The 69,930-nt window shown below is 40.2% G+C and overlaps 6 protein-coding genes across 7 annotated transcripts in view; 3 read left to right on the top strand and 3 right to left on the bottom strand.

Annotated features, from left to right (window-relative positions):
- The first annotated feature begins 9,258 nt into the window (after positions 1–9,258).
- insb (preproinsulin b) lies at positions 9,259–10,283 on the top strand. The gene is made up of 2 exons (XM_074674521.1): positions 9,259–9,448; positions 10,147–10,283. The coding sequence occupies exons 1-2, from the start codon at positions 9,259–9,261 to the stop codon at positions 10,281–10,283; spliced, it is 327 nt and encodes a 108-aa protein (XP_074530622.1).
- Positions 10,284–10,635: 352 nt separating this feature from the next.
- hmmr (hyaluronan-mediated motility receptor (RHAMM)) lies at positions 10,636–18,945 on the bottom strand. The gene is made up of 20 exons (XM_074674927.1): positions 18,787–18,945; positions 18,465–18,563; positions 18,291–18,364; positions 18,096–18,173; positions 17,778–17,966; positions 17,564–17,650; positions 17,361–17,472; positions 17,194–17,259; positions 16,558–16,631; positions 16,385–16,449; positions 15,929–16,296; positions 15,705–15,853; positions 15,407–15,621; positions 13,104–13,220; positions 12,811–13,011; positions 12,036–12,725; positions 11,880–11,952; positions 11,430–11,606; positions 11,155–11,317; positions 10,636–11,019 (listed from the first exon to the last, which is right to left on the bottom strand). Exons 1-20 carry the CDS (start codon positions 18,830–18,832, stop codon positions 11,009–11,011), a joined length of 3,054 nt encoding a protein of 1,017 aa, XP_074531028.1. The 5' UTR covers positions 18,833–18,945; the 3' UTR covers positions 10,636–11,008.
- A 515-nt stretch (positions 18,946–19,460) lies between these two features.
- On the bottom strand, positions 19,461–42,755 carry cyfip2 (cytoplasmic FMR1 interacting protein 2). 2 transcript variants are annotated; one of them, XM_074673825.1, is made up of 30 exons: positions 42,569–42,755; positions 36,522–36,670; positions 36,330–36,419; positions 35,443–35,520; positions 34,454–34,555; positions 34,123–34,304; positions 33,930–34,026; positions 32,275–32,403; positions 32,064–32,168; positions 31,883–31,971; positions 31,525–31,762; positions 31,216–31,368; positions 30,568–30,707; positions 30,320–30,467; positions 28,744–28,897; positions 28,487–28,643; positions 28,303–28,399; positions 28,137–28,213; positions 27,936–28,044; positions 27,696–27,815; positions 27,399–27,598; positions 27,228–27,315; positions 26,030–26,173; positions 25,784–25,874; positions 24,068–24,198; positions 22,625–22,697; positions 22,399–22,493; positions 22,032–22,270; positions 21,395–21,542; positions 19,461–21,298 (listed from the first exon to the last, which is right to left on the bottom strand). In XM_074673825.1, the coding sequence occupies exons 2-30, from the start codon at positions 36,636–36,638 to the stop codon at positions 21,131–21,133; spliced, it is 3,759 nt and encodes a 1,252-aa protein (XP_074529926.1). In that variant the 5' UTR covers positions 36,639–36,670; positions 42,569–42,755; the 3' UTR covers positions 19,461–21,130. The 2 variants fall into 2 exon arrangements, with proteins under 2 accessions (XP_074529926.1, XP_074529927.1); XM_074673826.1 differs by lacking the exons at positions 19,461–21,298; positions 21,395–21,542; positions 22,032–22,270; positions 22,399–22,493; positions 22,625–22,697 and adding an exon at positions 22,713–23,733.
- Positions 42,756–44,997: 2,242 nt separating this feature from the next.
- On the bottom strand, positions 44,998–51,782 carry itk (IL2 inducible T cell kinase). Its single transcript, XM_074674335.1, has 17 exons — positions 51,610–51,782; positions 51,345–51,449; positions 51,113–51,194; positions 50,884–51,009; positions 50,684–50,721; positions 50,102–50,250; positions 49,946–50,011; positions 49,794–49,848; positions 49,254–49,333; positions 48,896–49,038; positions 48,684–48,758; positions 48,309–48,477; positions 46,755–46,971; positions 46,614–46,678; positions 46,411–46,529; positions 45,181–45,338; positions 44,998–45,087 (listed from the first exon to the last, which is right to left on the bottom strand). The coding sequence occupies exons 1-17, from the start codon at positions 51,745–51,747 to the stop codon at positions 45,022–45,024; spliced, it is 1,851 nt and encodes a 616-aa protein (XP_074530436.1). The 5' UTR covers positions 51,748–51,782; the 3' UTR covers positions 44,998–45,021.
- Positions 51,783–52,894: 1,112 nt separating this feature from the next.
- Positions 52,895–54,902, top strand: med7 (mediator complex subunit 7). The gene is made up of 2 exons (XM_074674287.1): positions 52,895–53,042; positions 53,881–54,902. Exon 2 carries the CDS (start codon positions 53,890–53,892, stop codon positions 54,646–54,648), a length of 759 nt encoding a protein of 252 aa, XP_074530388.1. The 5' UTR covers positions 52,895–53,042; positions 53,881–53,889; the 3' UTR covers positions 54,649–54,902.
- A 1,186-nt stretch (positions 54,903–56,088) lies between these two features.
- Positions 56,089–69,930, top strand: part of lonrf4 (LON peptidase N-terminal domain and ring finger 4) — a 14,283-nt gene continuing 441 nt past the window's right edge. Inside the window, exons 1-12 of the mRNA XM_074674431.1 lie at positions 56,089–56,907; positions 58,640–58,758; positions 59,322–59,444; positions 60,132–60,320; positions 60,410–60,536; positions 61,182–61,254; positions 61,484–61,598; positions 62,346–62,467; positions 62,575–62,733; positions 63,190–63,352; positions 63,484–63,633; positions 66,949–69,930. The exon at positions 66,949–69,930 is cut by the window's right edge and continues 441 nt beyond it. Coding sequence (XP_074530532.1) covers positions 56,610–56,907; positions 58,640–58,758; positions 59,322–59,444; positions 60,132–60,320; positions 60,410–60,536; positions 61,182–61,254; positions 61,484–61,598; positions 62,346–62,467; positions 62,575–62,733; positions 63,190–63,352; positions 63,484–63,633; positions 66,949–67,098 — 1,788 coding nt within the window. The 5' untranslated portion in view covers positions 56,089–56,609 and the 3' untranslated portion in view covers positions 67,099–69,930. The remainder of the gene's footprint in view (positions 56,908–58,639; positions 58,759–59,321; positions 59,445–60,131; positions 60,321–60,409; positions 60,537–61,181; positions 61,255–61,483; positions 61,599–62,345; positions 62,468–62,574; positions 62,734–63,189; positions 63,353–63,483; positions 63,634–66,948) is intronic.

Raw genomic sequence — 69,930 nt, forward strand, 5'->3', positions numbered from 1 at the left:
ACCTAGAGCAGTTTTTAAAAACATGTCCCGGAACGAAGACATTTCCATTATTCATTACTAATGTGCTGTGTGTTCTGTACAGGTCTGAGCAGAGGTGGCACAGCAGAGTAGGTCGTGGCAGAGGTTAGTACAGCATCAGCGACTGTCACTGGTTGGATGAAGGAGGATGCAGACGACCACAGCAGCTATCCAACTTTCACTCAAACTCACACATTCTCATAAACACACACATAGCAAAGACTCCTGAAACTCTGCGGCGTTCTGTCATGGAGCTGAGCCAGCAGGCCATGACACTCACGGAGGTCAGAGTCAGGAACAGGAGGATGTGTCCGGTCTGTCTTCCGCACACACGCAGGAGACGATGTTTTTGTGTGACAGGGTTGCTTGACCTGCCAGAATCCGAACAGTTTGTCCTTGCAGCAAAATTCAAATCATAGGAAGTTCTCAACTTTTCTGACTCCCTTTGATGTGTTTACCGGCAGCTGTCCAGTGCACAAATATTGTCTGAGTCTCTTCAGTGAGCCTTTGTTTCTACACCCTCTTCTGCAAATTGACTACTGGAAATCTCTCTCATTACTTCTGTCTTCACATTGATCAAACGCTCTTATAAAAGCATAATGATCCAAGTTGTTTCTGTTGTTTCTGCTGCACAAGTCAATGATTTTCTTCTCCTTCTTTTTCTGATGTTCTAAGTCTCTTCGGTTTCCATCCTCAGATAGTCTGGGATAATTATGGGAGTAAAAAGGCTCACTATCAGAGCAGATTAACAACATCTCGCTGGGCTGAACTCCTCACTCCCTTTTATCTCCTCAAACGCTGAAGTAGAGAAGACGAGTTATGCAACCCCCACCTCAGGGACCCAGCTGACTTTCCACCCAACTTCTGTCTGTCTCTGCATGTCTAGGGCGTCTGCGAGTCCTCTGTGCTATTTGATGTGCTTGTTTGAAGCAGCCGAGCGACAGGGGAGAGGAGGATGTGCCTGTTGTTCGCAGCTCTTTGCTGCTTTGCTCCATTCCCTCGAGGAACCACTTTCAAAGCATGGCAAAGTTGGACCTTTCCTGGTACTACATTTAACACCTTTCCCAATCGCAGTGCCAAGGTGCTCCATAGCTTTTTAGTCTCCTCTTTCTCTTTTATCATCCCTCCACAGACCCTCCTCTTATTAGCAAAGGCCTGCTCTCCCTCTGCTGTCATTTAGTAAAAACGTGTCATTTCAAAGAAATGAACATCTGCTTCAGTGCCCAGAAGCCACTTTAACACACATATACCCTTATGTAATGTTAATTTTCTTACTTGAGAAAGAATGTTTGATCATGATCAAATGTATTATACAACAAGAAAAAGCTTTTAAGAGTTACAAGTGCTTTACTGTCAGCTGATCAGAAACACTTCTTATTCTCTTTGAGGAGAATAAATGAAAACAAAGTTGAATTTGTGATTTAGAGAGCCCACTAAGAAGAAGAAACCAGCAGTGGAAGATAACCTCCTCTGATCCAGGTCCTAGTCTATGAAGGAGATGATGTATAGTGATTTTACAGAAAAGAATCTTGACAGGATGAGACATGACCCAGACACTAAGTGAGTAGTCCTGACCACCCGACAGAGATTTTATTGTGCATAACTGTTCATTACCCTGCTCTTAACCTACCTGCAAACTACAGATACAAAATAGTCAACAGAGAGTATTGATTTGAAGATTTATGCGGCAAATAAAATGATCCCAAATTTTCATGGCTGGATAAACTTCCATTGCAGCTTTTTTCATATCAGCCATCTTGCAAGTCAAATTAATGTCAAACTGAACATTTTCATTCATGTGAAAGTCTTGATTGAATGGAGGACATTGATTCAATCCAGTTATGACAGTCAAAATATTAAAAAAAAGGGGGAAAAGAAAAACAAACTTCTGAGTTGCAATGCTGTGCTTTTCTACAAATTAAATTGGGGCTGGGTGATCTATCAAAATCATAAAACTGTTGTGTCCATTATTTCTTACCCCACCCCCCCCCCCCCCCCCCCCCCCCCCCCCCCCCCCCCCCCCCCACCCCCCCCCCCCCCCTTGTGATTTTCTTGCTGTTTTCCAAAAAATATGATGCGTTTTCTCTATTGTCCTTTTTTTTTTCCACACAAAACATTGTCATTCTAGTTGATTTGGTTTACCTTTTCCATTGTTTCAAGAATAGAATAGAATAGAATAGAATAGAATAGAATAGAATAGAATAGAATAGAATAGTATAGAACTTTATTGTCATTGTAACAAGTACAACGGAATTGAAGTCACAGCAGCAATCAAGAAAACAAAAGTAAGAAAGTGTATAGAAAGTGCAAAAAGGTCCATAAGAAAATAGATGATGACAGCTTGTCCATCATTGTCCAGTTCAGCCAGCCTCCACCTCCACACCTCTGGCTCCTGGATCCTGTCTGCTCACAGCAGGCGAAGTTCTTCCAATGTGGCATTGGTGTCTGGTGTTGGCTCAATACACCATGTCTATCTATGATCAAAAAATGAGCCATACAAAGTGATGATCCACTCCACATACAAAGATTACGAAAAAGAGATGAAAAAATTACAAGAAACGGACAAGGAAGAGAGAGCTGCTGCAAAATGCAGCCACAGCCAACAGGGCGGCACCTAGCAACAACGCCCAATGTCAATTACCCTTAATTCTTCCCCTGTGCATTTTTATTTCAGTTACTTGTTTAAAAATTAAACAAATATTTACAGAATAAAATAAGTTAAGATTGGGATAATCATACAATAACTGAAACCAAGTGAGAAGGTTTAATTAATACTGATTTTGATTTTTGCCATAATGACCCAGCCTGGGTCTAAATAGCTAACATTGTACAGGGATGTGTTTCCTAACAACACAATATCTGAGAGGATAATATATAAAACATAATATATATTAATATAATATTAAGATTACAGGTTTTGCATGACTGAAGGCACAGCTGACTCGATTTGACTTACAGGCAGGTATACTGCAGCTGTTAGTGGGGAGGCTCAAAGCCCAACCCAACTCTGCCTCTTTATCTCACACTACCTCAACCAAAGTTAGGTTGAGTTCAGTATTTAGGCTAAAAAAAAAAAAAGAAAAGTTTTGAAACCTGGCTCCAAAAACAGATGTGTGACACCACAGAGACTACATCTATAACAGCAGTTTCTTCTTAAGGTTTTGTCACTGTAACTTTATTTTTCTTCTCACTCTCCAGTTCTGTGACACTGAGCCTGTGCTTCTGTTTTTGGTTTTCACAGATTTGGTATATGCCTCTTTGTCAAAGACCCCTTGTATTCTCCAACACCATCGTAATAGAGCAGGTTTTCACCTGTCATCCTTAACCTGCTGCTGACTGGTCAGCCCTTAACCATGAATTTAAAGTTTTGTGCTCTCTGTTATTAGAAACCAATGTTTCTACTACACATGGTGAACTCATGGAGTTAATAAATGTGCTGCACTTCCTTCTGTGGATTGACTTGAAGTAATGTGTTTTGGTTTTCCCTGGTGTTTCTATTGTTATTCAGGATTAATTTGACCAATCAGAATAAAGTATTTGATATGAAACCTGTGTAATAAATCAAGTTAAATCCCTACAAAATGCACATGTATTACATTTTTTGCATGATATCATCACAGAATTTAACTTCTGTAACTTGGTGTCATTAAAAACCTCTTACGTCGAACAAGAAACAAGCGTGTATGCTATAATGGTTGTTGTAGTTTCCATAAAATAATGAGGCTCAGTTCATCCCACCCTCCACCAGGGAACAGAAGTTTAGAGCTGCTTCGGACTTAAATCAGCAATAGCAAACACTGTTTGATGTTTGATCAGAGGGTACAGAATCTATTGCAGCAAAAACTTTATAACAACAAGGCATCTGTGTAAACAAGTGACATTATCCGCAAGAATTAATACTGATCAGAGCTGTCTCTACTAGAATGTAACTTTTCAACTGCTCTGGCAGAGTCTTCTTTGGTATTTCTTATCGCTACTAGTTCAGATAACATCTTAGAGATCAGGATCCAATTTGCATGATCCCTTTCCAAAGGGTTTGTCCACACTCTGCAGGAAAATACAAATCAGTAGTTTTAATTAAAAAGTATACATATCTCTTTGAAAGCAACGTAAACCCCTTGCTGGTAGATTTGCAAGAAAAGTTGCTCTGCCTTTGTGATTCCTTCAGTAAAGACACAGGGAAAATACATGACAGCATGCAAACACAGACCAGCAGATTCACACAGAGGATATCTCAAAAGACTGTGTGAAGATTCTGTTACTTAGGGACTTGTTATCATGTCTCTTTCAAATGTGAGATTGATTTACTTTTGAGTTACTGACCACTGCATCTTTCGCAGAGTGAAATGCAACATTAGAATATGTTTAAATTCAGTGTAACAAACCACATCACTTCTGCCTGGATGGCTGTGCTGAAACTAGAGACCATGCACCTCGATTTCCTTGAAGCTAAAATCTGCAGAGCTGACCCTTGAGAGTCACTAGAAGATGAAAGCTTCACACTCAAACTCAGCCAGCACAGTTTGTGCACTGTGCAGATTATTGGGTTTCAGTCCTCCAAGCAGCACAAACTCTGTTTGAATATGTTCTTGCTATTATGAAATATGGTTTAGAGTGTCACATCAAATGTGGCACTAAAAGAGGATGGTTCCTATAAGATCAGACATGCGTATCCATGGTGAAGATGCAAGCATTTATTGATGCTATATTTCATTCATCAAACAATTCAGAAACTGTTCAAAATACATCAAGCAAATCTGCAATCACTCAGCTATTTACAAAAAAATACATCAATTCAGCATATCTCCATCAGCAACTGTCTCCCGCCGGAATATCTACAGTCATTGCAATTATAAATATTGAAGTGAAATTATACCGCAGAGACAAAGAGGTGATAGTGCCGAGCTGTGCTGCTTCCTCAGGGTCTGACAGTTGAGTCATCACTTGATATAAAATTATACAGCGTGTCACCTCTCATCTAAATTTGGCCCACCCCCTGATAATGTAGGCACACTAAAGTGAAAAGAACAGCTGCTGCATGTGACATGCTCTGCAATAAAACACGGCAATAACGGAGGAGCAAAAAGAACGGAAAACGATGTCCTTCATGGAATAAAGTCAGATAAAAATACATTTTGCTCATTGCAGCATATTGGAAGTGTAAGTAAGTAAACTTTATTAACCCTTCATTGTCCAGAAAGGCCAATTCTATCTCCTCAGAGCAAAGCAGATGTGAATGTTAGTTCAACAACTGGAGAAATCAACCGGTTAGAATAAAACTCGTTTTAGTTCAGGAACCACATACAGCGCAACTTTATCACAAGTGCGCTAGACCAGTAAATCAGAGCATAATACTGTATCAGTAACAGCAACTGCTAATGTTTCTCTTTGTTTCAGGGCAAAAAAGTACATTCTGAATTTCAATAAAATTGTGTGGGTCATCATTTACACATGTGTCTTACAACACATGGATCACAATGCATCTGCAGAGACACAAAACATTCAGTCATACTTGGAACTTAACAATAAAGTTTTTCACTCTATGATTAAAACAGCTCTTCAAGGCCTAGAAATTGTTTCAAATTTGCTTTTATTTCCCCATCTGTGTAGTGATTCTTACCCCCTGACCTGGCACAACACACAATACAAACTGAAGTGGGAACTATTAGAGAAGAAGGTCACGTTTCCTCCTGCCCTTAAAATGTATAAAAGAATATAAAATGTTCACAAAACTTGTGTAAGTGCATGAACATTAGAGTTACACCAAACAAAACTTCTTGTAATCAAACTGCTCTTTCCTGTGTTTGTTATACTTTACAAAGTCTTCATGAGGCCAGAAATTTAACACCTTTGGCTCAGTTGAAGACAGATGTTCATGGATTTGCTTTTTCACCTAGCCCTCCCTCTAATTATTGCAGATGTGTTATAAAACACATTTTCATCATAGACTGCCTAGTTGTTACACAATTTATTGTTTTTTTTAAAGCTTTTTAAAGTTTATATTTGTTGTTGGGTCTCTTTTGCTTTTGACAATAACTGCTTGTACTTAATGTGTTTTAGGCTACCTTTGCCTTGGGCTCACAGCTGGGGTGAAAAAGAGTAAGCCAGGTGAAACCTACATTTAAATATGCAACACCCCCTGCCACCTTATGTTGTCAGAATCCTGCACAGTGTGCCGTAAAGGGGGGAAATATGACCAAAGAAGAAACACACGTTGCTTATTTTCATTCTGAAATGTGACGTGCAGTTGCAAGCAACAAGCTCTTCCTACTGGCTAAAGCAGGAAGTGCAGACCAATGAAATACAGACAAAACCAATTGATTACTTTTGTGAATTGGTATTCTAAACATAGCAGAAAGAATGAACATTTTTAACAACATGCACGTTTTAAACTAAATTTTAAGTGCTTTCAAATGCATATTACTACTGTCATACTATTTTATTAGTTCATAGGGCAGATGCTTATTACAACAGATCAGACACACTGTTTCATACTTATTTCTGCAACATCAGAATTAGCTGTTTGGCATTGGCAGAGATTGGCAAATCTGGCAAATTTTTCATGGGCACAACCCACACACCCAGCTCTGCTGCTCATCCACCAAAATGTGGCATCATTTAAACAGGATAAAAACATAAAGAGGCTTTCCTACTTTATAGGATTTATCACCAAGGGGGATTTTTATATGTTTAGAATTAAACTTTACTAAAGAAATAGGCAAAAAAACATTAAACAGTTCCAAGAGCCAACAAGATCAAGTTGTAGTAGCTACAGTGCAGGGTAACTCGATTTGCTGAAGCTAAAAAGAAATAATAATAAAACAATAAATAAATTAATAATAATAATAATAAAATAAAGTAAAATAAATGATCGATATATCCATGATGTCAGATAAGGTTGTCAATAACCCTTCTGTTTCCATGATGTATTTAATTTCCATTAACACACCACATTTTGATAGTCGATTAATTGCATATTTTATCGTCCCAAACTTTTTGTTGTACTCAGACTTTTTTAAATCTCATTAATACAACAAATGAGAACTAACTTTTTTCTCTGAGTAATTGTCCACAGACGTTTCACACACACCACTAGTGGTCACTAACAAGCAGGAGTCCTCTAATCTACAGTAAGTTGCCAGAATAGGACATATGGTGTTTGTCCATCAGTGTGTAAACTGTGTCAGACAGGCCCACACACAGCGGGGGCTGAATTGAGTATCACACTAGGTGACGGCCTTCTCAACTCTATCTCAACTCTGCTGTTGGTACACACTCAGTTAACGGACTTAGTGCCACTCAAGAGCGGATAAACAGGCTTACAGGTCAGGGTGCGTTAATGAGAGGACCACAGTGTTCTCCGCTGAAGCTGACAAAGGCCAGGTGGAGGGAAGGAGTTACAAAGAGGGAAAGGTAGCCAAGTGGAGATGTTCTCTTCACCTGTGTAATACTTAAGGCCAAGGCCGTCCTCATCTGCGACTACTAGCTGCTCTGCCGCACTGAGGCCTCACAAGCAGGTAAGCAAATTTCTCTGTATTCCCTCAAAGCTTTTGAAATTTATGTGTTTAATAACCAAGGATGAAAGTAAAGAGTAGCACGAACGGGATCTATAATTCAACCTATCTACTGTGCCAAGAAGCCTGGCACACAGCCAGGAGGGACAGAGGAGGGGTGGGCTGGATCGACTGCTCTGCCAGTGTTGTAATGCCTGGCACAGGTGCATTGTTAAAGACACTTTTAAAATGATTCATATTCAATCCAATAATCTGCAGTTCACCATAAGATGCCCACAAAAGGTCTGTATAGTTTCTAAACGACTGCTAAATATGTTTTTCACCTTGAAATTGCAGCTGAACTTTCGGCCTGGTAGAATATTAATCAAAAATGAAATGTAAGTAATAACACTAATAAACATTTCAGTGTTTGAGTGCTGAAGCTGCTAAAGTTGACGGCACAGTGCAAACTGACCTTGAGGATATGCTGGAATAAGGTTTTGGGAATGTGGACATTTTCTTTAACTTGTAAAAGATGGAGAGGATGGTGCTGTGATAAAAAAGAGGCATACCTAAGGATGAAAGTAAAGCAAAAGGAATCAAAGTAAAATCAATTTTCAATTTACTTCAATCAGAGCTGTAAAAGAAGTAATATTAAATGTAACCTTGGGATGGTAAATCTTTGGGATGCTGTTTGTTGTGATGAGCAGTAAAACATCCAACATCAAAACAGGAGTCAGCCTTAACTTTTAAAGCTATCTGCTGTTGTGGGTGTTTTCAGGGCATCATCTCTTAACACTGTAAGGCACATCTTAAAGGCCTCATGAGTCAGTTTTTCCTTATATTCTGCAGAAAATGAAGATATAAATAGAAAGAACATTTATCAGTGTGTCCTAAAAGAAAATATAGCATCAAATGCATCTTTTGCTTCTGTCTTTGGAATTATTTGGAACAACCTACGAGCTATTGTTACAAAGGAAGTCCCGCTGCAAAAAACAACTGCAGAATGTTTCATGCTTGAGTGGCCAACTGTGGGTTGAAGCCATAATCTTTGTATCAGAAGTTGTGAGGTTTAATGTACCTTCATGTAAGTGTACCATCTTGTGGTTACATTATAAAACTCTCCATGATTTGCCACCAGTGCAGATTTTTGTAAGCAGTTCTGTGACCCCCTGTCAAAACTAAAGACCTCCTCTTGAGGTCGTATCCTCCAGTTTGGGGATCACTGACCTTAGCCATCGTAACTTCTTGTCTTTAACTTTGTGTGCTTTTGTTCCTGCTTTTTTCAAAACTGAAAGAGATTTAAGTCAAACGTCAAGCAAGATTCTTCCCAAGACACACAGATTTTCATCCCAGCCTTTGATTTACAGCGACTGAATAGATTCCTCAGTCTTTGCCTTTCTTTAAGGTCTTATTTTGAGCAGGGTATTGCCATTCCCTTTAGTGTTTTCACTGAGAAACTACACTCACAAGGCCTGAGGCGGTCTGGGCAAGAACATCACATAATATCTGTATCAAAAGTTATTAAAAGAAAGTGGTCTTGTATTGCCCAAGTGTTGTCAAGAAAGGTCTGATCAAATCTGAAGACCACTTCATCCTCTAGTTTTCAACCATCTGGCCTTAAGGTATTAAGAATTGATGGGTGGGTTCAGCTTGAGTGTTTGTCTTTGAAACCAAGTTTAATAAAAATTTCATCAGAAGGGTTCAGTTTTTCTTTTTGTGTTTCATCCAAGAGGTCCCCCCTCCCATGGCCAGGGTACCATGGGTGGTGTGGATACTGTTCCTGCTGATGCTCCAACCTCCGACAGTGTCCACAGCCCCCACACAGCACCTGTGCGGATCCCACCTGGTGGATGCTCTCTACTTCGTTTGCGGAGAGCGAGGCTTCTTCTACAGTCGAAACCACCAATTCAAGCGGGATCTGGATCATCTGCTCGGTAAGGCCACGGTGACACTGGGAACAGCCTGACTTCTCTGGTCTGACTTGTGCAAAATAAGTTTTAATTGTCCCCTTGGTGGTGGGAGTTCAGATAGGAACAGCGTGACATTGCCCCAAGTCCCTGTGCTTGCTTTGTGTTTCTGCCCACAATGTTCAAAGTTTAAACTCTGTATAATGAGAATGCCAATTTGGATCCTAGCTGAAGGAAAAATGTTTACGGACAACGTACTGGAAAACCTCCCTGCGACAAACCTATATGTGTGTCTGAGCAGTCATTAGTGTGCAAAACTGGTCTTAGCCTTGTTTAAATTCGCTGGTGCGGCTGGGCCTTTGGTGTCCTATTGTTGCTTTGAACATCTATGTTTGGACTTATCCAGTGATCATGAATCTTGTGAAATCCCCAAATTCCTTATTGCATCACTCCCATAATTCATTATTAGGATTTTCCACTGCAGCCTGTTTATGTTTTGAAGTCAGCTTCAAAAGTGTGAGCTATGAAATGCCCCTGTTGGAGCTTTGCTATAACTCCTCTTTTAGAAAAAAGTAAAGGGGCTAAAGAGTGTACAGATGAGATTATCCAGCCATTAAGCCAGTATTAAAGTGTAAACAGTATAAATAGTAGTTTGACATATTGGAGGTTTGCACAGACGAGGCGAGACTTAACACATGGCTTTGGAAACTTTCTTCACTTCAAAGGGTTCCTGTCTAAACGGGCCAGACAAGAGCAGCCGCTGATCAAGGCTCGCAAGGAGCCCAAGGTGAAGAGAGGCATCGTGGAGCAGTGCTGTCACAAGCCATGCAGCGTTTACCACCTCGAGGGCTACTGCGACTGACTCCTCACGACACAACTAGTAGCATGTAAAAAGTCCACTTCGGAGTAAATTGTTGCTGGCTATGTCTGATCAAGTGAAGGAAATAAAGCCTCCTGACCCATAACCCAGGGCTCCTCTTTGCAAAAATGTGAAATTGTGTTCTTTGCAGCTTGTATGAAGGGTGGGTGAAATGTGGCCTTTTGCTGTGCTCCGAATCATGGCCATAGTCTTACAGTGCTCCCTACTGGCTGAGGACAGATATAGCCAGGAAGATGACACCAAAAATGAGCTTTGTACTAAGAATTTTTATCCATGATGTGTGAATAAAATCTCAGCAACACTTGTGATTAAAAGAATTGTTAAAATCTGTCTTTATTTACAAAGAAGAACAAGTGCTGCTACACATTAGATGGTTTCAGTGGCAAACAAAAAGGATTAAACACAAACACATTTAACACTAAAACATCAAATGAAAACGCTGTCTAAGATTATCTGAACTGAAGACTGGTGTTGTATTTATTTTTACAAACCTGTACACACACATACACACACACCCAGAGCTCTGAGTATTTATTTCTAAACTTATAACATGTCATGAAACCTTGTCCTTGTCTGATCAAAGTGACCTAATAGTTCAGCACACAAGCAGATAAGTTGATAAGTATTCAAAAGATTTACAACCTAAAAATTCCATTTGTCAGCCAATCAGATGTTAGATCTTGTCTGGTGGAGAAGTTCCATTTTGCTTAATGATTTCCTGACAAAACAAACAGACACAGAATAAGGCCTCCACTCCAACATCTCCAGCATAACAATTTCAGGAGTAAAAGTTATATAACTGTTCAAACCATAAGTTTGAGGTGTTTATGTGAGAAATCCTTTTCGTACTTACCTTCTCTAAGAGGTTCAGTTGCTTCAGTTTGCCTGTTCTCCTTGTTGTGTTGGAAAGCTTTGCTGGGATCAAACCTGCGATGAGAAGCTCCAGGAAGTTTTGACTTTAGCTGCTCCATATCGACCTTCTGTCGGCTCACCTGAGACCTCAGCTTCGATAATTCCTGCACACAAATACACAGGGGAAGAAAAATGAGGACATCTTCAGCTCGAGACAAAACATGAGCCTGGTATTCAACACACTGTTCTCATCATCATTCCAGTGTGCGTTCTCACCTGTTTAAGTGTGATGTTCTCATCTTTGAGCTTCATCACATGTTTGATCTTCTGCTTCTGGTTCTGGTGGCCCAGCAGTCGAGCATAGGCGTCTGACAACTTGTTTAACTCTTCCTGGTTTGCTCCATTTTCATTAAGCAGTGCGTTTCGCTCTGCTGCAAACGCATCAAGCTGCTCCTATGGACACATACCAGCATGACTGTTGAGGTATTTTGTCTCACACATGCATAAATTTGTTGTTTTGGCTCTTAATAGTGCTGTAAAAAAGTTTGTAAAACTGGATCAAATTTTTTAAGCAGCTTTTTAAATCAAATGAATGCACTGAACATTAAAATCCACCATGAAGCTGACTGGAACTTTGTCCCTTTCATTTTTTTTTGTGTGTGTTAAAATGAAGGCTGAAAGTCACTATTGAGCTGGTATAACTTGGGTACTGTGGATTTGACTGACCTGGAAGGGCTTGACTTTTGCATACAGCTCCTCAAACTGTTTCCTCCAGCGTCCTGCCTCTAAACTTTGGGAGCTTAAAAAAGAAAAGATTAAAATAAGAAAATTATAAGTCAGGAAAAAAATCACATTATGGAAAAACATTCCCATCAAGCTCACCTATTCTCATGCGCTTCACTAATTTGTTTCTGGAGTTCTCGTCTCTGCTCTTCCATCTCCCACTGGAGTGTCACCTTTTCCTGAGTCAGCACTTCCATCTGCTCCTGCACAGCCTGTCTGTCACGTCGCTGTTCCTCCAACTGGTGCTGAAGAGTTTGCATCTTCTCCTCTTTAAGCTCTAATTGGGCCTGGAAGCTCACGCCGCCTCGTTGAACTTCGTCCAGATGAGACTGAAGCCGATCCCTGTCCTGCTCAGCCATGTTTAGCTGGTTTTCGAGAGCAAGCCTGGACTGCTCTTTGACTTCCACTTCAGACAGGAGACCTCTCCTTTCTTCATCTACTTTTAAGAGCGCTGCCTGTAGTCTGAGCACCTCTGATCTGACCTGTTCAAGGTTCTTCCTTTCAACTTCTAGTGCTCCCCTGTCCTCCTGAAGGGCTGTCTGGATCTCACTCTTCTCCTCTCTTTCTTGTTGGAGCTGTTTTATTATTCCCTCTTTTTCCTGACTGACCTTCTCCAATAGTTCCTGGGCTTTCACACTCCGACCTTTCTGTAACTCAAGCTGCCTCACTACCTCCTCCCTCTCCTTTGTCTGTAGTTGTAGATCACTGATCAGAGCAGCGTGGCCCGCCTCCATTACCTTCATCTCCTCTTCTTTTTGTGCAAGGGAAGTCTGTACCTTCAGCAGCAGTCTGGGAAGTCAGAAAAAGGGGAATGTAACAAGGTGAAAAAGTTGAAGCTATTTTAACACAGATGCAAAGGGAATTCTAAGTATACCTTGAGTTCTCCTCCCGGGCTTCTGCTTCAGCTAACTGCTTCTCCTGGTGCTCTTTTAACCCCTCCCTTACTCTGCTGAGCTCCTCGTCTTTCTGTTGAACCACTTTAGCCATCTCCTCCTTCATCTGGTTGGTCACTCTGTCCACCTCGGCCTCCAGTTCTTTCCGTCTGCCCTCGGCTCCCTTCAGAGTCTCTTTAGTGCTGACAAACAAGAAAAGCTCTCTGTGAACTTTGGATGCAGAAAGTAGGACATCAAGAAAAACCAAAAACTACTGGTCAACAGTTCAGCTTACTTTTCCAGCTCTGTGACAATGTCTGCCATCTTGCTCAGGGAGTTTGTGAGTGCTTCCTGGAGTTCTCTCTTTGCTGCTGAATGTTCGGCTTTTAGAGCTGTCACATCGATGCTCTCACTGAAAAAGGAAGGCACAAAGTTTAAGTAATATATGATAGTAATAGTCTTGAATTCAGAGTCCAAAATCAAATATTTCAGTTTGTAGATTAAAGGGATAGTTCAGTTTTTTTGAAGTGGGGTTGTATGAGCTCTATGTGACCAATAAGGACATTAGATACAGTAGAAAGTTGTCTCCTCTCCCTCAGTAAGATTGAGGTATTACTTTTTGATTTTAGTTCTTGTAGGCAGAGAAAATAGCCTTTGAAGTTGGTACGGTCTCTCCCTGTTAGCGCCTATTTCCTCTTCACCAGCGATTACAGTCTGTGTCTTACTGAGGGAGAGGAGACAACTTTCTACTGTATCTAATGTCCTTAGTGGTCACATAGAGCTCATACAACCCCACCTCAAAAAAACTGAACTATCCCTTTAAGACTTTACTTATTTCACCTCTCCGTTTGCCATTTGCATAAATTTCTAACTCTTGCAGAGGAAAACAAAACCTATTTTCTTTGTTTTTCATTGAAGCACAAGTCTCTGCCGTGAAAGTACAAACCCTGTCTGTCAATGAAAAACAAAGCAATGCTTCAACAATGCTTTTGTATGACGAGAGAAGAAAGGTTTATTTATTTAGCAGTCTTCAGGAATAAGATATTAAAAATCAAAGCAGAGAAAATAACAAAAAACAGCCAAAAAAGAAGATTAAAATGTACTGGGAGTTTTGTAAACAGACTAGTCTTCAATGTGGAGTGAAAAGGACTGACAGGCTCAGTGGACCTGACATTTACAAGGAGTTTGTTCCAGATATTTGGAGCATAAAAACTGCTGCTCTAAGAGAGCCCACCAGTCCAAGACAACCAGAGCAGACTGGATGGTTTGTACTATATGAGAAGATTACTAATGTATTTTGACCCTAAACCACTTACTGGTGTCAAGGCCAGCAGGAGAATTTTAAAATCTGTTTTCTGACAGACAGGGAGCCGGTGTAATAACTTAAGAAGAGGAGTGATGTGATCGACTTTAAGCAATCTGAGTTTTTTGACATTTTGGCCTATAAAGACACTGTTTAGGGGTGTTTTTTAAAGGGGGGGGGGGGGGGGGGGGGGGGGTTAGCTCTACATGATTTACAGCTCAGTTTCTGTCACACTGGTGTTTGAGAAAACCTTTAGATCAGCCTCTGTCTGAAACATTTTGTTTTAGCTGCTGTCTCCTTCAGGCTTCCTGCTACATGAAACCCCTTCCCCCTGATTGGCCCGTCTTCTCACCAAGATCTTGTGCTTTTCTCAGACCTGTCTTTTTTGTGCAGTTCACAGAGAGATTCAGATAAATATGTAGGGTTTGAAATCATAGTCTAGACATTGAGCGTTGATAATTTATATCCACGTGTAAAACACAGGAAAGCAGTATTCCCTTTCTATAAAGTACTCGAGCTAACTGAAGACAAATCCATGCACCAGTGTTTTTAAGTTTTGCTGGGACACAAGTCCTTTTAGCCTTGATATATTCTTAGGAGTGATAGTCGTCTGAATTTGTAATAGGCCTGATGTGGGTTTTAAAATTCAGGTCTGAGTTCACACCCAGATTTCTGGCTTGGTCGAAGGTTTTCAAGTGTAATGACTGAAGCAGCAAGCTGACTTTTAATTTCTCCTCCTTAGCACAGAGTGCAAAGAGGAGATGATAAAAAGAAAAATAATCAGCATTTATTTTGGAAATTAACAAATAATTTCCTTCTCTTTAGGAGGTCATCATGAGGATAAACCCCCCCAAAAAAGAAAAACAGATGAGGAAAAAAAATCGCTTTTTTGTACTTTCAGGTAAATTAACAGACCAAATTAACAAAATACACAATAAGACAATTTGTCACCATATGATTCATTAGTCTATCATTCTCTTAAAATATGGCTCAAGACTATTCGTTAACAGTTGGGTATTCTGCCTTTTTTTCCCTCTGTCCTTTCTCTATTGCCTAATTAAAGAACAAGAGCTCCCCTAAAAATTCACTGTCTGTTTCAGGCCAGTGATAAAAAGAAATACCAAGCAGAAAATTATTCCCTCCACTGTATGCTCTATGAGTGTTGGAACATGCCTCAATGTGCCTGTAAGTCTGAAAAACAACACATGGATTGTGGTTGTGCTGGACGCCTTTAGTTGTTGTGTTTTATCTTTCTTTTCTGTCAACCCGTTACAGGATTTTTGCTGCTTGCTCACCTCTCAGGCATTGCCTGGATATTGCTCAGCTGTTTTTGTAATTCTTCTTTCTCCTCCAGCAGCTTCTGAAGAACCTCTTGCCTTTCCCGCTCCTGCTCTTCCGAAGCAGCAAGCTCTCCCAGCACCTCCTCTATCTCCTCCTTCAGCTGTCTCGACTGTTCCTCAGACTCCTCCCGCTGCTGCTCCACCAATACTGTCAGGGAGTCAACTAGAGTCTGTAAAAACATCAGAGGGTCAGTCACAACCCAAGGAATATCAAGCTCAATCTGACAAAGAAAGACAGAGTCTTTGGTACGACCTTCTCTTTTGTCAGTTCCTGAGTGAGAGCAGCGTGTTCTTGCTCAAGCTGAATCAGTCGGCTGCTCTCAACCTTTTTAGCCTCCTTTAGCAGGTTCAGCTCTGTTTTCAGCTCCTCCTCTCTTCTCATCCCCAGCTCCTGAGTTCTGCCTAAAGAAAAGAATAATTGAGGCACAGTACAGACATACATGGAACGACATCACATCAGAGGTTTGGGGGACATACTTCTCTCCTCCTCAGAGGATAGACACCTCTGTTCTAGATGTGCCACCCGCTCATCCAGCTCCTCCTCTGTCCTTCTGAGCACCTTTCTCACCCTTGCAAGCTCTGCTTCCTGCTGCCAAACAGTAGCCTGAGCCTCTTGAACTTCTTGCCGCGCTGACTTCATTTGCTCCTCCATGTTACTCACTGACTTTTGTGAAGACTTTAGCTCTAGCTCCTGGTTCTCCAACCTCCTCTCTGCCTCTACTAAAGCATCTTTTGAAGCTTGCAGCTCCTGCTGGAATTTCTGTGCCTCCTCTTCTTTATGTCTCAGCTCATCTTGAGTGGTCTTTAAAGTGGTTGTGCACAGGTCTAGTTCACTCTCCAGTTGCCTGATGACAAAAAAAGAGCAGAATTACTTTCATGGCGGAGATAGGGAATCTTTCTTGCTTGAAGAACCCGCAAATGAATTTTACTTACTTTACTTTCTCCAACTGGGAACCAGCAACAGCATTCTCTTGCTCTTTTAGCTGTAAGCGCAGATCCTAGCAAGCAAATGGAGAGGTTAAGCATGTTTTTTTCAAACAATGACAAAAAGATGGAGGGAGGATGATCCCTTTCATTATTTTTTTCTTTGAGGCTTAAGTTTGTACCTGGATCTCATCATTTGATGTGTCAAGGTATCCCTGCACAACTCTGATCTCCTCCCTCAGCTCCTGTATCAAAACTGGAAAAAATGAAACAACCAGGAAAACAGTGATCTGTTAAGTCAATTATTTTATTAACAATTGCGTGGACACACATTTATCCAAACCATCTTTTCAATTCATCGAGTTATATGTCACCTCTAGGACCTTGTGATAAAAGTAGAGGACATCTGTGATCACAAAACTATGGATCTGCAAGATCAGTGACTTAAAAGTAGAATTTTTACTGGAGTTTATGATCATTTGACAAGACTTAGAAATTATTTGGCAAAATAGTCACATGTTGGACTTAATGGTGTGCATTTTTGTTATTTCAATGGAGCATAGACATTATGAATTAGGAGAATGATAGTCTATACATTTCAGTGAGATATGTAAGAGCAGTACACAGAACACAGGTCTTGGGATGCAATATCAGAATCACATGAGGTCCTAAGGTAGGTTTAGCTCCATCCAGTTAGGGTTTGGGTATAACATAGAAAGACAGATTTGGGAATTGGACCTGTAACATTGTTTTAAGCAGTTATGGGTCATTATGACTAAACTTAATGAAATTAATGTTGATTCATGATCAAAACTTACTTTGCAGTCTAGTATTCTCACTCTCCAGCTCTTCATTCTGGGTTTTGGTGACTTGATGAAGATCCTCTGTTAAAAAAAAAAAAAAAAAAAAAGTAAATAATGAGCTCAGGTTATTCACTGTTTCCCATTATCTACTGGTAGCAACAATTCCTGCATTTAAATCTTACCAAGGTCTTTATTTCTGTCCTTCAGTGCACTGACAGTACTTTTGGCAGCTTGGAGGTCAGTTTCAAGCACTTTCAGTTGGCCTTCAGTATTGACATGCAGCACACTTAACTCCTGATAACACAACCATAAAAGACAGGATTTTATGCAGCTAAAAGTTTTTTTTCTTTTAATAATCTCATGTATCATTAAGATAAAGTTATACCTTGTTCTTTGAATCCAGGGTGTTCCTGGCCTCCATTAACTCCATTGAGAGAGAGTGTATTCTCTTTTTTGTAGTGTCAGCAGACACCTGAAATTGGTTTAAAATTCAACAATATATATATGGGATTAAAGACACACTCAAAAAAGTGTTGTGCATTAGTCAATAGGAAATACAAACAAAATCAAGAATCATTTCACATCCATGTCGGTCGCACCTTGTTTTTTAGGAACTCGTTTACTTTCTTGAGCTCGGCTCGCTGTCTTTCAAGAGTGGTTACATTAGCAGCCAGGCCTGTCTTCTCTCTGACTGCAGCCAGAAGCTTTGCCTCTACTTTCTTCAGCTCTTCTTCTAGAGCCAGTAAGTGACGATCCTGCTCACCTCGCTGTTGAACCAGGGATCTTATCTGGCAGCAATAAATGATGACATTACACTTCAACATCTTTGATTAAAGGAATATGACTTTTTACACTTTCTTTCATTAGCTAGTGATTATTTAAAGGATGCACATGGCACTCTTTAGATAATAGTGTACCTCTTTCTCCAAGAGTTTCTGTTGCTTTTTTTCCAGAGTCATAAAACTCTTTTCTTTCTTCACACTTGAACCTTCAACCTAGTTTTTGTGCAAGACAAACATTGGGTTAATTCTATATGAAAAAGCTGAGGGACAACTGCATCTGTTTCTGGGTATGGGGCAAAGTGGAAGAATAACACGTAGAAAAAAACTTACAAGACCATCAACTGACAGGGTCCTGCGAACAGGTGACACTAAAGCTTTGGAGGGTGAGGGTGGTGGCAGAGCAGCTGATAATGAGATAAAGGAAACAAGTGGCACAATAATCAATCTTGAACAATGAAAGATTTTGTTTGGACGTATTGCTCGTTGCTTCTTATTGTTACCCACCCGCTTTTATGAGTCTGAATCGGTCAGACTTGTCGAAGGAAGCAGCTCCCTTCAGGTCCCCAGGTTTGATCTCGTAGGAGCCCGGGGCAGGGGCACAACCTTCATTTAACATCACAATGACATAAAAAGTGGAATTTTTGTTACCTGTCTTCATTTCCTTAAATTCCCTAACTTAGATTAAGTCTAACAGGTGAAAAAACGATACTATGAACACGTAACTTAGCTCGATTCTAGCTACGCCTGCAAGCTAACCTGCCGTTAAACACATCGGAAGCTAAATCTCACATAATCAAAAAGCTGCGATCTTTTGACCATAACTTACCTGTGTGCTCGTTAAACCTTTTCAGAGGGGCTCTTGAAAATGACATTTTTATTCCTCTGTGTGAGAATAATGTTTAAATCCAACAGTATTGAATTCAGGTTAGAGGGTGCAGTGTAGCTCCCTGTAACACACAACAACAAACGCTTCACCGCTGAAATTTCAAAATAACGTCACGCGTACGCGTACGTAAGTTTGGCCAATAGGCATTGAGTTACGTACTACGTCACAGCAACGTTTATATTTTGATTTTCCTGCTGCAAACGTCGACTGTTTCTTCTGGAAGCGTGAAAACCATGGGCTGTGGTTAACATGTTTGAGTATCACAAAGAATTCGTGCTTCTTTTGTTACATGATTCAATGAAGCTTCCATTAGCTTTATACCTTTACTTAACTGAGCTTTATACTTCAGTTTTTATTAAATTCCGAATCCCTACTTATTGAGGGAATTATAACGTATTTTTTTACCCATTAAAGTCGTCAACAGCGTCAACTATCGATTTTTTTATTCCACTGTAATGTTTTCTATGACTTGCTTAAAGTCCATTAATATTAAATCATCTCTCTTCCTGTCATCTTAACATGTAGAACTTCCTAAAGTTATAACAATAAATAAACACAACCTTATTTTTTCAGTTAAACATTTTTTTTATTTCATGGAAATACAACATAATTTGAAATCCTTCATAGGACTATTGTTGTACATGTTATATTATTTTTCTCCATTTTTTGTACTTCAAAACATGGTCACTTGTACAACAATATCATAAACAAAGCCTCATGTCACAAATGGAGCCATTGATGACAATAAATTACACTTGCCATGCTAAGGTTTTGAGATGATACATGGGTACCTTCATCTTTACTAGATTAACCTTTAAATGAACAATATGTTGGAGTTGAATAAATATGATAAAAAGACACTGGAGTTAAAAAAAAGAAACTTCCTTCATTCAAAATGGAGCAAAAAAGAAAAGATCACAGGGCTTTTTCAGAAGGGTAACCTCTTTGTTATTTGTTTCCATCATCAGAAAAAATAGGGACATATTTTGATAACACTGCTAAATCTAAAGAAAGAAATCCAACAATAGTAAATACTGACTATATTTAGGAAACTGCCCTTTAGTTATAGCTGACATTTAAGTCATGTTTTTTTCCTTTATGTGCAGTATAGGTCTGCAAGACCAACATCATCCACTCACACTCAAAACAGGTTAATCTAGTACAGCACTGTCTTTATACAACCAAGAGGTATTCTTCTAATCGTCTGTCTTTTTTTTTAACTCTTGAAAAGCAAACACATTTGCCCAGATGAAGAGGTTTTTCTTCAAACTGTAAATTATATCACTGTTTTCATTTACAGAATATAAAAATCTTTCCAGCAGACAAAAAAAAAAACAGTTGATGAGGTTTTCCAGCCAGTACTAGAGAGGCAAGTATACCAAGGATGTGAAAATTAAAAATATTAATAATTAAAAACAATAACAATTACAACACTCAACACTTCACTTAGCTCAACAGTGAAATTTACAGTGGGACTGGTACCAAATTCAAATGTGTTTCAGGAGGAAGCAAGAAAACCGGATGCAAGAGATAAATAAATGCAAATCAGGAACACTAATGTACTTTCATTCCTGTGAAAGCAAGCTGGTGGAAAAAGGGGAGGAAGAAATATTCAAATGCATCATGACAGACACTGTGATTCGAGGACATGGGCAATCCAGATTATAATAAAATAAATGAACAGGTACAAATGAATCATGAAAAGCATGTTTAGGTCAAAACAGGCGAGTGTATGATGGTAGCACAGGTGCCTGTGCTAGTTCTGTTATAGCACTGAAGAGCACCAGGTTTCATTTGTAGAATCTTTATATCATTTATAAAACAAGATATCTGTGGCATTATTTTGCATCTCTATAACTTTGTTAGATTACTTTTGTCTCAGCACTGGATTGCAAATTCTTAAAGGCAATAAGGCTGGGACAAGTGGCTCCAGATCAAGGGATAATGGTACTCTTTTGGCAATTGAGTCAGTGGTCCAATCCACAGGTGTGCAACAGAAGGAAGAAGAGAAGGCATGCATGAGTCTGAGTGAAAGCCACACAGATAATAAAACAAAAAAAGAAAAGGTGTGAATTTACACTTCTGCCTCTGGCCTGGTCCTCTTCTGGGAGGCTTTCAGAATTTAAAGACGGTCACATTTTAGACATAGTAACAGTTTGAGAATACTTGTCTTTGAATTCTTAAAGCCTACTCTCAAATGCTATTATACCAGGGAGAGGCAGAAATTAGTATCACAGCTATGTGTGTATGCCAGTGTGTGTGCACTGTGTGTGAAGGGTCATTTTCAACAGGTGGTAGCTAGGGATTGGTGTATAGGTGGTTGGAAACAGCGAACATGCTCCACAGTGGAACTGTCTGTCTCCACTGCCTTCATGTACTTGTTCAGGATGGCAAAAATCTCATTGTTTAGGATCTGGTACTTCCTGATGCGATCTGCCATCTTCTTTAGGGGCTGCCAGGAAAAACAGAAAAGAAGAAGAATTAGTCTGACAATACCAAAAAGTGTGTTCATTTGTGTGAGTTTATGCAGCAGATTTAGTTTACCCACCACATTTTTTATGATCTCATCCTTGCCGTCCTGTCTTTGGACTTTGAGCAGATGGTAGCAGAAGTCAAAGAGGTCGAAACGTCGCTGTTGTCCCAACAGTACAATGATGGCACAGCCAGCCCAATTCAGCCCGTCCCCAAAGCACTGCCTGGAAAGCACAACACACATAACAAAAGAGTTATGTGACAAGATTATAAAAGTAACCTTTTGATCAGGGTTTCTCTTCTGATCTAAGTGTAGCCTCCAGTGTTTTAATCAGTTCATACTGGCAAACTGTTTCTTGTCGAAACTTGAAATAAGCTGTAGTCACATAACTGCGCCAAAGTCTCCCTCTTTCATAACATTTAATTTAAAAGCTCTATTACAGCAGCAGACATAGCTGAACACTTGAATTAAATGGACTGTTTACAGCTGAGGAAGCATGAGGCAGATACTGCAGCATTGAGGTGTACCACAATAATTCTCTAAATGACAAGACAAAGCATTCAAACAAAAAAAAAGACCCATTCTCTGAGCTCATTTCTCTTTCATATTGACAAGCCTAGACTTTAATTTGAGTTTCATTACATGAATACACGATTACCACCTGATAAAGGCAAACACATCTCCCACAGAACACCTGCAAGGTGTCACTTACTCTGCCGTGAACTCATGTGTACCCACAGGGATACAATAGACAAACTGCATGGCGCTCCACAGGCGGTGGAACTCCATGCACTCGTCAACATGCATCACACCGTTGGTAGGTGGGGGCCCACGCCACACCCCATCCTGGAGGAAACTGCGGATACGTGTTAGGATGACCTCGAACATGGAGAGGCCACAGCACAATCGTTCTTTGGTCAGCAGGTCCCCCTCACGAGCGATTGCGATTTGCTAGTTTAAGAAAAACAGTTCAATTACAAACCAATTAGCAGCATTACAATATTTAGTACAACAATCTTGTTTAAGTATCATTTAAACAAAGTTTACTTTTTAATCAGGGGTAATACAGGATATCTCACCTGTGGGGTTCCCAGCCTCTCAATAAGAGGCACAAGGTGGAGAGGAGCATACTTTGCTTCCAGCCTTTTCATCCTCACCTCCAGACGCTCTCCCTCTAAAGAATACACAAAAACAAGCAGTGGGATGTAAACACTATACAAAAATGACAAATTAGTCAAATGGTATCAGAGCTGGATTTGAGCAATATGAATGTTTTAACCATCTGCCTGTACCATTTTTCTTTACCTTTGATGTAGACTCTTGGCAGAATATTCTGGAAGGGGGCGGCATGGAGCAGGTCGCACACTTCCTCCTGTGACTAAGATGCAAAAAAAAAAAAAAGTTCACTCAAAGTTCGCTACACACTTTAAGAGGTGGATATCCTGGTGGAGCATGCAGGGAGCCAAAAAGGGATGATCACTAAAAGAGACTGCTCAATATTTGTCACAAGATCGCTGCAATCAAAACCAAGAGCGTCTAACGCAAACTAAACATGATTCAAAAATAGATATGGGACAGAGTGATGGATTACTCCACACTGTAGTCAGCCTATGCAGAGGCAGTGAGTGAATTTGTCTGTTCCTATGTTTATCAAGGCATGATGGAAAAGCCATGATTAGCAGGTGATAATATGTCACACTTAAGTACAGCATCCCATGTAATCTTGTTTAGCAGCACGAGGCCATGTTTACAACCATCTCGATAGAGTCTCATTGGTCAGGAAGGAAACACCGGCGTGTTAGTGGTATGTTTGCCTAAGTGCTAGGAGGAGGGTTACGATGGCGGTTGTTAGTCAACGAAACATGCAGAAACATGAAGACAGGGAGCATCCTGGCACTAAAGGGGGAATGAAGAAAAGAGCCATGCAATCCTAGACTAGGCAGGCACACACACACACCCTCAATACACACATACACAAGCAGACAGGTAAGTGCATTCTAACAGAAATGGTCGAAAGAGTGACAGCTGAGTCGTGTTTTGCTGACAGGCATCACAAGTGCCAGAACCAGAAGAGAGTCTGGAGGAAAATATGTAAAGTTCAGCACAACACTGCATCAACAACCAACCAGAAATGTTCTCACCTCTTGAATGGAAGGCAAGTGCATAAAAATATAATAAACCAAGAGCCAGATGTGATTTTTTAACTTCTTGTGTTGATAAAATCAAATTTTCTCTTTTTAGGTCAAATAACCAAATCCCACATGCTTTTCTGATTGGAGGTAAAACCGTGTGCACCAAACCGACATAAAAACAAGAAAAAGAAGAAACAGCAGCCAAAAACCAAGAAGATATAAGAGAGAAAAAGACTTATTCTGTTTTTGTGATAGCCATGACAAAACCTAAATCCTTACCACCTGTGGAAGATGCCAGCGTGTAATGAAAAGAAGGGTTTTGTTTCAGAAAAAACATCCAAGATTCATCAAACATGAGGGGCACCCAAAAAAACACAAGGCAGTTATGATTATTTGTTACAATAGTGGCCCACGCTCAAAAAGCATGCTCAGTGACACAAAGAGAGCTGACAGATTAAAAGGTTGGGAATGCAACTCAATAATGGGAGACCACTTATTTGTCAAGAAAATACACAATTCACAATAAAAAAACTAGAGAGGGAGACAGAAGCAGGGGGTCAATAATTACATAGTTTAAAGGGAATTGTGCAGAATGATTGCAGATTAAGTTTCTTACCAAGGCTTGCTCGATGAGCAGGCAGAAGAGGATGGCATTCCCCACCTCCCTTAAGCTCTGGAAAACATCTGTCTTCAGCTCAGCATACTCAATGATATCCTTAAGCTGATGGTGGAAGAACTCAAGGATGCCTGGAAGAGAAAAATAGAGCCAGGACGCTTCACTAAACCTACATCATTTATTAAAAAGAAAGAAAAAAATCTACCCTCCACAGTCTAATGTACTCTCTAGCCGAGCAGCAAGTGCCCTCTGATTCTTCATTATGTCATTGATAATCTGCTGCCACCTGGATGAATCAGGATGATGTCAGCATGTCTGCCCAGCTGCCCTGACCCACATTTGGTCCGAGCATCAGGTTCTTGCAGCAGACGGCAGGAGGATCATTAACCACTGACAGTAAGATCACGGGCAATAAGCCAGGAACAGAACTCTGGGTACAGAACATCAGTAATCTACAGATTAACTAAACGCTCCTCGTGAGGATGTACCATCTGAGTGGCTTCTAATCTGTACACAGAGGTCTGGCCAAAATTGACAGAGACATGTCAAGATATACAAAGATGCAAAGCAGATAGAAAAATAATGTACTGTTATAATCTAAAGGGACAATTTGTATACCTTACTTTCATTTTGAAGAAGTGAACAAGTGAACTGACAGATCACCAAGTCAAGTTTCCATAGTTACAGAGGGATGGCATGGTCATAAAATTTACACTGTATCATCAATATCAGGGCTCAGAGTCCAGGCAAAAGTTTGCTTGATCTTGATTTTCAGTGAAAATATGGACCATAAAAGATGGGCCTCATGATCCTTCTGACCTTTTGTGTTTTAAGCAGGAGGTGTCAGAAAAGTTACCTCAAGTCACCACAAATAAAAGTGCTGTTTGTGGGAAAGTATGACTTGACGCAAGCAAAAGTCAGGAATAATCACTGATTTTTCTTGCAGGGGACGTAATTTCAAGCATATTACTAAACAAGCTAAAACTGTAGCAGCTCGAGAAAAAAGTTGAGGAATTACATGAATGAATGAAGTTCATCATCTTTGGGTCGTCAATTCAAATTAAGCCCATCAAGGCTTTGAAGTCGAGATCAAAGTGCAAGACTGACGGATTTACCAGCAAGCTAACAGACTCAAGTACGGGCCACACTCCTTGCATGTTTTAACTTAAGCTACTATAGAGACTGTGTAAAAGTATTCTGCTCTCTTATTTGACATTATCCTCACTGACACCAGCTGTATAAAACAAAACATTCAGGAGGTGAAAACCAGGTGAAAACCAGGTGAACATCAGTGACGGAGGGAGGTAAGTTTTGTGTCATGCTTAAAATCCTATTAACCTAAGACATCTTTGGTGTCGGTGAGGATTTTAAGCTGTGTCTTTGATCTTCTTATGAAACACTGCTTTATTTTACTCACCTGGAATGCACTTGGTGCAGACAGGAGAAACTCAGTGCCATCTGTAATGAGCTCCTTTATCCAGGGCCAAACTCAAGTATGACAGAGCATCATTTTTCAGATTTGCGAAGGCGTTTCATCAGTTATTATTTTGGGACAGCCTCAATAACCATTCACAATAAAGTCTGGCACTCTTCTTTGTATTTCAATTCAATCACTTGACTTGAGTCTAAATAAAATGCAGTGTGGTGTTTTAATGTTCCACAGACATATCCTCACATGCTCTTCACTCTTCACAACAGCAGGGATTATAAACTCACCTGGAGAGCCGTACTCATGACGTGGTAGGCGGCAGATCTTAGGCATGACTTCTATCAGTGTTTTTACGTACTGCAGTATGGTGCCCTGTAACTGCAAAGTGACAGGAAAGATGAATAGAATAGAGCGGAAGAGGGGAGGAGAGGGCACAAAGAGGGAACCAAAGGATTCCAGAGTCAGAATGCAGCGCGCTGAGGGGAGGAGGGTAATGTAATTTTGGGGATGCAATAGAAAATGAAGATAAATACCAGGCTCTTGACAATCTTCAGCAGCTCCTCCATCACGACTGCAATGCCTTGGTAACCAAGGAGACGGCAGATGGTCTTGAAGTGAGGCGGGCCAACAAAGTTTCTGTAGGAGCTGTATATGTGGGAGTAGGCAATGTTCAGAGGCTGTGAGGAGCAAAAGAAACAGAGAAAAGAGTGTTATTCAGGGACAGGAGAAAGAGGGGTAAATTGACAAATACTGATTCAGACTTAAAGGTCCCATATTATGGAAAAATCACTTTATTAAGTCTTTAAGTGAAATTTGAGGGTCTTTGGCTTTCCTCCCAGCCCACAAAATGTGATATTTAATGACAAAACCTGTACTTAGTAGTGCTTGTGAATGTAAAATCCTGACCTAAAATGAGCTGTTTGGATTCTGGGGATTTGCGGACATCAGCGATTCCCTTTTCTGACCAATCAGGAGCAAGTCTGACCTGATTGGTCCACTGGAGCAGATACCCCACACCTCCACTCCCCTTCCTCCAGCAGCGGGCAGGAGAATGCCAAAGTTGAAGAGCCATCACTGCCACTATGTGGCTGTAAACAGCCACATAGTTCCATGCACAAGCTTCTCCGCTCAGAATAAGACAAGATTAAGTGGCTAGAGTTCATTTATCAAGGAAATGTGCCAGCTACACTCAATAAAACTGTGCATGTGTGTGCTAGTCACTTCACAGCCGACTGCTTTTCCAACTTTGAACAGTACAACAGAGGGCTCGCGAATAGACTGGTCCTGAATCCAGGCGCATCACCAACCATCCACCAACAAACCTCGGACCCTGGAAATGTAAGTATTTTAAATGCTGTGTGCTGTGGAGCAGATGTAAGAGCTTTTCTTCAGTGTCCCCCCTGTCTCTGTGTTAGCTTCAGGATGCTAACTTTGGCTGCGGTTATCCTGTTGTTTTAGCCTGTAATGTTACGGTAAACGAACTTCCCTGTTTTCTAAACATTTTGCACTCGGAGCTTATGGGGCCACTCTCAGTGACGTGGAAGAGCGGGGCGGTATCAGCGGTGGCTCATTTACATATGAAGGCCACGCCCATTAAATCAGACCGTTCTGAACAGAGTGAAGACATCAATTATCCATATTAAACTGCAGGAAAGGAGCATAATATGGTACCTTTAAAGAAATCTTTAGTGTGACAACAGTTTTATACTAACGCCACACATAGCGCCATACCTTGGACCCATAAAGGTAGTAAGGCTGCACATTAGCTGGCTTGTCTCTTTGAGGCTCCTGGGTGAAAGGAATGGCTGTGCGTACAAAACTGGAGGGAAAACAAAACAAGTCAAGTTAAAATATACTTTGAGAAAGGTTATTTTAATGTTTAAGAAAAAGTTTTCAACTGACCGGTTCGTGGAGCCGTTGTAGCAGTAGTTTGGAAGAAAATCAAAGTTGAGCTCCCAGAAGACGTGGAGCGTGATTCGCCCATAGGGAGCAGAGACGTTGTGGTTGGCCTCACGGAACATGGCGTCAAAGCTGTCTAGGGTCATGTGCTTGGACAGGAGTCGGTGGGTTAGTCTGTTGATCTCCAGCAGCCACTCCAACTCCTGCAATGGGTGAATACAGGGAAGGTTGGTTTCGTTTTCAAGGTTTAGGGTTATTACTGTTAGGTCTGGGGAGTGTATTCCTGGTGGATGATCTTACCACGATGGAAGTGAGGTCCTCACTCTCAAAGCGGCTGATGGCATGGTCCAGGGACTTGTACATAGCTGCTGAGATCCTCTGAGTGATCAGACGATTGAGGTCGATTGAGCGGCCAAGCAGCTGCAAAAGGAAGGAAGAGGAATCATTCAGAAAAACAGTTCTAAAACCGAACAGATGAAAAGCTAAAAGTTAAAGGTCATGATTCTGTGGATGAGAGGTCTGTCTTCATGTTTTTCTCACTTGCACATGTCTCTGTTTTAGCAGCGTCTCGTAGCGGTTTGATGGAGGATACGGGATGATTACGCCGTAGTTTTTACACTCAGCTCGGAAGCGCTTGTCCAGGAGGACGCTGTGAAATGCGATTTAGTTTATTAAGTTCTTTGCTTCTACTTTACGCAAATAAATCCAAATGCACTCATTCAAGCAAGAAACTTCTCTTACCTCCCAGCCATTGCTTTGTAATATGCAAATATCTGATCGGCTAACTTGTAGACAAACTGGTCAAAGCAGAGGTTTACCTAAAAGCAAGAAGACAATAGAAAGTTTTATGTTTTCAGGAAAAAACTGACATAAGGATTGCTGTTAAGGGATAGAGATTTGAGATTACCTCTGCCTCGATTTCATCATACAAGAACTGTTTCTTGAACTTGGTGAGAGCGTAGTAGCCACTGTCGTTATACAGGTCTAGAGGATACAGCACATATCTAGAGGGAAGAGAAGGACATTTACAACTTGGTCTTTAAGCACAGAACAATCTGAGTTCTTTCCACAAGTTTTTTTTTTTGTCTCACTCCATCATGGAGGGCTCCTTGGTCTCAAGAATGTGGTCTGTGAGGATCCAGGGCATAGACATCTCAATGGGGAACTGGATTCTGCGCCCCATGGTCAGTTCCAGGAAGAACTCTCTGAACCACAGCTGGGACAGGTCACAGCACTGCTGCAGGGCCTCTGGACGGAGGGAGCAGAGAAGAAAACAGTTTAAATATCTAAAAAGAAACCACATCAGCACATACTTTTGACAATTGAGGCTTTGCTGTGATCCATTTACCACTGAAGTTGAGCAGGTGTGTGAAGAAGAAGGAATGTTTGTGGAAGTCTTCTATTGCGACCACAATGGGTCCATCCAGGCTGCTGCGGAGAGTCTTCTTAGAGCCACTCTTATCTGCTATCAGTGATTCCAGCATGGTGCGCACCATGTAGAGCTGCAGAGGAGTAGGAGAAGGTGAGAAGAGATGAAGCTACACAGCAGGATTTTAGAGGTCTATACTTTCAAACCTTTGCCATGAAGAAAGAGTATACAATAAAATCTCAAACAGGGCAGTCATTTCAAGACAATTCCTGAATAAAAAATGTAAATCTTCTTGGAATTGACCAGATTTAGCCTCATTTTGAGTAAAAAAAAGCTTTGCTCTTGTAGCTGCAACTCAAAAAAAAAATTGCATTTACAGTGAAGAGTGTATTATGCTTTATCATACTTTCAACAGATATTAAATGACCATGCTAGATGTCCTTACCAAATGTGTGCATTTTTTAAAACACCGCATATTATGTTTTAGAAATCCCTGAATCTGTAAACAGCTGAAATGGTCCATTTTAAAGATGAATAAAGATAAAGATAGAAAAAAGTTGTGTTTTTTAATGTAAATTATGTAAAGCTACTACAGGGGTACCAGAGGGGCGGTATAAAACCTTAAAAAAAATAACAATATCGCCAAAATTATGCATGTAAGGCTGATCAATATGAGTTATATACACTCATTCTCATCTCCCATTCTGCTCCTTGTCTTTCCTTTTAACATGCCAACATGATGGAGCAGGAGCGTTGCCTAGCTACATCATCCATGAAATGTCACTCTGCTCCCACGCCTTGTCAAATGATGAATCCCATTTCAATAAATCTGAATGAGTAAGGCAGGGAATGCGAGTTAAATCAGATCAAATGTTCATTTTGCAGCGATAAAATCACGAATCTAAAAAAAATAGTTTTCAACACTTTTCATGGAACAAACTTCATTTCTCCTTTTTCCACACTGAGCCTGTTGACTAAAGAAGGGTTTTCAGGTAAAGGTATTAAAGCCTCAACACTCCGGGCTCCTTAGGGTATCAACATGGCTGTTGTGGTGGCTTTCAATGATGAGCCCTTCACATCATTGTTCACATCTAAGAAAAGGTAAAGCTCCCAGAGAAACTAAGAGAAACTAAGAGAAGCAAAAATAAGCGTTATTTGTGCCTCCCATGGATCTTATCTCTTTAAGAATTATTTCCTGTTTGCATGTATGTAGTATCTCTATAACAAGAAACAACAATCACTGCTTTCTTTTAACAGTAAAATGCATCACCCATTCTAAAGAGAGGCTGTTTTAGCACTGTGTCGTCAATTCAGAAGTCTCTGCTTATTAAAACCAATAATACAGAGTAATCAATCTTTATACTGTTGGTCTTGTTTACTATTTGGGGCTCATTGGGACAGTAAATGTCATTTTAGTCTATCAAAGCCAAAAAAAGAGAGGAGCTTGCGGGAGCTTTAAATGATGAACTTTGAAAATCAGGTCCACAGTAACCTTGTCATTTCTCAACCAGTGTGCCAGTTAGTTGGCTCAGGCAAGACACGTCCTCTGTCTCACCTGTGTGCTTGAGGGCCCTACAGCCCTGCGTGGCACTTTGATGTCAAATCCACCTTTCGGGTCCTTCTCCCCCCTCAGACAGGGGTCATTTGGAGGTTCCCTTGCCCCCTCCCAGTCACAGACTGTCTTTCGAATAGCTTGAAGAACGCTACAGAAAAAGAAGCAAAATAAAATATGCTCCATGTTTTAAAGAGTGAAAATGAAATGAGCTTTGAAATACATGCCAATGTGGCTTGGTGTGTTGGTACCTGATGAGGACATTCTTCTTCTTACGAACAGCCTGGCGCAGAGGCTCTCTGAGAGTCATCTGGGCAAAGTCTTGCAGAGCTGCATAGATGGTATTTCTAATAGCCTGGTTGAACACTGATTCCATTCGGCCCATCAGAACCTGCAAAGAGTGACACAAAGCACCGCAAACGTCAGTGATATTGATCATTTTATTATCTCAGACATTATTTCACACTTCAGTCTTACATTTACTTTTTTTAACTCCACAGAGTTAGATAAGAAGCTTGAAAATTTCCTACCTATCTTCCCTGAGTGTTTCATGACACAATTAACAGTTTTTCATTTTAACATGCACCTGATGCTGAGTTTCCAACAACAAAAAAAACGTCTTCCCCCCCGATTGGAAAATCCGAAATCCAAGACCAAATTTGATAAGGCTGACCCCTTCTTTCTACAGCCTTGATGCTAAGCAATGTAGCTTCTGACTTTAGCTTTGGAATAAATGAACACGTGTGAGTGTTTGCTTTGATCAAATATGAGAGTGGTATTGATTTCCTCCTCTAGCCCTCAGGAAGACGGTTAATAAGTATTTTTCACAGGGAATATGTCAATAAAAATAAATAAATACTGAAAAGAAACATTTCTTCAGCAGATCACAGGTGTTTTACCTGCAGACCCTTGATCATGGCAATAACCTCCACCAGGGCAAATTTCTCCTCACTGGTGTAATTATACCGTGTGGCTCGTTCATACTCCTCCGCCGTGCCGGGGCAGTCCTTGTTGCAGAATTTATCCGTGGGATGGACCAGTTTCCATGAGTACTGAGAGAGACAAAGAGGGCTTTAAATAGATCAAAGCGACAACGATCCAGGCAAAACCACACATTTTCATGCCAAATTCCTCACAGATTGACTGCCACACAAATGTTGAGTCCCCGCCCACCCACACAGACTCAGTCAATCTATTGCTTCACTCACAACTTCCATGACGTGCGTGCTCCACTTGGACAGCAGCTGCAGGCCTCTCAGAGCCAGGTCGAAAAGCTCTCTGTACTCCTCATCTGACTTCTGGCTGTCCAAACCGGAGCCCGTTACCACCTCACTGTTGCTGTAGCGCGCCAGCTCAGAGATGAAACGGATGTGGTCCTCCCTGATCTGCACCATCTGCTCACATAGGTTGTACTGAGGCGAGATGCTGCTCTGGGTGCACGTCCACCTGGACACAAAATAGAAGAAGATGGGAGGTCGAGGTCGGGTGAGCAGATGGTGCGGTGGTCAAGAATAGCAGGGCATTTTTGTGAATTACTAAAATACACGGCCAGACGGGTCCTCTTACTTGGATTTGTTCTCTTCATAGTGAGCGCTTGTCTCAATGTAGCGTGATAGCTCTATCTGCATGTCACCAAACAGCGGCACCACTTGAAGCTGAAAAGCAAAGAAAAGAATGGCTCACAGTCACACCATGCACACAAAGAAAAATCTGAATAAGAGAGCTGCTGAAGCAGCAAAAACCTCACTTTGAAGAACTTGTCAATCTTGCTCAGGTTGATCCTCTTTTTGGCGTCAAGTTTGTAGATGTTACTCACGTTTCCGTCCATCAGGTACAAACCAAAACCCATAACCTAATGAAAAGGGAGAGTTTGATTTACATCATTTCTTTAGCCAGCAAAAGAGCACACTGTAGATGTTTTAGGTTAGCAGCAGGTTAAGAAGTTAAAATGTGTTCACCTTCAGCAGCATGTGTTTCTCACTGGGTGTCAAATACATCTTGTTTTCATAATAATCTACACAGATGTTAACAATGTCGGCCAAAAGTTCCTCGTAGCCAGGAATCACTTCCAACTGTTGGTGCAGACACTGCAGAGAGACAGAGGGGGAACAACAGGTCACCTTTAGAGAAAGTCAGTTCAGGAATATGGCTCATTCTGCCACACAGAGATACACACTGGGAAAAATTGACTCCATTACTCTGTATGAATAGCAGTTATAAAATCTCAGAGATGACAAAGCATTTAGTGAACTTTAAAGGTATGGTCTACGATTTGGAAGCTTTGCAATTATTAATAACACTGTTCATGAGGCTGATATGGTCTGATGGTCTGATCTGCGCAATAAAAAAGCAAAAGGAACAAAAAAATCAATTTGTCACATCGGCTGCAAAACAGCATAATGATTGACCAATCCGAACCGCTGCTCCAATCCCCTGTCTCCCCTGCTCATGGTACCGCCTCGTCCTTCCCCACTACCCCTCTCACGTCAGCTAGCTGCTCAGCTACTGAAGTGTCCTGGAGCCAGAGAAGACCGAAACCAGGAAGCTGTTACTGTTACCCTCCACAGCGAAGGGAATAAAAAAACAAAAAAGTCTTGAGGAAAGGGCTGACGCAAGGGAGAATTATGAGCGATACAGGTGCTAGAGACTGAATATTGAAGAAATGTACGACTGGTGAAAAAAGCTGCAGAGGGATTTGGGACTGAAGACTGACTCTGAGACAGCCGAATTTCTGTTTAATAGGTAATTACTTTGTTTACTACAGTGGGAAATGTCAGCTGAATAACTCTGGTTAGTCTGTGCCTATAATGGCTAATGACTGAATGTTGCTGGTCAGAACGGGTAGGCTCTGTCAATAGATAGAGCATAAGTTAGCCACGCATCTTTAGCATTGTAAACTGATCTGGTGGAGACAAGCGAGAAAGGTAAAGCCTCGCCCAGAGCCAGTTGGCTCTGCTCTGATCAGCTGGCAGTGGCAACGCCAGACCCGCTTTGCCCAGCTAGTTTATTGTTTTGATCGCGCTGGTCCAATCGGAAAGGCCATCACCGTGTGTTATAAGAGGGGTGACTGTCACGTTTGATACATTTTCTGCCGGCCTGCTTCTTGCTCTGTTGAGTGTGTGTGTGTGTGTGTGTGTGTGTGTGTGTGTGTGTGTGTGTGTGTGTGTGTGTGTGTGTGTGTGTATGTGTGTGTGTATGTGTGATCATAGACCATAGCTATAAAAAAGGGTTCAAGTTATCAATAAACTCAAACAGAAAAATGCATTAAATAGATCGAATCACTTTTTCTTCTCTTGCCCTCTATAGAGACAAAATGCATAAACTGAAAAACTGAATGCACTTTGTTCAGCAGGTCAGAAGTGAGCATTCAGGCTGACAGATAGTGTTCCTTTCAACACCGACTGCACAAATTTCACGCCACCCTAAAATAGCACAGGAATATGATTCTTTTGGTTGAGCAATTTTTGAAGCAAGTCATATCCTGTAGGTTAGGTAAGATGGCTGCAATATTTCTCCTCATGCAGAAAAAAAGGTGAATGATGTTAAAACTGTTGTACAAAATGAAAAAAAAAAAATTCGTTCTAATTCAAAAAATCCACTACTGTGCACCAACCTGAGTGATCCTGTTGTGATTGGCTAAAAACATTGAGAGGTTCTGAGACTCCTGGATGGACTGCGGGTCAGCCATCTTTCTCAAGAACTGTGCGGCTCTGCAGGCAGAGGAAGAGAAAAATGTTAACTTCAAGTAAGCTTATGAATTCTAATCCGCTTAGGCTCATTATTATTCCTTTGTAATGGGTCATTACCTTTTGTAGGCAGAGTGATCATTCTTTACGCTACACTTCATGTTCTTCAGTTCATCCAGCACCGCAAACATGTTAATGAATTTGCCCAGAGTGAGTAGGTAGGCCTCAGACACAAAGTCCTTCCTTCTCTCAGCATGACACAGGCGCTTCACTTCACTACAGAAACGTTCTATTGCTTTCCTCTGTACGGACAAAGAAAATAAATACATTTCAAAATGTGTTTATTTTACATGAATATTGCAGCCACTCCAACAAAGAAACTGTGGTTCGGCTGGGGCTTGAACCCAAAATCGTACGTGTTACTAAACTATGGGACATTGGTTGGTCTTACCTGGAAGTACATGAACTTCATGAGCTTGGTCACTTCAGGTTCCAACACCTCCACTGTTTTCTCATAGATCTCCACTCTGTTGGGCTGCTCGTTGCATTTCACCTAGCAAACACAAGAGGGGGCCATTGTACAGACTGCTTTAGAATTGGCTTGCACAGTAAATTTTTATAACATAGCTTTTCATGCAGCTGTATTATTGATTTGTATGTGCATATGACTCATAACATTAAAAAATCATGATGTTTCTATTCATTTTCTCTGGTATTGTTTTGTACTATTTTAATATTGTGTAAGCAGCACCTTCCCAAATAGGTGACACTCCACTTTATCATGTGCAATAATGACAATGAGACTTTTTGAATGACAGGTACTCAATAGGTTTAAAAAATAGGGTGATACCTGACAAACCTTGAAACGATACAGTTGCAAAGGGGCAAAGTAATGAGGAACTCGCAGACTGAACAAATGTCATTGCCATGTTGCCCTCGGTTTCATTTACAAACAATAGCCAGCATAACATTTTCCAGCTGTCAGGAGAGGAAGCAGCTTTTTAAACAGTTTTTGTGAATCTCAGACTCGACAGATGTGATACCAGTCACAAAGTCTGTTGCACAGCTTTCTCTTCCAGAAAGTCAGCCAGAGCAAGCTGTCCAGACTAAAAACACTCTCACCCTGTCCTGTCCCCAGACACCATCGCATCTGGAAAAGTGTCCAATGAAAGCACTGGATAATCTAACCCCTTTTTTATAATAAAAATGTCAAAGTATAAATTTCAGACTGTACTAACAGCTATCATTTTAACTCAAACAAAGTTATTATTGCTGCAAGATTACTGGACAAACTGGACAATCTTTTCTTCAATTCAGCCTTTTGTTTTCTGAAGAAGATCTTTAAAATTTTTACATAATGTGTGGAAAAGTTAGAGATAAGCTCTCTTATTAAGCCCATGTCTGTGCATATGTGTAAGTGTTTTTGAGTGTGTGTGTTACCTGGGGAATAGCTCGAGAGCAGCTCCTCCAAGTGTAGAGCATCACAGCATACTCGTGTCCCTCCTCCAACATCTCATTCTGCAAAATCACAAATTATTCATTTTCAATGATACGACAGGATAAGACAAGATAATACTTTAATGATCCCTTAAAGGCAAAATGCAGTTGTTGAGTGTTAATAAAAAAGGGAATTTTACAACTGGTATAAAATAAACTCCATATGGCAATCTAAGACATTTAATTACAGATGATATTCATTAATTACTCCAGCTTTTTTGGTGTTTTCTGTAAATGGATATTTGTAAAGGCACTCAATGGAAAATATTCATTGACTTTTAAAATACACCAGGAAACATGGGTCTGGATAAATATTTAACAAGGAGGACACATTTCTTCCATTCAGAAAATGGATGAGACAGATTCCTCCATTGTACAGCTGAAAATCTCAGAGTGTCCTCAAATAGACTTGCTCCCTCAATGGGACTTCCTGCTTCAATGGGGTTAAATAAAGCACTACTTCCCCTCTTTGCCAGGCAGATCACACTCTCCATTCATTCACCATTGGAGTAAAGAGCTTTACTGGTCCATATTCTCCCTGATTCACCAGCGTGTGAGTAAAGTATGTGTCCACATGAGCATGTGTGTGTGTGTGTGTGTGTCTTGTCCAAGGGTCTAGCCAAATCCAAACAAAGGAGCCAAATGATAATCAATTCAAAATAAAACAAGGCTCTCTTTGAGGGTGTGAGGCTGCTTCCCACAGTCGGCTTTGTGTTCACTGAAAGGGGAGCAGTAACTATTTACGATGGACAACAAAAAATTGATTCAGCCATTCAGATGTAAAAACTGATACGATGTTTGTGTGTTTTGCTGTATTGCTCATTTCTCACCATGCTTGAGTGGACTGTTGCTTGCTCTATGTAACGAGCGATGCCAGTCACAAATGCATTCCTGTCTTCAAAGTTGGTGTCAAAATTGGCCTGCAGGAGAAGGGAAACATGGGTTAAAGAGGGTCCTCTTGAACTGTGTGAACACGCCATGGGGATAATGGTGAATGAATGTGTTGGAGTGTGAATGTGTACCTGATACATGATGGAAGAGGGAGGAGGTTCGATACATGGCTGCTGGTCTGGGAGAGGCAACTCCTCCAACAGGTCCACGTTGGACAGGGCATCCTCCAGGGTCACGTGGGTCGTCATGGTAACAAGGCGTCACTCACACAACACCCAGTCTGAAAGAAAGAAAACACAGAGGTGAGATGGAGAGCAAACATTAAAATACCTCAATTAAAACTGAATGCAGTACTGCAGTAAAAAAAAAAAAAAAAAAAAAAAAAAAAAAAAAAAACTGAATGCAGTAAGGGTTTATTACAGTTTCCAATGGGTATTTTAATTAATGCAAGCATTATTACAATACAATAAAATTAAACAACTTTCAACAGCTTTAGTAGATGTGTCACTCATTGAGCTCCTAAAGCTTTGCAAATGATATGAAAGGCTTAATGATTAAAATGTCAAAAGTTTTAAGTTAGCATTAGCTAAAGGTTAATCTAAAAGCTCTAAATATTCAGCAGCCTGAAGAGACAAAGGAAAGGTTAAATAGTTCCAATACTAAGGACAAAGAAATTGCTGGTTTGAACTGTTAGTCAGAAGGTTAGATAAAAGTAACATTCACTGTATATAAATAACTAGATGTAAGGTAAAAAAAAAAATGGTTCAATCTTTTTGCTACAGAGTTAGCTAAATTTATCACAATGTTAGCCTTGAGATAAGCTAAATGGTTCATATTGTTGGTCATGGGGTTAGCCAGTGATTTGAGTTGTTAGCCTTTGAGTTAACTATTGAGTTGAAAATCTTAGCCATGTAGTTAGGTTGATAGCTGAACCAACAGTACTGGGTAAATAGTTCAAAAAGCAGGCAACATCCCAGAAAGAATGGATAATTTGTTTAAGTTGTTGTATATAGCAAGACAAGAGAGACATGGATGGTTACAGTCGAATGTGTAGTTAGCTAAAACATATGTATAATCCCTGAGGGTCTGACAAAGCTTGAAGGAAAACTTGCAGAAGACTTTTGTTCTCAGAATTATTATTACATAACTTTGTTTGAAAAAATTGATATACAGGATTGTTGTTGTTCAAGAAAGTGCAAATTGTGCTTTAAGGATGCAACATTGACAAATATACAATCAGCAATATACACAGCACCTCCAAGAAGACTTTTCATTTCCCTCAAAAGAAAAATAAGAAACATCAAAGGCAGCTTATGTGTATCTAGAAAACTTCACTTCCTCTTCAGAGACCCTCTTTGGGTTACAGAAAGAGAGAACAGCACGTTTCCCCTGCACCTGTATCCTCTCCTATTTCACTATGTGTCACTGCTAAGGAGGAACTAAAGATCAGAGGTCCTCCACTGTTTACTTTGCATTTTTGAGGCATTCAGTTCTTGAAAATCCAATACCTGAAATTTCTAACGATCTAAGAGGCAAAGACTGGTTTGTCAGTGAGTGACATTTGTGAAATGTGTTCTTTTACAAAGGCAACAGACTCCTATGATTTCAAAGGGCTACTCTGCTTTTTGAACAAAGTTTGGTAGTCCACAAAGAAACACGTCATTAACTTCATGCACCATATTAACACTTTCTGAACCAGTTAAACTAAAATTGCAGTGTGCTCTTCCCCATTTCAAAACACTAACCCAGGCAAAGCAGATTGTATGTGCCCACCGGTATGTCATGCGCCTCTATGAAATGGGTGTTTTACGCCTGACCTGGCAGACAGGGCTGGCAGGACTGATAATCAGCTTAATATTCAAAGAGCACAATTACAGCTAGGGAGGATAAGAGTAAAGCATCAAAAAGAAAAGAGGCAGATGAAAGTAAATGTAATCTTCCTCTTCTCTTGACTGAGGTGAACATAAAGGAAAGTGTTGATACGATTTCATAATAGTTAAGGCCAATACATAGACAAACATATACTATCTTTTTCAAGTTATCTAAAAAATTTTAACAGGTTTTTGTTCATGAGTACCAGCCACTGACAACCTGATGAAAAGATACTTAAGTATCAGGTGTCAAAAACAGCTGCCAATGAGCTTTGAATACATGAATTTACAATGAAAAGTATCTCAAGTGGATCCTTTCACTGACAGCACAATCATCAATCTTGCTTCATACAAAAAGGAAAGACACAAAACATCTAAATGTCACCTTCCTGATAGACCAGAAATGCTTTCATCATACAATGACTGACACAATTTGCAGCCAATCGTGTACACATGTTAAAAAAGGAGTGAGAAAAAGGAGGAGGGAGGAGTTTCCTGTTGTAGCGGACTGTTAAAAATTATGCTGAGGTTAGGTCTGTAAATGTAAGTTTAACAAACAGCATGGCAAAAACCGAAAAATAACTTAGTCATCAAACTTTTTTCTGTGAAGCTATATCCATCGGTCAATGATAAATTACAAGTAAATAAATAAATAAAAGACATGCAAGTCTGATATACTGTGTACTACAGAAAGCACTGTGCTAGTGTCACCTAGTTAAGTTATATTTTAGATAGCCTGTTGTTTCCTGTGTAATCTTTACAGCTGTTAACTGCACAACCTGGACTCTGTCATCTCTCTGGTTCTCTGAACATTTGGTTGATTATTTTTATCTGTTCAGCTTATAGAAAACGAAACATGCAGCTTGCTACAAGGGCTTCTGTCTGGCAGACAAACGGGCTCAGTGCTACTAAAGTCCCATCTGTGCTTGAGAATACAGGCACAGACTGAAGCCTGGGTTGGCTGAATAAACTTTCCCACCCGGTACCCGATTCTGTTAAACAGTTGGTGTGTGTATGTGTGTGTGTGTGTGTGGCTGTTTGAATGTGTGTTTACGTGTGCATCTTTACAAAGCAAAGAGCCACTTCATTCTCTTCGGGGCACTTGGTAACCTAGCTGTATAGTTCTTTAAAACTAGAATAACCAAGTAAGACCACACAAGACAACTCACTTTACCAAACACCCAGAATACCCTAACTAAAAAGATGGAAATAAAAATACACATAATACGACTGTAATGTAGAAAAATGTTAAATATGCCAATTTTAAAACACCTAAAGCTTTTCAGAGAAGGTGCTCGATTACTATAGCTGGCATATGACTGGTGGAAACATCTGGATGGATACCAACGCATGGTGGGAGATGTTGCCCGGTATTCACCTAATTCCTTGTATTCTCAAAGATACTTGGCAAATAAAGGCTATTCTGATACTGAAACATACAATGGCCAATTTCTCCACATTTTTCACTGATTCTGAATCAACACTGGACAGCAAATGTACTCAGACGGTTGCTTTATCAAGCAAATAGCTTTCTTCAATAGCGCATTACACATGGTCAGCCAATCCTAGTGTACACCACCAAGTGCTGACCTATAATGATTGCTAGATGCTGGATACAGTACAGACACTGCTGAGAGTGGAGTAAGATGTTAAGTACCAAAAGCTTATACACATTATAAGTGCAGAATATCAGAAAACATGTTCTGTTAGTGCATGTGTGGATGGTTTAGACGAGCCTATATTAGCCTTATAATTCTTGCTACCTCACAAAACAGTCAGACTGTACAGCTACATAAAAAATAATGAGAAACATAAAGAGAAGGAAAAATAAAAGATGTATTACAGAGAATATACTGTATCATGTGACAGAGTAATTCAGTACCAGCATGTATAGCTAGGCCTGACTGTGTGATACGTTTTGCCTGAGAGGAACAGAGAGTGAGAGAAAGTGTGTCGACTCCAGGGTCACACCACTCAATGGAATCTCCCCCCAAGGCTAGCTTTGTAATATATATTCATCCCCAAGATGAGATGAGATCCGATCAGCGCGAAAGAAAGGGGAAGCTTTTACCATTTAGACACGCACATACCCATGATCCTAAACAACACATTCACTGACTTACACAGTTACCAGTGTTCAGTGTGTTCCAGCAGCATCAGTGTTGTCTGCAGTGCGTTACCATGTGTGGGACCCTGGCCTGACTGAGGTATTTGAGAGGCTGATTGTCAGTTTAGAGACCAGTGCCGCAAAACTGCTGCTGTCTCATGATCCCCATGATGTCATTCTTTCCTTTTAGACCAACAACAATAAGCATCACATAAATATGCAACAGGAGGGAAAAACAGAAGCTGGACTCACCTCACATGACCAAGCATGACAGGTAGAGGATGGTAAACAAAGACCCAAACTAACATCACCAGGCTCTGGATTTTCAGGACATTATCACTTGTCAAAGTGAAAAGTAGCAAACTTATGCTCACAGATGGACTTTTGTGCACCACAGCCTGCATGCATTGTTTACCTCTACTTCCCTTTTCTTTGGCTGTTTGGTTTGTTGGTCACATCCTCTGCACGCCTGTCTTTTTCTATCACTCCTTTTATTTAGCTAGACAACAAAACAGCAATTTCTCAACCACCAGTAAATGGCTGCCGGTTGTTGTAAAGCTGATACTGCCAGTATTATTCTTTTTAAAACATGACTTTTTTCAACAGAACATGTTCAAAATGTCATATCATGTGGATACCATCATCTTGGATCTGGTAGCTGTGTATGCAACTGACATTTTGTGAATTATTTAGTGTTATTTATGTATTTATTATTACAAGTAAGCATTAAAAGCCCCAAGAGCCTGAGTTGTAGCCTTATACAACTTGATGTCTTGAACATGCAATCAGAAAACCCAAAGTATTCCCCTTAAAATTCATCAAATAAGGATGATGAATATCCATGTTTCAAAAACATAGATTGGTTTAATATTCAGCATATTCGCCTGGTATATGATCACAGCTATGAACTCATTCTTGGAACAAGTTACGGTTACTTAATTTTACTGATCTACTTAAAGAATTATATTGTATCACAAGATATGACAGAAATGTCGTTGAGGGAAATAACTTTGAGACTAAGTTCCACTTACAACCAATGATACAGACACCTCTTATATAACACACATATTGCATGTCTGTCCCATTTTTTTAATTAGATCCTTCCTCTGCGACTCTTCCCGAGTGTATACTATTTTTTTTACAGCTGAATCTTTATATTGCAGTTTTGTCCAAATGTAAACCAAAGATGTAGTGAACACTGGTGACAAACACCTCACAGTGACTGTAAAGCATCTCGAGATATATTTTATGATTAAAGGACTGAGTGTGGTATTGGCTTTACAGAAGATAAGTGGAGTATTTTTGGTGAATTTTCTTTTAGGAGGGGTTAGTATCAGTAACAGCAGAGCATCCACCGCCTCATCATTACATCACTGCCTGTTGGTGAGGGGCTGACACAGAGATTTACAACTCGGTGAGAGTGCAACAGAGGCATTTTAATAAATCTGCTCTTAATTAAGGTAACGACAGATCATAATCAGGCATAAAATCAAACACGCAGTGTTTAGACATCAGTGTGAGACGGAAGTAGGTGAACCTGCCATTCGTGCATCAGTAACAGGCCTGTCTGCCTGCAGCTGGGATAGCTGTGAAAGCTGTGAAAATGTCCATTAAGCTGTGCAGATCGCCTGCTCTCATTTACATGCTGTGCCCTGCTGGCCGGATGGGTCAAAGCAGCGATATGGGGGAGAAAAAAAGGCAAAGAAAAGATGAAAGGTGGTGAAATCGAGCCGAGTGGGGCATCAATTTCCCTCGCCTCCCTAACATAGAGGTAATCTCCTCTTGCTATGTGGCGAAAACGCGGATATCAGGTCTGAAAATCGCCCAGTTTTCCGTGATCCATCCTTCATCAGCGTGCACTTGCTACACAGGCACCCTCTCCTCACCCCACCCATCTCAGCGTGAGCTACGATGCCGATGTAAGCTAACGGGGATCCCATTCATGTGTCAGAATAATCCGCGAAAACCGGGAAGCTCGCTCCCGACCACACTTTATGGCGATTTCTCCCCCGATCGACCCTTTTTATCTTGTTTTTGCACAAGCAGATATGCAACACGAATGATGCACAGGGCGAGGAGGAAAGAGAAAATGAAAGAGAGGGAGGAAAAAACAGCTCTCCAGTCTCCAGCCATCATCACTACCCAGCGCACATCATCTGTAGCGCTGCGGCTCCATCCATCGCTGCAAAAAGACACATACCTGTAAATTGCATGTCCGTCCGGCGGTACGCGAAGACGGGCGGACTGTGTCGCGGTCTGCGACAGCGGTCCAATGTTTGCTGGGCTTTTTTCTCTCGTCTTCTGTGCCGATTGATGCTCTAGTTTCGCCCAGTACCTACCCAGTGCTACTAATCCACCCCACACAAAGAGCAGAAAATGGCTGCAAGTGCATTTTCTTAAAGGGACAGTCACAGCCGGGTGATGGGGGATGATGAGGGGCCCCGACATGTTGATTCCACTCGTGGGCTTCAGTCAGCACACATTTGAAGAACTTCTTTATTACATTTAAAGAGTATATCCCTGATGCTTAGACAAGATGTACATCAACGGGTTTTTTATTTGTCTAACAGCTTATAGAGAGACCTGAATATGTGAGCGTTTCTCTTTTTAATGAATGAACTGCTGGCTGCAGATAAACATGGGATCAAAATTGTCTATGTAACAGCCAGTAAAAGTCAAATTAAACTGAATCACTATTTTGTTTTGGTGCTGGGTCTTTAATTGTTGTGTATTCTTTTGATTACGAATATTTAAAGAACATTCAAACAATGCTAGTAAAACAATTTTATTTCTTCAAACTTTAATATATGATGATATAGGGCACGATTATGATGGCATTCATCTCAGGCCTTTGTTGGAAGATCTTCGTCTGGTTTCATTTTACAGTGGGTAAAGCATTTCAAAGTGTACAAAATACAAAAAAAGCCTATAATTCATTGTAATACATTGTGCCTTCTCTGCTACCCATATTCAATATCCAATAATTATAATAATCATAATAATCATCACCACCATAATTAAGAGAAGCAGTGGCAGTAGTGATAGTACTTAAAGTAGTTCGGTTTTTCAGACACAGTAAAAGAGGAGTAATAGTTGTCAAAATATATGTATATATAACATAGGGTTAAAATTTCAGGAAGAAAAGTGGTTTTAACTAAAGGTGCTCATAAAGCATAACATTTTGATGTCTGTATCCTCTCCAGTATCCTTGCTGATGCACAGTGCATCAACCTAGCGTGAAAATAACATGTTTTTGTGTTTTTTTATTGCTCTTAAGCAAAGCATATTTTCACCTTACAAGTTATAATATATATGATATATATGATATATATGATATGAGCATTCATAATAAATTACTATTCTTGTTATAAATAAGATGCATTTTAACATATTGTAGGAGTCCTTCAAACATCAGGGAAAAGTGTTTATACCTCTAAAATATTACAAATTAGTAATTATAAAAAATAGTCCTTATACTTAAAGTTGTCCCAAAGTAATACATTTAAAGCAGCACATTTACTGTGTATTAAGTTCACCAAAAGTAAATCAAATTTAGTAAAATACTCATTTCAACATATGTGCTTAAATTAAAGAATTACGGTAATTACGATGCGATACAATATACTTTATTGTCCCTCAAGGGAAATCTGTTTTGGGCTCACCTGCTGCCTACAAGTATCCACAATCAGATAAAACAAACAACGCAAAGTATTATAATACGCCGGTATTAGCAGTATTGCACATACCGACACATATTGCACATTATACACATAGCACATACCCAGCTATAAAAGAAAGAAACTTAGTAAATATTGCACAATCCCTGCAGCCTTAAAAAGCACTATTTAAAAGCTTAATGGAAGTGGAAACAAATGAGTTTTTAAATCTGTTTAGTTTACAGTGGGGGACTCTGTATTGTCTGCCAGAGGGCAAAAGCTCATACTCCATGTGCAGGATGTGAGATGGGTCACTCAGTAAAGTGAAATATATATTTGCTTATGACCTACCACTATCTTGTAACAAGGCCTTGGGTGTTTTCTGGGCTTTTACATACTTTTCATTGTCATGTAGGAAATTTTAAAGCAGTGTTTGTTCTCTTGTATAGTTTGACATGTTCTAGTATGCCTCAAGGTATGGTGTATCTGTTAGCTAGTCAGCTAATGGTACATATAGGTAATATACCATACCATATATCCATAAATACTCTATTAGCACATAGCCAATAGTACATATCCACCAATTTGATTTCAATAAATGTAGACACTGTCTTTTTGAATAAAGAAACTGGAGAGTTGATTTGGCTTTTTAAGTGCTCTTGAGTATATGAAAAATATGAAAATAACACACTTTCAAAACACATCTTTTTCACATTTTTAATATACAGAGATATGTTAGAACATTTCAAAGACAGAAGAAAGCTGCAGTGAGCAGCGGTTCTGCATACATAGGAGGATTTGGGATCTCAAAAATAAACTATTGTACACATCAGGACATAAAACAGATAAAGTGCAAAATCACCAAATTGTAAACGCTATTTTGTTCTTCTCATCTTATCCATCATAAAAACTTAACATTTGAAAACTGATTATTACAAACAATAAATATAATAAATAAAGCTATTTCATTGTTACCAATCTCAAATCTTCTCTTTGTTCACAGGTTTGTGTGAGAGGCCAGCTCATGCAGGAGAAGAGCAAAGGATGGGCGATCATCTGGTTTCTGGGATGAGAATATGAAGAAAATGTATTAGTACAGAGTTCTAACTGTCTTGTGTTTTTTTAGGCATAAATTTTAGCTTTAAATCCTGCCCACCTCCTTCCAGCACCACTCCATGAGCTGGTGGACAGCGTCAGGGGCCAAGCGAGGCTTTATGAGCCTCAGGCCTGAGTTCAGGGACTCAACAACTTCAGCATTAGTTCTGTTCTCATAAGGAAGCCGTCCTTCTGTGAACACCTCCCACATCAGCACACCTGAGGAGACAGACTCTAGTTGTTGCAAAAGATTCTTCAACTTCAAGCATTATACTAAAAATGCTTTGTTTTAAGCTGAAGGCTTATGCTTATTTCAAAGCACAGTGGTACTACTCTTGCAGCAGCCATAGTTTTGTGCCATATTTATACTTTGTAATAATACTCAAAATTGTATATCAGTTGATATTTTATGAGATTTTAAAAACTATCTTTGCAACCAAGTGGCAACCTCCGGTCTGAAAAATATGTGACAATGCTGGAGTGGTAAAATCTGCTGTTCCTCAAGTGACTGCTTGAGGTTGGCTCCGTAAGTAGTCACATCCAAGCCAAGCCAAAAAAGCCGTTTTCACAGCAGAAATAAACCCATTTATAGCCTGATACAAAAAACATCTCCGTCTGAATTGTTAATTTTACTGTTGGCACACACTGTACAGGGATGAATTTATTTCTAACTCAGCAGTTTAGAAGATATTAAAATCGTGAGTTCAACCAATCAGAGACACAGCTTAGCACACGTGACTGACAGGCGCCCTGTGGCTGTTACTGTGGAGACTCAAAGCCAGGTGATCTCTGGGCAACTATGTCCGCCTATCATACGGTCCATGTTTACAACCAATCTTGCATTTTTTGATACTGTTAATTGATGCAATTTATCTTCAAATGTAAAATCACTGCTCTGTTTTGCAGCAGTTTTACAAAGGCAAGCCACAACCTCTCAATCTCCAGTCCAGGCCAAGTCCAAAAGAAGTTCCCTGTTTAAACTCTGTCTTTTTGGCTATGGTCCTAGAAGTATTACTATCTCAAGATTACTGTAAATCCCAGGGCTGGCACTGCACCATTAAAAAAGCTGCCAAAGTTTACACTCTTTGGCACATGTGCATGTTGGAATAGACAAATCCTTCTTATGCCTTCAAAAGTTGAAATTACATTTTTAACTACAGCTTATGCAACATGCTCTTCGGGGGGTAACACATTAAGTGTGCTGGTTAAAGGAAAGAGAAAGAATGATAGTTGCATTGTATAACTATGACCAGGGCAAATCAGTCAGACAGAGTTTTTAAAAAACACACACCAAAGGACCAGACATCAGACTTGCTGCTGAACTTGCTGTATCTGATGACCTCTGGGGCTGACCACTTGACTGGAAACTTTGAGCACTGAGAGCTTGTGTACTGATCATCCAGCACAAATCTGCAGAGAGGAGACATGACAGAAGAGTTTAGTAAAAGTTTTAATGACTGGTGTAGCAGATAGTCCGTTGTGTGGGAGGCATACCTGGTCATACCAAAATCTGACACCTTCACCTCATTGTTCTTTGAAACGAGACAGTTCCTGGCAGCCTGCAGAGAGAATTCAGATTAATTCACCAATCAGATGCAGATTTACATCAAATAAACTTCTCATCTGTGGAGTTACCAGATCTCTGTGAATAAAGTTAGAGCTCTCCAGGTAAGCCATCCCCTCACTGACATCCAGACACATCCCCAACATGGTGTCCTGAGATATACGTCCTTTTTTAGCTCGCAGGTAGTCTGACAAGCAGCCCTTCTCCATGAACTCAAACACCAGACACATCGGGGAACGCTGGGTGCACACACCATACAACTGGACAAGCTTACTATGGGACAACTTCCTGTAAACAGACACACAAAGAGACAGCAGCTAAAACAAAACAATTCAGACGGACTGGAACAAGTTTTCTGAAACATTAGAGTAAAAGTTAGGGAATTGTTTTTAGCCCTTTTTTGGGGGGGTCGCTGGTAGAAAAATGGAAAACCCAAATGAGTGAAAAGAGTATATTTCTGCATTTACAAGGTCTGTTTGAATCAGTCTGGTGTGTCATAATACAGGGAACACTTGTGAAATTTGTTCAGAGGTGTCGGTATTGGTATTTATGTTGCTGGCTCAGTGTAATAACTCAAGTATTACTCTAACAAATTTAGTTGAACTATTACTTGGTGGTAATTGCAGCAGTGTTTTGCCTGTTTAATCTGATGTGCTATATGACTCTATCTATACCTGATAAGTGCACCGTTTCAAGCCATTTGTTGGGGAGGGACCTCACAGTCCCCCAATCATTTTATATATTCTTATTGTAATGTTTTTCACCATACACATTTGTATTTGCAACTGTAACATAAATTTCCCTGTGTTGTGTTATCTTATCTTAGGGCTAAAGAGGTTAAGAGGTTAAAACTTCTATGGGATTATCAGAGGGCTAGTATAAAGCTTAAAAAACAATATACCCTCTCTTTAAAATCAGCCATTAAAAAGGAAAGAGGTAAAGGAAACAGGGGTAAAATAGTCTCTTTCTTTCTTTGTCTGTGTCAAAAATTATGTTTGCAATCATTGTCATGATTAGATTCAGTGATTTTCCTGATTTTCCAACATGGCAACTTCACTAGAAATCAATAGGTGATGCCATAGAGACTGCATCATTTTATTCATGCTGTGAGATATACTTTATTGAAAGTGCTTCACAGGAGCCCAGTGATAAGGAGCTCAAGATATAATATGTTTATCTGTCATTTACAGACAGAGCTGATCATAATCTCTCTGTGTTTTTGAGTTTCAAGTGGCATAACTGAACTGAATGGCTTGGCATGTTTTGTTTTGCTGTCATGGGTAACAAAGTATGGATTTAGTGATATGGGCCAAAGGAGGATTTGATTACAGAGGGTGATTTATTCAGACCAATTTCAAGAGTCACTTTGAAATTTAAGAACAGGCATCCTCTTTTTTATCACTACAAAAACAGTGTTTATCAGTATGAGTTACTGTCAAGATTATAAAATTCAAGTTAAAAAATGATCTCTTACACGACTAGAGCCCGAGACAAAAGGTAGCCTTAAAAGTGCTATAAAGTCACAGACACAGCAGTTTGATATACAATAAGGGCCAATTTTTTTTTTCTTTTTTTCGTTTTGCAAGCAGTGAGGAGGGAGATTTCTGCTACAGCAGGAAACTTACATCATGACTTTCGCCTCCTCTTTAAAATCATCGTCTGACATGCACTCCTCTCTTATCATCTTCACTGCCACCTTCGTCTCCCTCCATCTCCCCTCCAAAACAAGACCAAACTGCCCGCTGCCCAACTCCCGACCCAGGGTTAGCTCCTCTGGGTCCACTTCCCACTGATCTGTCAACAGGATCAAAGACAGAGTGTGTTAGTCAAATTTAAATGTGTAGTCATTAAATCACAAATTCAGTATCATTTAACACACACAAAAAGGGTTTATGTAATTAGGAGAGGCTGAACACACCCTGAGTATACAATACCTCTGTGGATAGATCATAAATCCAGTTCATCCACCTGACCCATTTACGGGAATGTGTAAAACTAACCTTTCAAGATATCAGAGACGTCAAGGGAGCAGCGTTTGTCCAAGGAGACGGGATGCCTCAAACGCGTTATCAATCCTGTCACACACACAACAGACATGAAACACAAATCAACTCATTTTAATGAAAACATCTTCAAGCTGTTTTTTTTTCTGATCTACTTGTGACAGTGTTTACAAGAAGGATACTGTGGCATGCAGAATGCCAGCTCTTGCCTGCAGCATTGTGTTGGTGGTAATGTATGAGCTCGGGAATGGTGCTGAACAGGTACTTCTCTGCCAAATAATATGTGGCCTCTCCTGTTTCTGCTTGTCTGATTTGGTAATGCTTCACCCTCGGATTCTTTTCCCCATTTGACCTGAAGACAATAAAAAGAATCTCTTTTGTAACAAGTAACTCACACTTGTAAACAGAATACTTAAAGTGGGAAAGGTTACCACTAGATAGCAAGTAACGAGGTGTATTTGTGAAGGCATACATCAATTATACAGCATGTGATGCTTTACTCAAAGATTATATCAAATGTTCTTAAGTGTTATCTTATAATCAAATAAGCAGAGGAAGTCAAAGTACCCTGGCGCCTTGGTGAAGACTGACACTGTGTACACTCCTGCTTGCCTCGAGTCACGCATCATGAATGCCCCTTCTTTTCCCTAAAAAACAGATGGTTCAAATGAACATCACCATTTAAATGAGACAAATGTTGTTAATGCACATTATACAAGCAGCGTTCATCTGACCCCCAGCCTAGCAGCATTTTCAAGGTACTTCACATAGGAGAGCTGTTCCACCTCCTGTTTGCAAAAACTTAGCAAAGCATTGAACAGCAGGAAATTCAGCTTTGGAGGAAACTTTGTGGTTGTGAGACATTTTTCATGTCCTATGTCAAGTCAGATTCTTGTTGTGCAGGTGCATTTACATAAATTTTGCAAATGCAACACTGCTGTAGGAGGCACAGTCAGAGCAAAAGAGCACAGCGTCACACAGGAGCTACATCCTGCTAATTAACGGAATTATTATTTGGAGCATTTTTTCCCGTCAAACCACAGCTGGAAGTATAAACAAACTAAAATGAATAATCACCGCATCTTTACACAGTGAAATTGAATTTACCTCTTTCATTAACAATTCCTCTGCTTCCCCTCTGGTTATGTTTTTGTTGTACCATCTGTTGGAAGACAAATTAATCACAGTAAAGTCAGCTGAATAAAGGACTTGATGCATGTGCACACATCTGTTTAGGAAAGAAATTAAATCACACTCACTCAAATCTCTCAAAGTTGTTGCCATATTTCAAAGCCACATAAGTACTAGGGACAAAGCCTGTGTTCCTGTTGGGGGTCAGAAATAGAAAAAAAACCATTAATCACATAGTTGCAGTCATCCGCATTTCTTCCCTTGATACTGAGTGTTTTACGTACCCCACACCATCCTCTACTGCCCACCAATCAGCGTGGCTGCCATTGATCAGGACATACTCGTGGTCTTTCTGAAGAGGCAAGTCATCGACTCCGATAGGTGTGTAGTCTTGTAGAGCAATTACTATCCTCTGACCCTCCTCTGGCTCGCTCTGCCAGATACATATGAGTAAAATTCATGTTTGTATATTATGAAAAAGCAGCTTTTACACTTCTCACAAAACAAACATGAATACTGTAAAAATGATAGACCCGCTTTTGTCCTGCAACATGTTATTTTTCTGAGCCATCAAGGATGTTATCACTGCCAGCAAACTGCACAGTTAGGCAATAAAATATGTAAAACTGAGCTGAAGAGAGAAAAATACCGGGGCCCAAACTACATGTGCATGAACTGAGAGCACATGTTTTACAGGAGTTGAGACGTCTTAACATTCTGATTATATGGTACATTTTCAACAAAACTTGTGACTTTCTGCCAAAAGTGCAATATTTCAACCTCTTCTTATAGTTTAAAGTAGATACTACATTGTTAAATTCTCTGATGTTTATAACAACATCACTGATGCTTTTCCTAAGCTGTACCTCTGGATCCGGGAGTAGAGGAAGAGGCTTTTTGGAAGCTGTGGAGGAATGAAAACAGAGAGGTTGAAAAATATTTAGGGCACATCCACATCTACTGCTAAGCTGCACAACACAGCTGGATTATACAATAACTAAGACCTGTCCTGGATAAATTAATGAAGCCTGAAATTCCATATAATAAGGTAAAGAGAATAACAAACCATAGCCCACTGGGTCGTACACATGGCAACCTGTCGCCAGTCTCTCTGTTTGTTGGCAACATCGCCACTTTCCATCCATCCAGAAGTTTGGGTGGTATTTTGCCACTAAGTTGTTATTCTTAGTCTCTATATGTCAGGCGGAACAGAGGAGACACCAGGGTTGTGATTTCAAGTTATATGAAAGAATTTAAGGTTTTGCAAACATGTGTTGTCTGAAATGTTTCCTCACCCTCTTTGAGAGCTCTGACCCATCTCTGACGGCAATCATTGTCCGGAGCAAAAATGTAGAGGTAGTGGTTCTCATGAAAAACCTGTACAAGTATTTGTATTTGAGGAAATGCTTCTTACTTTATCAAACCAGGTCAACCCTACATTGCTTATTCCTATATTGTACACTTATAACGCTGTTTAATTTCAGTAGGATTGCAAATGTGCATGTTTCAAGGTAATATTAACCTTACCTGAAAAGGGTACTTAAAGTCGCATGGTATGGGGACATCTGTACACACAATCTCCGCACACTTGATGGTATTCAGCTTGATGCAACCCTTCACCAATGGCTTTCTCTGAGAGAACATGACACATGCTCTGTTTGTGTATACATAACATAGAAATTTCAATTTAAGTTGTTTTAAACACACCCTGCTCCCAGGTAGTGACTTTTTATATCCCGTTTGTATTTCTATAGCCTCTGTAGACTGACATTTACAAATAGCATAAACTCACCCCTGGACGGCGTTCTGAGTACTTCAAGTCTTGTGTGTCCAATACAAAAAACCTTGACTTGTAGTTGGAAGGCGATGTTCTTTTCTTTTGTTGAGATTTTTTAATCATTGTTCCCTTCAAAATCACCCTTGGGAACATGATGACAGCTTTGACCGACACTGTGAGAAACGCTGGAAGCTTCTGACATAAAAGACAGTGAGAGAGACAGAGAGGCAGCACCTTGCAGTGACAGAAAAAAAAAAGCATACGATAACTTGATAGAAGCTGTAGAGCTTCCGGCAAAAAGTTGTTGCACCCGGTAAACCACATCCACGAAACAAAAGGACGTGCAAGTAAATACACACACACACACACACACACACACACACACACACACACACACACACACAAACAAAACATGCACTCATGTACTTTCACTGGCTATGTCGCAATAAGGCAGAGTGAACAGTTTGCTACAACTTTTTTCTTTTTTTAATCCCTTTAAGTTGTTTTTAGTAAAGGTAATAAATACTAGCAGAAAATTAAAATTTTAACTTACAGGAAAACAAAGAGACATGTGTTTTTTTAAAAAAAGACAATAAAGTTATCTGTGAAACAAACACCACTGAAGTCTTAAACTAATTTATATGACCAAAAACTTTAACAACTGTGTGGTAAAAGTGGAGTTGCCAGTATTGTAAGTATATTTATGAATCAGTGCTTTTAATCTGTACTTTTGAAGAGATTTTTTTTAAAGAAATTTTACCTTTCTTATTGTAAGTGTAATATACTAACAAATTAATGATGTATATATACTTAAAACATATCTCAAAACTTCAAGAATTTACTTGGATATATCAGCATAACAGTCAGAAAATCTGAGCAAAAATGGTCACATGATTAGTTTAATTGTGTCTTGGCAAAGGGCACACAAAGCAGATAAATGAATACATAGGTAGCCGGATAGAATAGACTGATATGGTTTGGAATACAATATCACAATGTGCACGAAACTATCAACTGGTAAGATGAAAGAAGAAAGAAAATGGGAAAAATATAGGAACTTTTACCTGGACTGAGGTTTGACCAAACAGGTTATCCTTTGTAGGTAAAAGCCAGTCAGATTAAAAAGGGGGATTTATGGCCATGGTGAAAAAAACGGAAGACAAGGTGACAGAAACACAAATTTATGTTATCAAAAAGCTTTTGTATCAAAGGACTTTAGTATTTCTGTGATATGGCATTTTACAACCGGTAATTTATGTTCCGATACAGCAGGCGGCGGTATGCTCCTTTTTAACTCCTGTTTGCACACGGCTAAGAACCCAAAGAAGAGTGAGAAGGAGGCGGAATTGATGAAGAAGCGTAGCTAGTTGTGGGCTGCTAGCCTGGCGACCTACAGTAAACATATATATAGACTAATTTCAGCGACTGGGCATCGATCTTATTAAAAGGTATTTAAAGGCACAGTTTAATAATTGATCTCGGATTTTTGTGGTTTTGTTTGTGACCGCTTTGTTGATATTGGCAGAATTGATATTAGCTTTTAGCCTAAAGCTAGCAAAATGGCTAAGTAAGTTAACGTTTATTTTGAATACGCTGGTGAAGTACTGTAAGGCGTTTGTACATAAATATCAAACAGGGTTTATGTTAGGTAATGAAAATATGAAAATGTGGCTTTGGAGGGCAGTAAGCCGCTAAATTACGTTGCTTTTTGTACAAGGCCCCTATATCCTGCTAGTTAGCAGAGGCTTATTAAATTGACATGAAAAGTGCTATAGCAGCAACGCTGTTAAGTCGTATTTCTAATCGTGCTTGTGTTAAAAAAAAGTCTCCACACTGCTGTGGAATACAGGACTACTGTCGCCAAAGGAGGTTCGCGACAATTACGGTGTAATTTTTCCGACAGCTGCATCACAGTCACATCACCTGCCTATTTGTTCATCTGAAGGATTTCACTGAAACACTTCAAAATGAGTGACTATCTGTGCACAGTGGTAATGCATTAGATTATTATTTACAAATGATAAAATGCAAATCACATCAAAAATAGATAAATACCTAAACACTACTGTGACATATTTTCACTACTGTCAAGGTGGCCCTCACCACCTTATTTACACTGTACTTACTTGACTCAATGCTACCAAGTGTGCCCTAAACTGTATTTGCTTACATTTGTTTTAATTCAATACCTGTGAATGATAACTCTTTAGCCTTTAGCATTTTTCTACCTTATCTGTCAGTTTTAATCACCTTTTCTACTGCTTTAACATTTTGTGTCTGCTGCAGGTCAGCATCATGGGTGAACCACAGCAGGTCAGTGCCCTGCCTCCTCCACCTATGCAGTACATTAAGGAGTACACGGATGAAAACATCCGCAAGAACCTGGCACCAAAGCCACCTCCACCCATCAGAGATAGTTACATGATGTTTGGCAACCAGTTCCAGTGTGATGACCTCATCATCCGGCCCCTGGAGAGCCAAGGCATTGAGAGGCTCCATCCCATGCAGTTTGACCACAAACGGGAGCTCAAGAAACTCAATATGTCCATACTGGTGAACTTTTTGGATCTGCTGGATATCCTTATCAAGAGTCCTGGGAGTATAAAGCGTGAAGAGAAGCTAGAGGATCTAAAGCTTCTGTTTGTTCATATGCACCACCTGATAAATGAATACAGGCCACATCAGGCCAGGGAGACACTGAGGGTGATGATGGAGGTGCAGAAGAGACAGAGGCTTGAAACAGCAGAGAGGTTCCAGAAACATCTGGAGAGAGTGGTGGAGATGATCCAGGGTTGCCTTGCCTCCTTACCTGATGACTTACCGCAGATGGAGGGTCAAGATGGTGCCGCTGATGGGTCAAGGACTGCAGCTGCTGGTGTTGGTAGTTCCTCTGGGCAAGCTCCCAGGCTGAAAACTGAACCAATGGATGTAGAGGAAGCAGGTGGCAGCTGTATGGCAGTAGGTCAACAGGACAAGAGTGTCACTGCTTCAAGGAGGGACAAAATGTTAGACAAGGATGCAGCTATGTGCAGCATTATAGATGAAATCGCTTAGTTTTGTTTTGGGCATCTGTGTTTCTTTTGTAAATCTTTAGTTTGTCTTTTCTTTTCTGTATGAAGAAGTATTACTGTTTTCATCAAACCCACCAGGTGAATTGTTTTTTTATTTAAGAGCTATGTAAATACTATTGAGTGTCTGTAAAGACATTAGGGAATTTCAACTATCACACAAATCAACTTGGATTACAACATTCAATTTTTGAAATAAAACCAATAAAGACATTTCTTATGACTCACTAATGCCAAGTATTTTTTTTTTAAATCTAAATGTCTTTTGGGGAACCCTGTCAAAAGTATGTGAATCAATTACAAGTCTGACATACAGATATATTTACAACACACTCTGCCACAGCAACTGAGACACTGTCAATCTGGATTGCTATGTGTACTAGTTAAATTGTCACTCTCACCTCCCTTAATCCCTTTAACTTCAAGTTTCAATGTAATATCCTCAGAGTTGATGCTTGTTTGCTTTTGCCTTGCACAGTTTCTATGAAAGCCGAACTGATAAACTTGTTGAGTAACTTCCAAGCCTATCACTTCAGTTAGGGTCCAAATATTTATAGCACAAAGCCATTGGGGGCTAAATGTGAGCTAAAATCTTATGTGTATGACTACAAGCAGTTTTATCTTGGTAGTCTCAATAGATTGTTTAAACAGTGTAACTTTAGCTGTGTACCTTAGGGTTGGAATGAAAAAACACATGTACCTACACATGTAACAGTTCTGAAAACTGTCAGACAAATTAGTCTTGTATGCTTCTGTATATATTGCCTGTATAAATCATGGCTGTAAATGTTTGGCAGCAAACTCCAAATATGTGACTCCACAAGGTCTGCAGGCTGGATCCTGATCCCACATATCCATAATGGTATCCATTAGTCAGACTTTACATCACATGTGCTTACTTGTATAACTGATATATTAAATTTTGCAATGCTCATCTGGTTTGCAGCACCATCCTGTCATGCTTCTCCAGAACAAGTTATTTTTTATACCAGAAAACTGCTCTCTTTACGTGGCATAATCACGAGCATCATGAAATTTTATCAATTTTAAACTTATTGTGTAAGTAAGCAAAAAGTAGGCATATGGGTGGGTGGGCTTGTGTGACACAACCAAACCCCCCCCCCCCCCTCCAGCCGATGATTGTTGTTATCTGCCGGCTGGGATTCCCTCCGTGAGGGAGCTTCCATTCAGACTATCGTTGACTCAAACAGATATTTATTCTCTGACATTTCACACCCATGCTGCCTGCTCACTAAACCACGATTATTAATTTTATATCTTTTTTTTAAGTTTACTGAGTATAGAAAAGTTTTGTCGCAGGAATTATGTTATGAAACTCGGCATCCTTGCGTTTCACAACAGGGCGGAAAGCCACCATTTCATCCAATCGGAATGCACGCTTCTGCGTCACGTGGTCTTTATTTATGTAATGTAATGGTGTTACACAGTAGCCCAGCTTTGTGGTCGTGGAGACGTCGTCAGAAGGGTTAAAAGCAGACACGGAAAACTAAAAAAGAGGGACTACTAATGTGAAAATTATTCTGTGGGATTCGTGCAGCGTTCGTGGAGTTTGGAGCCGTGAGGACGTCGCACTGAACTGGAGGCAGAGTTCTTTAACCTGCTTAAACATAGGAGACGTCATGTAAACCAAACCAAAAACTAAGTTGGATATATTTATGGGTAATGTCTATGGATACATTTAACACGACAAGGACATTTGTCAGGTGAGCGTCCGAGAGCTCATACCAGCCGTACCTTAGCTTGACAGAAACCGGCTACAGATGTGATCAAAGAAGGGACACATTCACTGTATCGCTAGCTGACACAGTGTTATTCCGACGGTCCATGCCGTACTTTAAAGAGAGGCTTCTCCGCCCGCACTGCTTTGACGAAATACGCACCATTTCGTCCTGTAGGACGCTGTTCTGGTGACATAACACATCTACCATGGACATGCTGGAGTGTCCGCTCTGTCTCTTCCTGATGTGCGAGCCAGTGACCATGTCATGCGGTCACACGTACTGCCGGAGATGCGTCGGGGGCTTCCTCCCGTCTAAATGCCCCTCATGCAAGGAGAGATTAAAACAACGGGAAGTGAAAAGCATGAAGAACAACGTCCTGCTCATCAGTGTCGTTGAAAAGTGCTGCCCCGACGAGACGAAGATGAAGTGCCATATACAGGAGAAGCTTAAGGCCAACGAGTTCACGGAAGCTTTACGCATCGCGAATGAGGGGCTAAACTTAGGTAAGGGTCATGTGCCGTATATCGCTTCAATTGCTGAAACAATGTAGCAGTCTGTTCGGTACGTATTGTGCTCCAAGCATGCCCACCGGTCTGATTGCAAGACTTTCATCTTACATCACAGTGAGTCAGGTGGCAGACAGTTGGAGTCGCACTTTTACGCACTGCTCACAGTTTACTTGGCTAGTGTCCAGTGATGGTTACTGATGGTGCATCCAATCCTGCACTTCAGAACACGGACGGAGATACAGGAGGTGTCATGGTAGGAAAAGAGGGGCCACTAGGTTGCAGTGAGATCATTTGAAATAGCCCACTGAGTGAGGCTTCTGATTGTCTGAGTATCTAAGTGGGTCAGTAAACCGTTTCCAGATGTGTCTTCATGTTTTCGTCAGTATGCATTTAGTATTTAGTTGTAGTGCAAAATAGGAAATCCCTCTCCCCCCCTCCTGTCTATAGTCGCAATCACTATGAGAAGCAAGAACAGCCGTTTTCTGTAGATTTATAATTTTGGTCCAAGGTTAAGAGAATGCATCTCTATGAATCTGTCTGTCTTTTTTGTCATGGTTACAAAATGTCTGGCATTGTTATGAGCATGTGTCTCAACATTTTCACTGACGCCTTAGATTCTGCAAAACAGTGTATCTGCAGTCACTAATCCTCAGCACTTGTCTTGCATTTGCACCTGACCTTATTTTCTTCAGACAGCAGCGAGGAAGTAAAAACAACAACTCAACTTCTGCCCTACATCAGAGTATGGAGTTAGTGGGCGTCCACAGATTCGTAGGAGTGTTTGTGCTGAAGTGAATCAGCGCTCCATTAAATTACCTTCATGTTTGCCATCCCTGCCAATCCAATTAAACACTGCTGCCTGACTTGCTCTAGCCCTCATGGATCTTGTGTAATGATCTCCCAACAGATTTGTGTACAGTTGTGTGGAGATTTGTGGCTGTGTTTTTTCAGTTCTACTTTTGTTTTGTACTGAAAAATGCAGGCAAAGCTCAAATGTGTGTTGTTAAAGCCCGTGCAGTGTCATGAAATGTGACCTGTGACTAGGGCAACAGCTTTTGGAAATGGTAACTCCGATTCACACATCGGTTACATAGGTGTCAGACACAAATACACAGTTAAACATTAGCAGAGCACATGGTTTTTTATAGTTACATCCATCTAAATCAATGTGTTGTAACATCAGAGTTAGAAAGAAGTTGCGCACATCTCAGATGTTAACTTTGGGGTTGCCATTTTGGTGCACACAGTTTGAAATTCGATGCATTGCTGGTGAATGACAAAGAATGACTTGCTTTCTAGGAGTGCTGTTTTTTTTTCCCTCCTGGTACTTATTCTGGTACCCACATTTTTTCACCAGCCAGAAGGATATAGTAGCACATCCCAATCTGGAATATGAAATGATCAAATGATGGTAAAGAGTTCAATAATAGGAATCTCTTAAGTTATGCTAAAATAAAAAAAAAAAAAAAATCCGCCACAACTTGCAGTTACACAAGGTTTGTCAGAATCACTTGAAGGATTTCAGGTCAGTGCTTCACACTTTTCCCTCGACAACAAAACAAACAGAAGTATTTGTGACGTAGATGCTTCTTTGCCTGTTGTTACATGAAGAATGTTTGTATGTGAAGAAGAAGGGTGTGTAAAAAGAATTGAATAACCAAAGCTACAGCTCCTCAAAGGTTGTTTAATTGTTTACTCTGTCTCTTTTGTTGCTTTATGTCTTCAGTCCCCGATGATCAGAGCTTGAAGGTATACAGAGCCGAAGCAAACTGGGGGCTGCTGTGTTTCTCTGATGCCCTGAAAGACCTCGACTACCTCTGCTGCCTTCGTCCTAACTGGATCGAGGTATGAGACAAGTGTTGACATCATCCTTCAGTACCGCGAATATGGAGCAGCCAATTGACAGTATTTCACTTTTTGGTTGTGTAACATGCATGCAATGAGGCATGTAACCACAATGAAAGTTGTAATTTGTTTATTTATTCATGCTTTTTTTTTTCATCTCAACATGGCGTGAAAAGATGACCTGTTTAAAGAGATTAACTCTGCTTTATTGATGTTATGTCATTCACCAAGTTATGCAAACGGCTACTTATGTCACAATCATGTTGTAAATCACTTTGTGCCATGGGCAGCACACTACAAAATACTTAAATGCCAACTGTACATAATCATTTGAAGTGTCTCACTGGTTTCATTGGGTGTGTTATGTCACTATTGTGTTTTTCTATCAAAGTGTTTTCTGTCAGCGATACATAATGCAAGTGACAGCTGGTCATAAACAAAAGGGGAGCTAAACTCATTGATATTATTGTGTATTTTCTTCTATGTTCTTTGCAGTTCAAACTTTAGGTCTGTCATCTACTCGTCCAGACAGTGATGTGCTGATCTCTTTCTCTTTTATGCAGGGCTTCTTTCGTAAAGGCAATGTGCTGCTGGAAATGGGTCAGCAGGCAGAGGCCCTTGTCCAGTTCCACCGTTGCCTAAATCTCCAAGCTGACTTTGCTCCTGCAAAGTGCCAGATCAAGAAGGTTTGCTTGTCTAACCTGATATACAAGACGTCAAATCAAAAATGTAGACGGTTGATTTCTGCACATAAAGCAAGGCAGAGAAATACAGGCTGCAGGGGTTAGTTCAGGAGAATAATTTCATGTAGAGTTAAACCTGGAACATTAACAGGAAGTCATGCAACCTTGGGTCAGACCAGCGCACACACTCAACAGGTTTTGAGGAGAGAAATTCTAAAAAATTGCTTTAAAAAAAAGAGGGAACTTGACCTGAATCAAGATTCTGTTATTTGTTATTATACATGGCAACATGTTTCATGAGTTAACATGTTTTTTCAATCAACCTACAGCCTGTTTCCAGTATGTTAGCAATCCAGCATGGTTACAAAACTGATTATTTGTGCTTTGCTTAAGTATGAATTTATTCCTTTAATTCTATTTTTTTCTCAAATTTAAAAAAAGATTTTCACAATTGGTCTAGCGTTAGTTTAAGTGGGAACATTTCTCAACCATTTCAAAAAGTGTAACCACCAAAGGTCTGTAACTCAGTTAAGACTTTTTTTTTATTTCAAAACTATTAACAAAAATTAAATCTTTACAAATCCCTTTTTATTTTAAACATTATAGCCAACCAAACCCAAGCTTGAGATTGTTTTTTCTTTGTTAAGTTTAAAGCATAGATTGATCATAATACCTCCTTTTAACCCTCAGATCCTGGAGGCAGAGGGCATGGCAGTGCCAGACGATGTGCCCTGCATCCTACAAGTTGTGTCCGAGTACCTAAAAGAGCCTTGCCCCATCACCAGCCTCAGTAGCTCTCAGGGGCCAACCCACCCTGAAGGACCCAGACATCCACATGGGAACGACGAGGATGGAAAAGGGAAGAGAGAGGCGCACCAGGTAAGCTGCACACGCTGGGTTTGGAGAGCATTTACTGTTCTTTATGTGCTTAAATGCTTTTTGTCACAAATAAAACTGTGTATTCTCAGGGCTCCAGGGTGAAGCACGACTCGGGAACTGAGTGCTGCCTCAGCCTCTGCCAAGCTGTCTCCTTTCTCCCTGCTGCTGAGGAGGACGAGGAGATGATGATGAGGAAGGAGGATGAGCAGGGCAGAGGTATGCAGAGACACACATGTTCATTATTGTCTTGATTATGAATCATAGAAGTTATTTTCAGAAAGAACAGCTTCAAGACAAGATGGTTAGTTAACAATGGTGCCAACTTGTGCAAAGAACAAAATCAACACAAAAAGAATATTTGGCGTGGGGGAATATTAATAAGCTTACCAGTAATGGCCAAGTAAAAGAGTTATGATTAACTTCAAGGCTTGTCAATAGAGACAGATGAGCAAAGACAGGACCTCCTGAAAACAACAACTTCTTGATTATCCAACAATAAATCAGCATTATCAAAAGATATCAGACCTAAAGTCTTTTATAAGCTAACCATTGTAGAATATGTTGTCAAAAATGGCTGTTATTATCTATCAGAAAGTTTCTCCTTCTCATAGGGATAGCTAGTAGGCTAATCAACTGGCTTGTCTCCAAAATCATTCAGAGCTAGCTTGTTAGGTGTTTGCATCAACGAAGTCTTACCTCTGTTTAAAGTTTAGACATCTTCGTGTTTGAATTTGCAGATCCTAACCTTATATCTTCCTCAAAGCTGTCCTGCAAATTTCTCTGTGAAACACCTCCAGTTATGTAACGTGTACATCTGTTTGCTTGCATTAAATTTTAAGTTCTTCTGTGTCTCTTTTCTAGGTGAGAGTCACCGCAGAGAGAGAACTCTGGCTGTCCTCACTGTGTCAGACTTTGAATGCCCTCTCTGCATTAGGTCAGTGCGCTGGAGAGCTTACTCTGATCAATAATGCATCGCTGCCCTTTCCTTGTCTGCAGCAGTCATGTAACAGTCTGTCTCCTCTCTTCATGGTTAATGTTTAGCGCCAAACAACCTGTACACAAACACTCACTGGATTTACAGCTACTGTGCTAACAGCTTAAATACTCAATCCTCACCAAGACTGTAATAATATAAGAGTGTCTTTTTTACTGTCCTTTTGAAGGTTGTTTTTTGAGCCTGTGACTACTCCCTGTGGTCACACCTTCTGTAAAAAGTGCATCGAGAGAAGTCTGGACCACAACCTCCGCTGTCCACTCTGCAAACAGCCACTACAAGAGGTAACCACCCACAGATACTTGCATAAGTCTGTTTTAGACCCTGTAGTAAGAGGGTTCTGTTTTTAGCTCTGGATGATCTCTGTTTTAAATCTGCTGAATAAAAAATGTGGCAACCCAACTATGGCACTTACATGAAGATAATTATTTTTAGTTTTTAATATTAAATCTTTAACCTAACATAATTTTGTTTTACAGCACTGATACCTGATGTACAAGGCTCAACCCCTGTCTTCTATTTTACTTTGTGATAAATGAAAGCATCTATAGCAAATTACACTTGTAATTCTTGTAACTTAGATTCTTATTTGGTGGAAACATGGATAGACCAATCATAAAAAGTAAATAACTTTTTTTTAGTTATTTCAGTTGGTTTTACATAAGCTATGAGATTTGATTCTAAAAATTGTTACTGGAAGTTTCACCTGGTTTCTTCTTATAAGTTTTTCTTTAAATGTCACTGAACCTTGTTTAAAAGTACAAGTTTTGGGGTCTTTCTCAGAGAGTGTGTAACGCTTCAACACTGCTTATTTTCCTAACATGTTGGGAGCAAATTAGAGTTTGTCTAACTGATGACTTGAACAATACATGGTACTTGGTCTGTCAACATCCTGAATATTGGTCCATGACTTTCCTCAGCCAGTGCATCATCAAAACTCATACTCAGTGCCATGAATGTTCTGTTCGATAACTCAAAACTGTTGTGTTGTTTTTATGACTGATTTTTGTTTTTGTTGTTTTCTTTACTAGTTCTTCAAAAACAGGAAATACAATCCAACAGCTCTGCTTCAGGAAATCATGACCCTCCTTTTCCCCTCCCAGTTGGCTGAGAGGAAACAGGTCCATGATGCTGAGATGGCTGAACTCTCAAAGTACGTACCTGCCCTCTCAGTCTATGCTCCTGGTATATCATAGTAAGTTTAGTCGAGCGCTGTTCTCACAATTTTCTCTCCTGTCTCCGCCGTCTCTTTCCCTGTAGTCTCACAAAGGACATCCCTATATTTGTGTGCACGGTGGCGTATCCTGGAGTACCATGCCCTCTGCACATCTTCGAGCCTCGGTACCGACTGATGATGCGTCGCTGTATGGAGACAGGAACAAAAAAGTTTGGCATGTGCAGTTATGAGCATGGGAAAGGGTATGTCATGTATATATATGTTTTTATCTTTAAATTGTCATGTCTCTTTTGAGATTTATGGATTGAGAGAGATAGTAACCAGTACACTAGAGAGCCAAAAGATACTTCTGAAAGGATCATCAGGCTACCCTGGTGTTCCAGTTATTTTAACCATGCTCTTTTGGCATTAAGAGACAGTATTTGACATCTCTCCCACTGTGAGGCTCTCAGCAGGGAAGTAGGAGTCTGATGGCATAGATGTTGATGCAGCAGTCGCAGGCGGCACAGTGAGCAAAGTGTAAATCAGTCATATGTGACCTGGAGTGGGTGGGAAGGAGAAGAAGCAGCATGGTCCTAAATCTGGTTTTGAGATCTGCTTTGCATTTTATCCTCCTATTTTTCCACACTTTAGAATTTTAAGCATGAAAAGGCTCATTATATCAATCCAGTGTCTCCCAAATGTAATATGTGCTTCAGGTTTGCAGACTACGGCTGCATGTTGGAGATCCACTCTCTGGAGCTGCTCCCTGATGGACGCTCCTATGTGGACACAGTGGGTGGCAGCCGATTCAGGGTGCTCAAGCGAGCTCTAAGAGATGGTTACCACACGGCTGACATAGAGTACTTGGAAGACCTAAAGGTGAGGACTAAAGGTCCACAAACAGTAGTACCATTTACAGAAGGAATCTATCGCAGCTGGACCACCTGTCTTTCTTTCTGTCTTGTCTTCCTCCGTGACCATGTCCCCTCCCTCCCGCCTTTCTCTCTCAGGTTGATGGAAGTGAGTTGGAGCTTTTGCAGCTTCTACATGACAGTGTCTACCAGCAGGCACATGACTGGTACCAGCGCCTGGGAAGCCGAATTCGCGAGCAGATCAACAGGCAGTACGGCTCCATGCCCGATAAGGAGGAAGACATTCAGGTAGATGATATAGAATAACTGATTATTACTCTGGCTTTCATTCGCTCACCACATTCCTCTTAGAGTCTAGGAACATGACGCTGTAAATGTTAGGTTATAACCACAGATGCCACCAGTGATGAGATGACTTATTCCCAAGTGCTTCCCAGCCTAGAGGTCAATGGATCAGATATCAGCAAACACATGTTGTGTATAATTACCACATTTATTGACTTTTTATTTGACTTTCCAGAAAATAAAAGTATTACTAGTCATACCTTCCTGCTTCACATGCAATAATAATATTTGTGTTTTTCTTTGTCAGAGTTTGGTTATTGTTCTGTGGCTTCAGGTTTTTCCAGTCAAACAACGCTCAGATCATCATGCACAGTAGTACCATCAACTCTTGACATCAGTAAAATTGAATCATATATTCATATGTTTCCAAGCAGGAACTGGTAAACATCGACAAGCTTAGTGGTGCTAACAAGCCTGTTTACAGCTGATAGCTGCGTCAAGGTTTCACCACGGCACTCCACATGCACATCAACCCAACTGCACTATTTAACAAACTGCCATGAATGGATAGGAAAATACACCGCAGATCAACAGCAAAGAGAGGTAGGGAGAGGAAGAGTTTGTGTGAATGTTTCAGCGAGACGGAGGGTGTGACTATGGAAAGAGGCGTCAGGAAAACATAAAAAGTTTGTTTGATCATGTAAGCTTGTGTAACTCGAGAGTTTTGTTATGAATAAATGAAGGGCATTGACAGCGTGGCAGATCAGGAGACAATCAAACCTCTCTTTTCTGTTATAGAATATCTACACTGTATTTGTTATATACGGCGCTTTGGTAGTTGGTTATGACCCTGTAAAGTTCCCCCAATAGGCAGATTATTCAAAGAACAATCAATATTAAGCTACAATTACAGAACATTTGGAGGTTTTGCTTTAGCTGTATAATTGAAAATAATAGAACAGTAAATGTTCCTTTGATGAAACCTATTGTTATATAAGCAGTGATGGATTAAGAAATGCAGAGTCCTCAGATAATGCTTTTAGACTCCAAGAAAACAACTGAAACAAACTTACAGAACAGAGAAAAAAGAGGCGCAAACTAAAACCTACCACTCTACCCCCTTCTCTTTCTTTCTTCCTGCATTTTCCCCTTGTGTAACACGCAATTCTTGTGTAACACACTCTCACACACCAAGCCTGCATCTTATGAAAACAGACGCAGAGACACCCACCACAAAAATACACAAGAATTTCCAGTTTGTCTCAAAAGTCACTATTACCACACTTGATGTTAAGTCTGGTGTGTTACTATTGAATATTAAAACCTGATACCAAATTTATTTTCTACTGAATATCAGTACCATTTAGTTTTAAGTGTTCTATTTTCTAAAACACATTCACTTTCTTCTTTTTGTTTTTCTTACTGTAATATAATATTTTTCTATTAGTTGTCAACTGTTTTAGTTTCTGATAGTGTTTCAAGACACATCATAAAACAGCAGAGCTAAAGGGACTGTGAGGACTATCCGTTTGAAGTGGATTGCAGTGACACCTTTTGGCCCGGAGTTGCATGTACAGTATTGTGATGATGTGACTTTTAACAAGGCGTGTTTGTTTGAAAAGTGAATGGAGATACAGTGTTCTTTTTAACACTACTTTTCTTTGTTCAAGACAACTTTTTACTAATTACAATGCCACAAGGTAAGGTATTTATCAATAATCATGTAGCGCTGTTATTTGAAACATGACAACAAGCAAACTTTGTCAGCTTGTACCATGGTTTAGTAGCTGGCTATGTTTGGCCCTACTCACATCCTGGTCCTCTGAGATGTATCTGTAACATGTAATTTCCCTGGTTATGTCCTACCAGTGCTCATCTACCAACTCCAGCCTCACCAAGCAGAGCTAACGTAACCTCGTTCTCCATTTTATTGATAGACTCTCAAGTTTGAACAGACCACTGCAGAATAACTGCTGACTGTGGGTTGGAATGAACATTATCACAAACAGCTTGTAGCCTTTAGTCCATGCTCTATCACTGTCCACTTTAGCTTTCTTCTGCTCTTCTGTCCTTTTTCTGTCTGACAGTGAGTCTCTAGTGTCCACCATTACGACAAAATTAATCACAGAAATAGTTTTCAGCAGAGAAAAACACAAATCTCTTTCCTCACTGCTATGCTTCGTCACCCAATCAGGCAGTTAAGAAATAGCATTTTGCAGTAACCTATATTTGCGCTGATAATCGAATTTTATGTTGTGGATCATGATTAGACAGATATCTTGATGCAAGTCTTTTTCAAGATCACTTCAAAATCCCTAACAGCCCCTTTAAAGTCAGTTTTATAAACTAGTGCCATAAAGAAACAATAGCAGTCTGACTTTTTTCCTCAATCATTACCTTGTAAATATACTTTAAAATAAAGACAACAGTACAAACATGTATCTTAACTCATCCGTCAGTGACGAGTCAACAGGATGTGGCAGTCCTCCCTCTGCCTGCACCTGTGGTGGCTGGTGAGGGTGATTTAGTAGGCAGGCTCTGAGGTTGCGCCAAAGTTGCAGACTGGAACCCCCACAGCGGTTTCTTAGTCTCATCACAAAATCCACTCTCTGCTCATTGGTGTGCTAATGTCACAGTCTGAGAGCACATCAGTCCTATCGATAAAGCATTTGACTTTGACATTAAACAGAACTCAGCTGTCCAGCCCAATCGATCTGTGAGTTGGTTCAATTATGTGGAATATATCTCTTTGCTCTTCTTTACACAGCTATCCATTATATCATCATTTTATCATCTCAACTAAGGAGGAGCATTGTCTGGTCTGTGTAGGCAAGCCTCACCTTGTTCACTTTGTATCACACTCTGTGGTTTATTTGTATGTCATGGCAAAGGTTTGTGTGGGATGGTTGATTTGCTCTGGCAGGCCCTGGTTTGGGAGCTAACTGCCATAGAGGGAAAAGTAAGAGTGATGAAGCATGTCAGCACAGGCAGGAGATGTACTCTTTAAACATTTCATGAAGTATCGTATATAATGGAAGTCACACTTCTAAGTAATTCATGGTTTTGAATAAGTAAAATCATAGTTTTAAAGACACAGATCTGAGATGACTCATGGCACACGTGAGCACTGACTCTAAGACATGGTGTGACCTGATGCACATGAAGCAGTCCACTTGTGATCACAGGATGTGTGTTCATGCAAAGTGTTAATAAGGTCTTTGATGTATGCAAACAGAGCAGAAAGTATGGTTTGGTTGTTTCTATCTTAACAAAAGGTGACATAACTTTGTTTTTTTTCCCTTTTCATGTGTCCTCCAGGCCTCATCAAATGGTCCCGCCTGGTGCTGGTGGCTGCTGTCTGTCCTCCAGCTGGACCCTGCTTATCAAACCACTGTCCTGTCTCTAACTTCGCTCAAAGACCGCCTGGGACACCTTCGCCTTGTCCTTGAGTATTTCTCTCAGAGTTAGACGCATCTGCTGTTACCCACCTGGCTGAGTGTAAACAATGTGCACACACACAAATACAGAAATCAACAAATGCACTTGCACCACAGGTTTGGTTTTAGACTCTGGCTCATAAAGGGATCACAAAAAGCTGAGGGTTTAACCATCAGGTCGACAGCAGAAAGATGGTGATTTTATTGATAAACAGTGCATTTTTTTTTTATAGGAGTTTGCATATCTTTCTTATGCCACTCTCCTCCCAGGGTGTTAATAATATTACAAAGTTTCAGAGAAGATCCAGAATAAAAATGTTATGCATGGTTAACCAAAGATCCACCTAAAATGGTAAACTATTAATCTGGGATAAGTTGTAATGGTTCATTCCCATGATTCTGTTTCTAAAAATCGACACAAGGTGATGCTGTTTTACTACGACTTTAGATATGAGGAACAATCAACAGCATGAGCCAAGCTAAAACAGTCTACTGCACTGCTATGTGTTTCCTTTTTAGATATTTGCAGTAAAATAACTCAGTCTGGATTTAGAATAAACTCAAATAGCACATAGGATCACATCAGGCTGATCAGGACTATGCATATAGGAGAATTAGAGCTTGTGTGTTGCAGACAATGATTTTAGAAACCCTGAAGTATTCGGATTTTGTTGAAGGGCAATACATGTAAAGCTTACATTCAAGTTGCATATATTGGCCTTAGCAGCCATTGACTATGGCTCATTTTATACTATTGAATAACTCTAAAAGATCCCTCTTTAAAGTGAATTGCATATTGCAATAATAATTTATATTGTAACGGCAGCAGTATCCGTTTTTATGAATGAAAGCTGCTAATATGGCTGCTGCTTTTTGATGCTGTTTGTTTCTGGTGGAGCAAGTCTGTGAAATGCTTACAGTGAGGGGATGGGGGTCAGTGATGGGGGAGTAAGAGGGCGAGGGCTGCACCCTGTTTAGACTTCTTGCGGTATATTCAAATTTGGATGATCAGTACGTAAAAGACACGACCTGTGGATTATTTTCTTTGATTCCATCAAACCACATAAGTTCTTTTGATATGAATTGATAAATAAATAAAATTTACATTAATGATTGCTTGATTTAGGGAGGTGAATCGTCTGCAGATAGTTTGGTTCTCAGTATGACTTCTGCTATTGCTCCAGCTCAGCTCTCAATAAGGTGACCCACTGAATAGTGAAATTACAAAATGTAAAATGCTGAGACTCCACCGACAAATTGCAAGTCCATTTGAGATCTTCTTAATAGAACAGTTAAATCTTCGGGGGCAGCCCTTGTACCAGTTTTGATTTACACTATTAACCTGAGTGAATATATGTGTGATGGCTTTGTATGGAGGCAGCACTGTTTGTGTGAGCGTCAGGTGTAAATAAGGTCTCATTTGTGTCAAACGCCATCTCTGTTAGCCTATTATTTTGTTTGATTTGTAAATGGTTTAAGTTGTGGTGTGCTGTAGTTCTTAATGGAGCAGCTGTCCCAGGACACAGTGTTAACATCTCTTCTGCAGGGAGCGCTTTAAAACAATAAAGCTTAAAGGGGGTCTGACAAGGGCCGAGTCCCCCTGTGGTGCTTCTGTGTAGGCCACATTACCTACATCTGGCACCCTCTTTCTCTCTGTCTGGCCCCTCTAACACCAGTAATGGTGCCTTTGAGTGCCTGGGCTAGTTCTTAAAGAGATACACAAGTCTTAGCGTCTGAGCACCATGCGGAGGTAGAAGTGTGATTTTCTTTCCTTTTTTTGCCGTTGATTTTATTGACATAGTGATACATTCCATGGAATGTCGAGAGTGGAAAATGCAATGTTGAAGAAAGTTAATGTACTAACAAATACGGGCTAAACTGGGTGAAAAAAAAGAGCTCAAGTTTGTTTTTTAAACTTTGACATATGTGCCATAGATATTTCCATGTTGTGTGTTTTATGGGAATTGTAAGCTAGGTGGTCACTTCAAGTTTGTTCACATAATGGATGCTGAATTAAGTCTTCATGCCTTTTATAATTGATGTTTAACTACAATCTGTTAGTGGCCAACATATCACTTTTAACAGACATAGTGGAGCAGACAGGCTCAGTTTGTTAGAACAAAGCCAAGAATAAAAGGGTAAATCATGAGCTTCAGTACGCACAAAAGTATTCCACTAAAGGACAAACCAATGGATCGCTCACCGATGGACAGGATTACCACTGAACTGTGACCTGGGAACTTACACTTTACTTGAGGGCAAGTAACACTGTTTTTGTCTGCTTGTGTGTAAAGTTTTTGAAGCGATCTGAAAAATGAGATCGGAGTCAAAGACTTTGAGGTGCCAGTTATCACAATAGTCCCTGAAGCTAGCAGTGTGGATTTCACTAATTTCACTGATTTCAAATGTACTACAGAGGTCAGTTTCCTTCTTCCGGACACAATCAAAGCTCATCGGAAACAAAAAGGGATTCTTTTTGGACTTTTGAATGATTAACCTCTGGACAGATGCATGAATACAAGCCTGCAGCCACTGAGGTGAACCTCTCTCCTCTGTCCTGCTTCTTAAATTAGAAGACCCTTGAGTTTTGCAAATCACCTTTTTTTATGTTCAGCTGCCATTTGTCAGTTATTTCTTTTTACTTTTTACACCATTTATACTTCTCTGTGAATTTCATTACTAGTGTATGCGACACATTATTTAATTAACTTATGATACACTAAGGGATCTCATACTGGTTTACCCCTTGCAATAACAAAATTTCTGCCCTGGTGCATTATTATTTCATGTTCAGCTGTGTCTCAGTGTAAGACCAACTCTGGGGCTGTCATATTTCCCAAAGTCCATCAGTTTCCATGTAATT

Source organism: Halichoeres trimaculatus, unplaced genomic scaffold (genome assembly GCF_033239565.1).
Source record: "Halichoeres trimaculatus isolate MK-OKI-2021-1 unplaced genomic scaffold, fHalTri1.1 fHalTri1_scaffold_7, whole genome shotgun sequence".
NCBI lineage: Eukaryota > Metazoa > Chordata > Actinopteri > Labriformes > Labridae > Halichoeres > Halichoeres trimaculatus.

Excerpts from the sequence above, each read along its gene's own strand:
- insb (XM_074674521.1), top strand. The coding sequence starts at position 9,259 with ATGGCCAGGGTACCATGGGTGGTGTGGATACTGTTCCTGCTGATGCTC. Across the intron at positions 9,449-10,146 it reads GGATCTGGATCATCTGCTCG|GGTTCCTGTCTAAACGGGCC; the intron begins GTAAGGCCACGG and ends TTCACTTCAAAG.
- hmmr (XM_074674927.1), bottom strand. The coding sequence starts at position 18,832 with ATGTCATTTTCAAGAGCCCCTCTGAAAAGGTTTAACGAGCACACAG. Across the intron at positions 16,632-17,193 it reads TGAGAATACTAGACTGCAAA|TTTTGATACAGGAGCTGAGG; the intron begins GTAAGTTTTGAT and ends CATTTTTTCCAG. Across the intron at positions 13,012-13,103 it reads ATTGTCACAGAGCTGGAAAA|CACTAAAGAGACTCTGAAGG; the intron begins GTAAGCTGAACT and ends CTTGTTTGTCAG.
- cyfip2 (XM_074673825.1), bottom strand. The coding sequence starts at position 36,638 with ATGACGACCCACGTGACCCTGGAGGATGCCCTGTCCAACGTGGACCTG. Across the intron at positions 34,305-34,453 it reads TGAAGTTCATGTACTTCCAG|AGGAAAGCAATAGAACGTTT; the intron begins GTAAGACCAACC and ends TTGTCCGTACAG. Across the intron at positions 25,875-26,029 it reads TGAAGATTGTCAAGAGCCTG|TTACAGGGCACCATACTGCA; the intron begins GTATTTATCTTC and ends GTCACTTTGCAG.
- med7 (XM_074674287.1), top strand. The coding sequence starts at position 53,890 with ATGGGTGAACCACAGCAGGTCAGTGCCCTGCCTCCTCCACCTATGCAG.
- itk (XM_074674335.1), bottom strand. The coding sequence starts at position 51,747 with ATGTTCCCAAGGGTGATTTTGAAGGGAACAATGATTAAAAAATCTCAA. Across the intron at positions 48,478-48,683 it reads CGTCTCTGATATCTTGAAAG|ATCAGTGGGAAGTGGACCCA; the intron begins GTTAGTTTTACA and ends TCCTGTTGACAG. Across the intron at positions 46,530-46,613 it reads TCAGATTTTGGTATGACCAG|ATTTGTGCTGGATGATCAGT; the intron begins GTATGCCTCCCA and ends TCCTCTCTGCAG.